At 46.7% G+C, this 70,920-nt stretch overlaps 1 protein-coding gene and 1 long non-coding RNA gene across 3 annotated transcripts; one reads left to right on the top strand and one right to left on the bottom strand.

Moving 5' to 3' along the window:
• Positions 1 to 12,057: 12,057 nt before the first annotated feature.
• LOC109490688 lies at positions 12,058 to 16,698 on the bottom strand. 2 transcript variants are annotated; one of them, XR_004626490.1, is made up of 4 exons: positions 16,538 to 16,698; positions 13,283 to 13,437; positions 12,836 to 13,077; positions 12,058 to 12,111 (listed from the first exon to the last, which is right to left on the bottom strand). It is a non-coding gene; the product is annotated as an uncharacterized LOC109490688 (long non-coding RNA). The 2 variants fall into 2 exon arrangements; XR_002144055.2 differs by lacking the exon at positions 16,538 to 16,698 and having other exon boundaries at positions 13,283 to 14,013.
• A 198-nt stretch (positions 16,699 to 16,896) lies between these two features.
• Positions 16,897 to 70,497, top strand: B4GALT1 (beta-1,4-galactosyltransferase 1). The gene is made up of 6 exons (XM_034664017.1): positions 16,897 to 17,475; positions 47,785 to 48,020; positions 61,955 to 62,142; positions 64,601 to 64,723; positions 67,200 to 67,304; positions 67,522 to 70,497. The coding sequence occupies exons 1-6, from the start codon at positions 17,064 to 17,066 to the stop codon at positions 67,652 to 67,654; spliced, it is 1,197 nt and encodes a 398-aa protein (XP_034519908.1). The 5' UTR covers positions 16,897 to 17,063; the 3' UTR covers positions 67,655 to 70,497.
• The last annotated feature ends 423 nt before the right edge of the window (positions 70,498 to 70,920 follow it).

Raw genomic sequence — 70,920 nt, 5'->3', positions numbered from 1 at the left:
TTGTTTAATTTTCAACTTTTCTATTCCTTTACAGTTTCTGTTTTTGCCGTTACTTCCTAGTTTTAGTGCATTGTGAAAGGAGACTGTTATCTGTATTCATTCTACTTTTTGAAATGTATTGAGGTTTTTTTGTTTGTTTGTTTTTTATGGCCTTTTACGGTCATTTGTTAATGATCCATGGATACTTAACAAAGTGCAAATTCTAGATTTTCAGGGTATGGAGTTTGATCTCTTTAATTCAATCTACGTTACTAATTCAACAAATCAAGTCTTCTATATCTTTATTTTCTGTATGGTTTATTGATCAGTCATGGGCTAGGAGAGGTGAATTAAAATTTTCTACCATTACTGCATTTATGTCCATTTCTCCATGTATTTCCTCTTGTTTTTGTTTTATGAATTCTGATGTTAGATTATTTTGTGCATAAATATTTATGACAGATCTTCATTGCTGCTCTCTGCCTTTAACACTATAATATTTTCTCCTGTATCTTATTCTCTGATTTTCTGTGAATTCAACTGTGACTAACATTAATACCAAAACCTTTGTTTTCTTGTTGCTTGTATTTGCATGTATGGCATTGTTCTTCTTTTCTATTTTTTCCTACTCTTCTACTTTCAGTATTTCCGAGGAACACTATTTTAGATGTATCTCTTGCACGCAGCACTAGTTGGGTGCCAAATAAATTGTTTTTCACTGGTTGGACTACTTTATCCTGTTACCAGTCATTTAGAAGCAAACCACCTCTCCACATTGCCAGCATGGCTATTATACTACGGCTTAAATTTTTAATAGGTGAAAATGTGCCCTTATTGTTCTCACATTTGCTTTTCTTGGCTTTATCTAATTCTACTTTAAGTAAATAAAGATGGAAGAAAAAAGAAGACAAAATGAGGGGTGCCTGGCTGGCTCAGTCAGTGGTATGTGTGGCTCTTGATCTGGGGGTTGGGAGTTCAAGCCCCACATTGGGTGTAGAGATTACTTAAAAAATAATAAAATCTTAAAAAAAAAAGTCAAAATGAAACATTCCTTTTCAGATATCCCCAGTGAGATTAAGATGGGTGGTGGTCTTTCTTATTCTAGATTCCCATGACATTGGACCAATCACTCCTCACAGGCTCCTCAGCTTGGGCCTTGAATTTTCCCAGGAGAAATTGTCAAGGTTCCTTCCTCACAGCCTAACACCTTGCTTTCTTTCCTTCTGTTGTGAATAGGCAATATAACATAATAGGAAGATATAGGGTCTGGAGCTAGATTAAATGGATTTAAATCCCAGCTCCATTTCTATTTACTAGCTGTGTGATCTATGACAGTTACTTACCCTCTCTGTGCCTTTGTTTCCTGAGGTAATAATTCTCAAGGGTAATAATGACCACAACAGTGACACCTATTGGGGCTGTTTTGTAGAAGAGCTAACTTATGCAGACTCAGACAGGAATTTTTTTTTTTTTAAGTAATCTCTACACCCAATGTGGGGCTTGAACTCACAACCCCGAGATCAAAAGTCACATGTTTTACCAACTGAACCACCCACGCACCCCAGGATTATTATTATTAGCTCCACGTCTGTGAAATACTCCTTTCCCACTTCAACTATGAGGTTTTAGTGGAAGCTTTTTCCTTTTTAGATAACCCCGCTTCCTTAGCTGCTTCATGAGGTCTTAGGCCAGGGATAGGGTCCTGACAGAAGCCAATCAGAGTCCTTTCCTGGGATGTCTGAAACTGGGACATGAGAAAGGAGGCTTTTAGTGATTCTCTGGTTGAGGAGCTGTCAGATGTGAGACCCAGGCTTCTGACAGCCATGTTTTCAGCCTGTGGGGGAAGCCAGGTTGTGAGAATGAGGCTGACAGACATGTGGAGAGAAGGAGACATTAGAGATGGAAAGAGTCTGGCATTACTGGAATCCTTCCTTCTGGTGGTCCCCAAATGCATCTTACAAGCTTCCCACTCCCTCTAGGCCTACTTGCATTGAACTTCTGCCACTTGCCACCAAAAAAGGGTTTTAATACACTTCCTAAGGCACTGTAGGACAGTACAGATTGTGAGGTCTCCCATTTGTCTGTCCACCTCTCTCTAAAGGCCAAAAATTCTTGCAAGCCTACGACACACACACACACACACACACACACACACACACACACACGGAAAAGGCAATTCCCCGCTTCTTGGAGTCAGCTGTGACTCCTTCCTTGCCCACGCTGCCTGCACATGTTTCTACTTCTCCACACACGTCAAAAGACAGCTGTACCAACGTCCAGGCCTAAGGAACTGTACTTGCTAAACAGGATGTGATCCCGGAAATTTGTGCCCTTCTCTGTACACCCCTTGTCCTTTTTTCACTGCCCTATTGAGTAATTCACAAATATATAATGAGCACCTGCCAAGACTCATGTCAGGCCTGGGGCCCCAGAGAGGCAGCAAACAGTTCCTGATGTCAAGGATCCTGCAGCTTGTAGGGCTGTCAGGCTGTCAAAAGACAGCTCCGAGAGAGACAGTAGGGTGAGTGTTAAACAGATGCTTTTGCCAAGTGCTGCAAGAGCTCACAGGAAGCTTCATTGCTGGTTCCCTGGGACAGTCGTCTGGCTGGTGTACCCGCCTCCAGCTTCTCCCCAACCCAGTTCACCCTGTCCACTGCTGCCAAACTGTCTTTCTGAACACAGCTCAGTTGTGCGAGCCTCTGCCTCTGCCTCCTGCAGGCCAAAACCCACATTCCTTAGCCTGGCAAGAGCCTACTCCAGATATTCCTCAACCTACTTTCTCAGCCACATTGCCCCCTGCTCCCTATTCACAAACCTTACCCACAAGCCTAAGCAGCCCACTCGTCTTCATTGTACACATTCAGTGTCTCCCCACCACTGTGCCTGTCCTCACTCTGTTCCTTCTTTTGGTGATCCCTGCGTGTCTCAGTCATATACACCTTCCAAGGTGTGATGGCAAATGCCTTTCTTCTCTCATGTGCCTGCTCTGATCATCTCGCTGTGTTGCTGTGTTGAGAAGGATTCTATGGCTATACCGGGGCTTAGTGAAAGAGTGAAAGGACCAGTTAGCAAAGTCTGCCATAGACACCAAACTGAGTGCGTGCTGACAGGAGGGAAGCAGGTAGGGATGAACAGTACACTAGGGCTGCATTTGCAGACTTCATCCCAGGTCCAGGCCTAATGCATCTCCATCATCCCCATGAAGACTTCCTTGCTCTTCCAAGTAAAATTAACCTTTTTTTCCCCCTGAATATTTATAACCTTCTCTCTACACCTCTGTGAGAGCATAGATTGCTCTTACTTTTTTATGGGTACACCTGTTTTGTTTTCCTGTTTTGTTTGTTTTCTGTTTGAGGAGACAGATGGTATCCTACGGAGGATGATACAGGTAGGGATTCAAAACACATTAACTGAATGGATGAAACCACGTGGAACACCACAATGAGTGTACAGCTACAGAAGAGCCTGGAGGGGCCTTTCCTGATACGCTGACTTAGCCTACAAGCCTCGACCCAGAGCAGACTCTGAGGATGGTGTTATTGTGGCCATGTTCTCACCCCTGCACTGATTTCCTGCATTGTTACTCCTAACTGATCTGTCATATGCTATCTGCTTGTGAATCTGTGACCGCTGAAGTCTGAGCTCCCAGCCTCGCTTTCATTCCTTTACTTAGTAAACCATTTTTTAGGCGGGGGGAGGGGCAGAGGGGGAGAGAGAGAAAGAATCTTAAGCAGGCTCCGTGCCCAGTGTGGAGCCTGACGTGGGGCTCGATCTCACAACCCAAGAGATCATGGCCTGGGCCAAAATCAAGACTCAATAAACCATTTTTGATGCCTCCTTGGTGGCTGGTTCTGTGCTCGCTGTTAGGGGCACACGGATGATGTGCTGTCTTCAGTCTGATCACTGACTGGGGGAGAGTGAGGCGGAGAAAGACTGAGAGCCAAGTCACAGGGTACAAGAGAGCAGTGATGTGCACCCTAAGAGCAGAGCAGAAGAATGCGGAGGGAGAAAACAGCAGAAGCTGCTGGAGGAGTGTGACGTGGTGGTAGAGATTGACACACCCACCCACACCCGCCAAATTCCCTCTTTGTCTACACTCCTCGGCACCTCATAACTGTGTCGCCTGATTGCTGCAAGCTGTCCTCCCATTTCAGGACCCAAATGGATGGAGTCAGGAAATATTTAAACAGCCTCAGTATATCCTAACATGCCCTACCTGGCCCCACCCCACGCAAACCTCAAGAGCACAGCACTAATTACCCTTCTAGATCTGGGATCCTCATGCTACCCACTGAATTCCCTGGAGTATCTTTTGCAGTAGTTCACATCTGGGACTCTGGGTCCAGGTAATCACCCAGGCTCCTGAGCGGCACAGGGGGCCCTGGTTTTCCAGTCTTCAGGCCTGGGTGACTACCATGGGCATCTGTGATGCCCCCAAATTATTACAGGGGCTCCAGAACAATCGGCAGTTTTGCTAAAGCTGCTCTACTCTTCCGTTCCTCTGGGTTTCTGGTCCCACTGCAGGCACCTCCCTCCCCCTCCTACCAACTCCCCGTCTCTCCACCTACAAACATGTTCAGGCTGCAGACCCAGCTGCAGAGCTGTCTAACCCTGTTGGCAGGAGACGGGCTGGCTCCAGAGAGCTGGCTGGAGGGGAATGCAGAGGCTCACATTTCTTTAGCTCGTGCCAAACATTATTCAGACGTAGCTTTTCAGACAGACACAAATTGCTCATCCAATAAACACAGAAAGGCTAATCCCAGGACATTTATCACAGTGGGGAAAGATGAGAGAAAGGACAGTCACAAGAGGCTTTTGAGAGCTGGACTGGCGCGGCTGGCCCAAGGGGAGGTGGTGAGACCTCCATGCACCCCTGGGGTTTTCTCCTTAGAGGGCCTGAAACCCAGCACCGCGGCTTTGGGATTTGCTTTCATCGTGACATCCAAAGCCTGCATTAGTGCATATACTTCCCATGGTGAACAGGGGGAAGAAATCAACATGGGTCAGGTGCCTTTGTGGGCAGACAGACCTTATCTCCAGTTGTCAATGGTCATGTGGGATAGCTGGCTACAGGGACTTCCTATATTTCCCCCAACATGCACACACAAAACATCCTCAAGGCATTCTGTAATTGTCTGCAGAGCTCTCAGGAGATGTCCCTCCTGGCCTGGAGTCTCTCATTTCTGACAGGTGTGAGAACATGGCTGCTGAGAAAGCAGGTTGAGGGACTAGGCTGACTACAGTGGCAGGAGACTAGAGGCATGGGGATCCTCTGTCCACATCAGAGGCCGGACAAGCCACTGAAGTCCTTTCCTGGTCCCTTTCTGCTAGGTCCCTCTAAAGGGCCCCATGAGCATTCCCCTTCAGGGCCTGTGTCCAAAAATGAGAGAAACTAGACCCTGCTCTGAGGACTAACATCAGAGCCCAGGGAGAGGAGGACCAGGTGAAGCCTCTTAGACAGCCTGGGTCTCCCACTGCCCTATGCCTGGGTCTGTACCACGCCACTGAGACTGGAAAATATGCCCAGGGGTGAGGGTCTCCTTAGTGGGAGGAGAATATGACTAGATGGGGGTAGGGGCATGACAATAATTGTCAACTTTGATACACTCAGGCACTAGTCTCACGTTCCTCATAACATGATGAAGTAGGAATAGGATTATTGGTACTACTTTCCAGTGAGGCACTGAGAGTTTAGATAACTACCCAAGGTCACCCAGTTAGTGAATGAGAGGCTTCAGAATCTGTGCTCTTAACTTGCCATATGGTCCACAGGTATAAGTACAGATGCAGTGGTTTCAGAAAGCAGTTCAGAAACTTCAGGTGTGTGGGAATCCTCAGGATGGTGGGGTTTGGAGGTCTGGAGTTAACAGACCTGGGATGATGCCTTCAAGGCACAATGTTAAAGCAGGTTTCCATTGAGGACCTGAGGGCTTTAAAATTAGGATGACTAACCCTCCCAGTTTTTCCAGAACTGGGTCCTATGACGTCGGATAGTCCTGGGAAAACAGAAGTAAGTTTGCCAACCTATCTGTAACAAAGGGCTGGGCTTGAATCATTGCCACAGACTTCAGGACCCACCTGTGGGCTAACCTTCTCACATCTCCCAGGCTAGAGATTCATGGAGTGGCATGCTGATTAGGAAGATGGGCAGAATAACAACCAGCTAGCAGGAGCTCTTTCCAGACACTTGGGAGGAACCAACAATACCATCAGGTGGCTCTACAGTAGGGACACCACAGCCCTCAGAGGTTCGTGGAAACAAGGTGCCTTCTGGTTTGGCCAGTCCTAACACAATCAGGAAGGCTGGGGCCAATTCCCATGTGAGAAGTGGCAGCCAGGCAGGCAGCATGAACCTGGTGGTCTCAAAGGAAGCCAGAGACAGGGCCCAGCCCACTGCCTGCAGGAAGTTTCTTTTCTCATTCCTAAGACTTCATTCCTGCCAGGGATGACCTCTCATCTACCTACCTGCCTGGTAAACCCACATTGACCTGCACCCCAGCAGCTCTCATCCTTCTCCCTCTCTGGCTTTGTCCCCACTTGTTATATGAGCATGTTTGTCAGTCTCTTTGGTTGCAAAGATCTGAAACTCACTAATGCAACACCTAGAGGATTTCAGTATAAGGAGATTGGGTTCTGAGGCACAAAAATGCTATTAGGCCTCAGGAGGGAGGAGAATGGGGCAAGAAGCTGAAGGAATCTAGGTAGTGCTCTCTTTATTTCTAGGTCCTCTTTGGGGTCTGTTTCTTTCAGTCAGTTTTCTTTACTTCTCTGTGTATTGGAAGAAGGTGGAATATTTACATAATTACAATCCCAGCCATGTCTAGGGGCTGACTGATGGTCCTAAATCTCAAAGCCAAATTCTCAGGAGGGTTCCTCTGATTGGTCCAGCTTGGCTCAGATGCTCACCTTTGGTCCAATCAGCTGTGGCTGGTGGGTGGGTTCAAGCAGTACAAAAATGAATATGGAGCACCAGTTCCAGAAGAGTCAAGTTTTTTTGAAAAAGAGTCACCAGGAGCTAGCTAGACACTTTCACTTTCTATCATATAGATTTCCTGGAACTGACAGGTAACTGTGTCTTCCCTTTCCAGAGTGTATAAAATTTCTTTTGTGGGTCCCTCGGTGCTTGGCTCAGTATTATTTTCATTCTAGAATATTGTAAAAATTAATTTGGGTAACTGTGATGAGCTATTCAAAATCCAGTTCTTAAGCCTGGTGACCCATCACCTCTACCTTATACAGCACCCGCTCTTTTTCTCCTTTGCTTTACAGTTTAGGATCTGGCTACTCAAAGTGAGATTGACAGACCAGCAGCATTACAGTTCTTATTATTAGCTGCTCCCTCATATTTGAGTAGCTTCTGCATCTTAACATTTCCCCCAGGTGACTTTCATTAAAGTCTGGTAAGCACTGGAGGGGCTTCTTGTCTTATCTCTCCTAATGGACTGGAAATTCTGATGGCAGGGTCTCCATTCAGCAGACATCCAGTGTACACTGTCTATGATCAAAGCACCTTGCTTTGTCTTGAAAGGGACAAAACTCCTCAAATGCAGCAATGAGGGGATTAAAACTTAGAATAGTGGTTGAAGAGGATAAATTAATTATATGGTATCTGAATTTTGCTTTGATAATCCTACAGGAGGCAGAGGGAAGTCGGGGGTATAGAGGAAGCAAACACGGAGTGATGGCAACATTGAGGTTCATCATACTATTCTTGTGTATTTTTGAAATTTTCCATAATAAAAATTAAAAGAAGGGAATAATGGTGGAATACATTGTACAAAATCATCTAGCTGCTCAAAATAAATTTGTTTTCCTGGCTAATGAAGTAAATGAAGTAAATCCATTTCACTTCCAAGTGGGATTGCACAGCCCGTCAGAGACTTTCAGAGGACACATGCAGTAGGAAGAAGTTTGGAATGTTGGTCACGTGCAGATGATTTTCTAATTTTGCAAAAGTCAGGGTGGTAGTCACTTCAAGCTGACTTGAGGAAAAGAGGGGAAATTTGCCAATTCATGTAACTGACCAGTCTGGGGCAATCAAATATGGCTGTACTAGGGCATATACCCCTGCCTCCATGTTGGCTTAACTCTCAGGAAGGCTCTTTCCACATGATAGCTGTAGGGGGTTAAATAGTGTACCCCACAATTTCATGTCTACCCACATCCTCAGAATAGATCCTGTTTGGAAATAGGGTCTTTGCAGATGTAATTGGTTAGGTCAAGATGAGGTCATACTGGATTAGAGTGGGCCCTATTTCCAGTGATTGGTGTCCTAGCAAGAAGAGGAGAGGACACACTGACAGAAGAGAAACATACACAGAAAAGACCATGTGAAGACAGAGGCAGAATGGAGTGATGCAGCTAAAAACCAATGAATGCTGGGCTGCTGGAAGCCACCAGGAGCAAGAAGAGGCAAGAAAAGATTCTTTCCTAGAGCTTTCAGAAGGAACCGGGCTCTGCTGCCCTCTTGATTTGCAATTTCTAGCTTTCAGAACTGTGAGAGAATAAAGTTCTATTTTCAGCCACCAAGTGTTTGGCAATTTGTTACAGAGTCCTAGAATACTAATATAATACCCTTGGCAACACCAGGATGGCCACCCCAGAGGAAAGGAAGAGACTTTTTTGAGTGTTTCTCAATATTTCTCAATCTGAATTCCTGAGGGAAGATGGGATCTTTGCTTCTTGGCCTCCTTCTTGGCTTCTTGGCCTGTCAATTCCTGAACAAATCACTGGCCAGAGGGAAACTGTTTTGACTGGCCAAATAGAAGTCCACTGAGGAGCCCTAACCCAATTAATTATATGGTATCTGAGTTTTGAGGTTAGCCTATCCCAACCACACAGTGGAAGAGTGGACCTCCTCTTACCGTAAGGAGGAATGAATAAAGAGTAGACAAAATTAACACCAGTCCATTACAAAGAGAAAAAGTTGATTCTGCAAACTATACTTTTACCCAAGAATAGATTTTTAAAGATATAAAGGAAGTACAGATTTCTCAGAATAAGTCAGGGCCAGGGCAATCAAATTTCCTTTTATGGCAGGTCCCTGAACTGACAGATCACACAGCTGTACTTGATAGTCTGTTTGTTGGCAAACTGGGTCTTCAGTAGGGCCTTTAACAATCTCTGCCATGATATTCTTGTGGATAAAATGGGAAAAATGGGTTGGATGATAGTACAATCAAGAGTTAAAGTAACCTGCTAAATGACTGGAGTGAACCTTCGTCATTATATTTGTCCACTCAACATGCAATCCCTTATTTTGGAAAAATATTCTAAAAATAATATAGTATTGGAGGGCTGTAGTGCCCTGGCTCCCACCATGGAAGCAGAAAGAAGATTCTCCTTTTCACTTCCTGGTAGCTAAGGCCCAAGCGTGTGAATTGGACCCAGCCACTCTCACCAAAGATTTTGAATTTTTAGGGGATGATGCTAAGAGGCAAGGTTAGTGTGGAAAGTATCCATGGTGACAGCAGCAGCAGCTTGAACAGTCTTGAAGTAGTGGTGTTGAGTATTCGCGGGCAGTGGTGGCCATGGCCGAGCCGTGGTGTAAGTAACTGTTTTGCAGTCAAAAACCCTGATTGGCACAATGTATTTAAAGGATCCAAGTCAACTTGTACGGTGTTTCCACTGCTCCAGGGCTCTACCTTCAGCCCTACCTTTTAGTTTAATATGCATATCAAAAAGTAAATGTTGTGTTAGAAGGCATCGATGATAGTATGACATTTGGAATTATGAAGGTGACTGATGATCCTGCTCTCTTCTGTCGCTTGGACCCCAGCTGGAATGCTGCATCCAGTCCTGGGCACTAGTCTTTCTTTTTTAAAGATTTTATTTATTTATTTGAAAGAGAGAGAACAGGGGTGCCTGGGTGGCTCAGATGGTTAAGCATCTGCCTTCAGCTTGGGTCATGATCCCAGGGTCCTGGGATCGAGCCCCACATCAGGCTCCCAACTCAGCAGGGAGTCTGCTTCTCCCTCTGCCTCTGCCTCTCTCCCCTGCTCATGCTCTCTCTCTCTCTCTCTCTCTCTCAAATGAATAAATAAAATCTTTAAAAGAAAAAAAAAGAGAGAGAGAGAGAGAACAAGTAGTGGGGAGGGGCAGAGGGGGAAAGAGAGAGAGAGAAGCAGACTCCCCACTGAGCAGGAAGCCCGATGCAGGGCTGGATCTCAGGACCTGGAGATCATGACCTGAGCTGAAGGCAGACGCTTAACCAACTGAGCCACCCAGGTGCTCCTGGGCACTAGTCTTTTATGAAGGAAATAGGCAGACTGGAACCCGGTCAAAGAAGAATGATCAGGACAGGGCAGGAAATCAACCATAAAGCATGAAGAACAGTAGAAATGGGAGATATCACAGTCCTTGGCTCTGGAGAAGGGGGACTTGGTGACATGCATGCTTGGATCTCAGATTTCTGAAGGACCAGTGTCTATTAGTTTCTAAGTGGGAGTGTCTACTGTGATTTTTCTGTCCTGGTCTTCCCATTGTATATTGGATGTATGGGGTGGGGGTGGGGTGAGATAATTTACAGAAAACTTGCAAGTTTAGTACAAATACTTTTTTGGATTATTTGAGAGTAAGCTTCTGACATGATGTCATATTACCCCGCAAATCCTATATATATATATATATATATATTTTTTTTTTTTAAGATTTTATTTATTTGACAGAGAGAGAGTAAGCACAAGGGAGAGCAGCAGGCAGAGGAAGAGGGAGAAGCAGGGAGCCCAATGCCGGCTTGATCCCAGGACCCTGGGACCATGACCTGAACTGAAAGCAGATCCTTAATGACTGAGCCACCCAGGCACCCCTCATATGTATATTTCTAACATAACCACAATACAACTATCAAAATCAGGAAATTAACATTGGTTCAATAGTATCATCTTATCCTTAGTCCCCATTCAAGTTTCACTGGTCATCCCCAAGATATATATTTTTTTAAGATTTTATTTGTTTATTTGACAGAGACAGCCAACGAGAGAGGGAACACAAGCAGGGGCAGTGGGAGAGGGAGAAGCAGGCTCCTAGCGAAGGAGCCTGATGTGGGGCTTGATCCCAGAACGCTGGGATCACGCCCTGAGCCGAAGGCAGACGCTTAACGACTGCACCACCCAGGCGCCCCCCCCCACAATATTTTATAGCAGAAGGATCCATTTCAGAATCACAGTGTTGCATTTAGTTGTCATTTCTCTTTAGTCCCCTCCAGTGGGGAAGAGTTCCCTAGTTTTTCCTTGACTGTCATGATCTTGACATTTTTTAAGATTTCAGCATGGTTATTTTCTAGAATGTTTCAAAATTTGGATTTTTCTAATGTTTCCCATCGAAATGGGGAAGTATTTTGTGGAGGAGGTACTTTGAAATTATGCAAATATCTTGTTACTCATCAAATGTTCATTTCTTTATTTATATCAGTATGAACTCACGGTTTCTTATTTTGTTCAATTGGCTGTAAACTGTTCCTATCAATATTTATTTTCACGCTCAAATTGTTCCAGATTTGGCCAATGGGAGCTCCTTCAAACTGACTTATGAGTTCTTTTGACACATCCTCACTATTCTTTGAGCCCTTTTTACTTTTTGGTACATTATTTTCTAGGCTCATCTTGTAATATTCCTGGTCCATCCCTGAAATCAGCCTTTTCTCCAAGAATATTTAGTTCCTTTTATTGGAAAATGATGTTTTGAAACCAAGATTTGGGTGTGAGATATGCTCATTGCTATTGGGAAGTTTCTGCTCCCAGCACTTCTCCCAGGTATCTACTCATATTTACATGTAAATACACACACACACACACACACACACACACACACACCCCTATATTTATTTCATTATCTATCTATATATTGAAAACCATGAATTCACACCAATTTCTTTAATTCTAATAAAGTATCAAAGAGCTCATTTTAATTTTGTCCTTGTCTATATTTGTAACTCCCTTCTCTGACAGTCAAAAACGTAGGTGACTCTCGGGGCACCTGGGTGGCACAGCGGTTAGGCGTCTGCCTTCGGCTCGGGGCGTGATCCCGGCGTTGTGGGATCGAGCCCCACATCAGGCTCCTCCACTGTGAGCCTGCTTCTTCCTCTCCCACTCCCGCGGCTTGTGTTCCCTCTCTCGCTGGCTGTCTCTATCTCTGCCAAATAAATAAATAAAATCTTTAAAAAACAAAACAAAACAAAAAAACCGTAGGTGACTCTCATTAGGCATATATATAGTTACTTCTAATCAGTCTCCCTGTGTGTAACGATCTCCTTATCCCACTTGGGCTCTAACACCCCGTACTGGGCTGCCCTAATTCACAGAAACCCCTAATACCGTAACACCCCATGGATGCCCTCTTTACTCTGCTTGGGCTTTGACACCGCACGCTGGGATGCCATGCTCCCCGCTCATCACCCTACCCTCTCTCCTCATTTGGTTGGGCCTTGACACACTGTCTATGATGTTTAGACTTCTACCTTGCTCATCCCTACCTAATGGCTTTTGGACTAAACTGCTCAGGAAGAGGATGAAGGGAACTTGTTTTATAGTTTATAAGGCCCTGAACCTGAGGAATCATACCTGGACCTGATTTAGATGATGAAATTTTAGACCTGGAGTCTGAGCCTGAAGTCTTAAACAGACTCAGGCTTTGGGGGATCTGGGAGGAGATTCATGTATTCTACATGTGGGAAAAATCTAAATAATTTGTGGCCACTGGGCACAGTGGTTTAAAAAAGATTCTTTACCCCTCCACCCAGCAAGAGGAGGACACATCTACCCCCTTTGAATCTAGGCTGCCCAGTAAGTTGTTTTAACTAAAATACCCAAATAAGTGCTGCTGAAGACTGGGCCTTATGGGATCTGCATCATCTTACCTTGTCTTGAAATGCTTCTTCTTGGAACGCACCCTCCAGTTTGTAAGGCAACCCAAGCAGCTGTGTGAAAGCCCTTTCTGGAAAGGTCCAAGTGGAGAAGAACCAAGGCCCCTGACCCACGACCATTCTAAGCCAGCCTGTAGCCCGCACAAACTACTGGCCATGTGAGTGAGGCCATTTTGGAACTTCCAGCTGTGCCAGTGCCCCAGATGACACCATGTGAAGCAGAACTGCCAGTCAACCTATACAATTAGGAGAAAGAAATTGTTAATTCGAAGACACTAAGTTTTGGGGTGCTATCTTATGCAGAAATAGATCATTGAAATAACGGTCCACCATGTGCCAGGCACTATTCCACGTCCTTCTGATCTACTGGGGTGAAAGAGAAATGTAAACTGACGGGTGCAGATAAGGGTGCTGTGGAAGCGCAGAGGAAACGCTACTAACCGGTTGAAGGCAGCCGGCAGGGAGAAGCAGAGCTGGGTGGCTCTGGGCAGATCAACACTGAAGAGGGAAACTACAAAACCCAGATTCCAGTTTTTGGACAGTCAGCACTGCAACTTCCTCTTCCAGGTATTTCCTCTGATGGGATTATTTTCCACCTGCCAAAGTGGAAAGTGGAAAGAGGTGGAGAAGGTTGCCTTGGGTCTGTTTCTGTTTCTAATACCAGTTCCTGTTTGGACAGCTGGACAATATTGTTCTGAAGGTTTCTGACCTTCTGGACCTTTCTGAAGCAAAATATTTACAGACTGTAGGCCCCTCTAGATGGGGGTGGGGGTGCTGATAAGGCTGGTGGGAACCTCATTAGCTCTGCACATTCCCAAGGTATAGACAGCAAGTGTTTCTTTCCCTTGCTTCCTGGCCAGAGAGAGGGTCCTGGGATAAGTCTGTGACCCCTAAACTCCTTTCCCTCCATCTTATCTCCAGGCCATTATCTGATAACATGGAAGACATATTTCCATTTCCCCCTCCTCTCAGTTTCCAGATGGTGGATTATTTAGACCCACCCTCACTCATTGGACAGGCATTTTCTTCTAGGCATAGGCTATTGGGACCAGCTTCACCTTGACCAATTTCCTGGTGAACAACTCTTATGTGTTTAAAATAACTTAGTGAGATGGGATGCCTGGGTGGCTCAGTCAGTTAAGCATCGACTCTTGATTTGGCTCAGGTCATGATCTCTGGGTCGTGAGATTGAGCCCTGTGTCACGCTCTGTGCTGGGCATGGAGCCTACTTAAGTTTCTCTCTCTCCCTCTCCCTCTACCCTCTTTCCCTGTGTGTGTGTGTGTGCCCTTTCTCTGTCTCTCTCAAAATAAAATAAAAGAAAAGAAAAAATAACTTAGCAATAGTTTCTTCCCTTCTCCCCTTCCCAATCAAGATGATCACAAACATTCATTTAACAGGCATTTTAATAATATTTACTCAGTGTCCACTATGTACTAGTTCAGTTCCAGGAGCTGAGGATACAGTAGTGAAAAGAGAAAGTTCCTGCACTCATGGAGCTGATCTTCTAGCGAGAGAGACAGACAATAATAAATAAATATATAGTGTTGGGTAGTGATACATGCTCTGAAAAAAAAAAATCAAACAGGTTAAGTAGATTTGGTTGGGGGACTATTCTACATAAGATAGTCTGAGAAGACCTCTTTCTTAAGGTGACATTTGAGAGATCTGAATTAAATATGAGGGATGAGTATTTCAGACTAAGTGAATAGCAAGTACAAAGGCCCTGAGGCAGGAAGAAATAAACAAATTCCAGAGAATAGCAATTAGGTTAGTGTGGCTAAAGCAGGTAGAACATGGTAGAGAGTGACAGATGTGGGTGGGGAAGAGAGATAGGAACCAATTAGATAGGGCTCCTACACATTTGGATTTTGTTCTGAATAAACATGATCTGATTTAGGCTTATAAAGATCTTCCTAGATGTTGTTTGGGGAACAGACTGGGGAGGGGACAGGGAGGAGGTGAAAGCAGGGTGACCAATTAGGAAGCTACCATTATAACCCTGGCCAAAATGATGGTAGCTTGGTCCAAGATAGTTACAGCAGAATTAGTAAGTGGTTAATTCTGATGATTTAAATGTAGCACTGACAAGACTTGCTGAGGGACTGGAAATGGCATTTTAGCATAAGAGAGATGCATCAAGGACATCTTTTAGGTTTTGGGCTTGAGGAACTGGCTGAAGGATGGTGCCACTCTCTGAGGTAGGTTTAGAATGAGAGTGTGGTAGAGAGGGTAGGTTGTCGAGGGGCAGGATGTATTGAGTTTGAGATGCCGGTAAGATAGGCACTTAAAGATAAGTCTGAAGATCTAGGCTGGAGATAGAAGTTCTGCAGTTATCAGCAAACAGATTATTATAAATTACTTCTAGGGAGTGTGTAGACAGAAAAGAGCATCATGTGTTCTCAGGCCTTGGACAACTGCAGAAGACAGAAATTTTGTATCATTTATATACAGATGTTATAAATCACTCCTAGGGAGTCCGAACAGACAGAAAAGAACATCATGAACTATGGCCTGGGGCCTTCAACAACTGGAGAAGAGGAGGAGAAGCCTACAAGGGAGACAGGATTGACTAGTGAAGTGAGGAAGATCAGGAAAGCCTGGTGTCCAGGGCCAAGTGAGGAAAGTATTCTATATGATCACAACCAAGAGTCAACTCCTGAGCCTCAGTTTTCCCATCTGTGAAATGGAGATATAACAAGTGCCTACTTCAAAGTGTTGTTAGGATTGAGACAGTGCATATAAAGCATTTAGGCTTGTGCTTGACTGGCATATAGTAAACTCCCAAGCTATGTAAGTTATCACTATCATTTCCTCCACTTCAGAGTCGGCTGCCAGAGCCCTTAGCTTCTCCATCCACATACATAACAGCACTTCATGAGTCCTTCTCAGGGGTGAGGTGTCCCTGCTCACTCAGGCATCAGGTGTGCCTGAGGAGTGGCCTCTGGGTCAAATTTGAACCAAGCAACTTCAGTGCCTAAGCCTCCCATCCAGACGTGCAAATCAACAAGCGGCAAATACGTTGTAAATAAAAGTTTTGGAGCCAGAATTCTGCCTCTGACTCTCACTAGCTGTGGGATCTTACGTAAGCTTCTTAATCTTCCTGAGCCTTTAACTCTTTATCTGTAAAATGGGGACAATTCCTACTTCCTGGGATTGTGTCTGAGCGCACAACTGTAAACAAAGGGGGCTGCTCTCCCGCAGGCCAGCAAGGGACTTAGAGCCTCTTTGCCACCCTCCCACTCAAAGCCCTTAACCTCGAGGGGCGGGATGCACTAGAAGAGGCACCCTACACACCCAAAACTGAGCTGGGTGGGCCTCTGAGATGCCCTAGGCTGGGCTGCCCTATATTGAGCCAGACAAGCGGAGACTCGTGCACTTTCCCGTGGGGCGTGGGTGAGCGGCGCCTCCTTGCTGGGTCCCCACATTGGTAGAGGAGTCTAGCCCCACCAAGGAAGGGGTAGCGAAACGTCCCGGAGAATCCGTCCGGAGAATCCGTCCGGAGAATCCGTCCGCAGTTGTCCGACCTCCCTCCCGGCGTAGAAGCCCGTTTCCTGGACAACCTTTTCCCATCCCTCTTCCGGATCCAATCAGGCCTACCGAGGCCCTCGGGCTGGAACGCGGTCGCGGCCCCCAACCCCTCAAGTCTACGACCAGCCGGCTTTCTGCGCCGCCGCGCTGTAGGCCCAGGCCCATACCCCAGCCCTTCAGCACCGCAGGAAGTGGCGGCGCCTCTCGAGGGCAGCCAGGAGGAGGAGGTGGAGGAAGCGGAGGAGGCGCGGCTCGGTAGCCACCGAAGCCACAGGGCGAGGGCTCGAGGGGAGGACGGTGTGGGAACCCGGGTGCGCCGCGCGGAGTCCCGGGGCTGCCCGCCGCCCTCGGGACGGCTCCGCCCCCTGCAGCCCCCTTCCGAGTCCCCGCCCGCGCATCGCGGCTCCGCCCTAGAGGCCCCGCCCTCCCGCTCGAGTCCTGAAAACCCCGCTCCAACTGGAGGCCCCGCCCCCGCCCCCGCCCGCGCCTGGGGCGCCCTTCGAGTCGCTGGGCGGTCGTGCCGGCTGGAGTCTACGAGTTCAGTCGCCTGCCAGCCGGGGCAGCGCTCCCTCCTCGCCTCCCCTGCGGCCCCTCCCCCAAGAGCCGCGGTCCGGCAGCGCCAGGGCGGCGGCCCGCGGGCGGGCCGCCCCTCCCCGCTGTAGCCCACCCGCCTCTTAAAGCTGCGGCGGGAAGATGAGGTTTCGGGAGCCGCTCCTGGGCGGCAGCGCCGCGATGCCGGGCGCGTCCCTGCAGCGGGCCTGCCGCCTGCTCGTGTTCGTCTGCGCGCTGCATCTTGGCGTCACCCTCGTCTACTACCTGGCCGGCCGCGACTTGAGCCGCCTGCCTCAGCTGGTCGGAGTCCCCACACCGCTGCAGGGCGGCTCGAACGGCGCCGCCGCAATCGAGCAGCCCTCCGGGGAGCTCCGACCTCGAGGGGCCCCGCCTCTGCCGCCTTTGGACGCTTCCTCCGAGCTGCGCTCGGGTCACGACTCCAGCCCAGACACAGACTCTCACCCCGGCCCCGGCAGCAACTTGACTTCGGCCCCAGTGCCCTCCACCACAGCGCTGTCGCTGCTCGCATGCCCTGAGGAGTCCCCACTGCTCGGTAAGGACTCGGGGACTTTCCCGAATTTCCTCGGCAGGGTCCCCTGGACGTTTGCCCGTGCCCTCTTCCAGGACATCCAGCCTCCCAGTTCCGGATCACCGTCCTTAATCCCAGACAGAGGTTCCGGGCTGGATGGCGTGAGAGGGTGGGAGGCGAGTCCTTTTGGATTCACGTTGAAGTTTGGGGTGTGGGTGGTACAAGGAAGCCGCAGGCCCCTCTGGCCCCAGAACCGGAGAAGGCCTCGGAGACTTCCCTGCTCTGGCCCAGGCCTCAAGAAGTTTTGGAGTTTGAGTTTGCTTAGGGCTTGGAGCTGCCTTCACCCTGCTCAGTCTGCTGGGACCAAGAGGCAGCTCAGAGTAACCCACTCGAGTTTGGGAAACTGATGATGAGGCCTCCAGTGGGGAAGGAAGTTGACCTCCCAGTTCACATCCAGTTCACATATCTTGTCTTCTCCTAGAACCACTCTCTCCTGAGCGTGGGTTAACTTTTTGTGAGCTTTTTGGCAAGTGACTTGTTAATCTCTGGTTTTTCATCAGTTAAATGGGGAAGATAAATGGTACCTGTGTCAGGGTTGTTTTGGAAGATTAGATGAAACAATGTAAACAAGTATTTACATTAATGAAGGTAAGCCCTTAAGAAATTGTTAACTATTGTGTAAAGTTCCTCTCTGTGTTGATCCCTGCCCTGGGGCCTTCCTGTACGTTCCCAAAACCTAAGTGAGCAGAGCCCTCTGAGGGACTGAGGGTGTTTGTAGGAGTACCATGTGTGTACCATAGGGGCTGGAGGGCTAAACTGTAACCAGTTCACACTGAGTTGACCCTTGCCGGGAGAATCTTGGAGTCTCAGGTGTCTTGCCCAGGTAATCTGAAGGTTGGCCACCAGCCTCTGTTTCGGCATATGCTGGGAGCTTGAGAGGATGGGTTTGCATTCTTCCTATCTGGAGGAGGCTGAGCCCTTGCGTGCCGGCAGAACGTTTCCTTGACCTGTGATCCACAGGCGGTCAGGCCCACGGCAGCCACAGGTTGTTCCCAAGATTATCATACAGGTGGCTGCTCATTTTTAACGCCATTAGAGATTGTTGTTCTGAGTGAGGGGCCCTGGCAGGAGGGCAGGCATCCTGCCAATAGGAACTCTGTCACCTTCCCGCAAAGCCCTGGCAGAACAGGCCTTCTACATGCTCTTGCTCAATTTCTCCAATAATTACTTCAATATTTTCATATCAAGTTTGGGACGAAGCTCTTGGAATTGGTCAGACATGAATTGTGGAAATAAGGGGACTTTTTTTTTTTTTTTTTAAAGCAGAAAGCTGAATCCCCTTGGACTTGGTGGTTAGTCTGGGAAGCAGACTAGTCTTATAAAATAAAGTTGAATATTTGCCCTGCTGTTAAAGTGTCCGGCCTCAGGCATCTTACAGAGTTTCTCACAGTCTTTTATGTGTAAAATGGGGTTGTTGGTGCTTAACTGGCAGGGTTATTTTTAGGACTAAATGAGATTGTGTACATTAAGTACATGGCAAATAGGACTTGGGACTTCAAGTTCCATTTTCTCAGACTCCAGTGGGGATGGCTGTGAACAGCCGAGAGAAAGGGGGAAGAGAGAGGTAAGTCCCCAGAACCCAGAGTTAGCCAGTTTTTATCTTCTTGTTTTTAATTGTTGCCTAGACGTTTATGCAGAAAAAAAGAGAAATTAGCAAATTAAAGTGCCCCAAAGTTCATTAGATTGGTACTTGGGGTATAAGGTCTTTCCAGTGAAGTGTGAGAGCCCATGGTGCTTTTTGTTTTGTAATGGTGTTCCTAGTGATTGGTGACCAGTTACTGGTATTTCTGGGCTGAATTTTGAATTGGCAGCGTGAAGGGACTTCCTGAGAGATAACATTTGGAGGCCTGGGAGAGAGGCCCTGGGTCTTCTGTAGCTTGGCTGCCTTCGTGTGACACGCATGGAACCGTGATGTTTGGGCTGCTGCTGTGGAGGTCCCACAAAGTGAAGGTGGAGGGTTTTCCTTCATTGTAATTGAACCCTTAGGTTTGAGTGGTTGTGTGCAGCTCTCTGAATGGGGGCTCCTGGCTGAGAGGGGGCCTCAAGGAAGCTGAAAGTCTCTCTAGGAGTGTGTGGGTGGGGGGAGTTGAGCCCATCTGTTCATCTGGGCAGGTGTCAACCAAAGCCCTTGCGGGGTGGTTTTGAGGTTGATGGGAGAAAGCATCCGTGGGGTTTAGAACTGTGGCCTTTTCACTACTTGCAGTTCCTTTCCACGACCTGGCTCTACTTTCTGGTGTCCAGGGGTCTGGGCCAGACACTGTGATAAGTTCCTGTTTGGTACATGGAGGATAATGGGCATGCCCTTCCCTGGAGGAGCCAGGCACCAGACTGGGCTGTTGATGGGTCACTCTTTGATCCCTTGTGGCTTGTCTTTCGTGGGATAGACTTCAGATAGACTTGGGTTTGGATCCTGCCTATGTCTATTCTGTGTGACATAAGGCCGGTTGCAGTGTGTGGAGCCGTTGTAGGCCCTGCCTCAGGATCCCCCATGGGCTAGGGCGAGGCCTTCAGGAACAGGGATTGCAGGGGGGAGATAGGCCTTTCCTGAGTATTCCTCCAAGTTCCCAGGGGAGTTCTCCCAGAAAGTTCAGGCCTGCAGGCACTGTTCTCTGGGCCCTCAGGCCGTGCAGCATCTAGTCCACTGAACATGGTCATGAGGCCCCCTTTCCTGGCTGCCTGGGTGTTTGCCTGAGTTGTAGTGAACCTGGGAGGAGTAATGGTCTTGCATTTTCTTTTCTTTTCCTGGGATGTTCGTCTCTGCTCAGATTTGGTGGCAGCTCAGCGTGACTTGACTGGTGCTGGCCCTGGCACTGCCAGCCCAGAGAGGGTATAGGTGGGGGGGTGGGCAGTACCTCAGGTTGGACTGGTTAGGGGAGGCAGGACTGACCTGGGGGCTCACCTGGGGCCTGGTACAGCTGGTACAGTCCCTTCAAGGGTATATGGAGTGTGGGGGGTGAGTAGAGGACTGCTTAAACCCAGAGGCTTCCTTTGCCCATCTGTGCTTTGAAGGGTTCCTCTTCATTTGTTCAAATGAGGACTCTGATCTAGAGGTGGGCACCGTAGAGTCATGGGCACCTGGGCCAGCAAACAGCCGCCATAGATAGCTAGGGTCCTAGGAGAACACTTGTCCATGAGTCAATTTCCCCAGCTTTTGTGGGGGCTGTCAACCTAGCCTCTGTCAGGGTTTGTGCCCTTGGGAAGACAAAGCACTTTCCGGGTCTTTGCGGGGCTCTCAGCTCTCAGGTGTTTTTCCACCAGCATGCTTTCCCCTTCTCCCCCCTTCTCACATATGCGCACATGTGGACATGAGCAGGCTGCCCAGGACAAAATGTACTTTGAGGACATCTGTCCCAGCCTCAGCTTGGGGAAGGGCTCTCTCTCCCCTTTGCGTCTTGGAGCCTCATCACTTTCTGGCTTGGGGTAGAGCCTCATCCTCAGAGTTGGGGGAGGCACGGGGACCCTCCCCTTGTCCAGGTCTTTAAGCTCTGGGAGATTAGGTAGCTAGTACTTTAAACTAGTTTGTCCTATTTTTCCTTGAAAAAAATAGTTTATTGGCAAATACAAAGATATACCTTCTTGTCAGTCTGAGATTGAGAAATACCCTCTACAACTATTGGGCTTGCTTCCTTCCACTCAGCCTGATGGTGGCAGGAGTGATTCCTGTCTGTTGCTATCTATCCCAGACTCTGAGCAAGCGTGGAAGCCTCCATCTCATGGACCAGGTAGACACTCCTTGGGACATGGGGAGCAAGAGTCAAATGTGGGATTGGATTCAAACTGCGGCATCTTGGACTTAGCATCCCAGGATGGGACTGTCTAGTTCCCTGGCCCCATCCCTCATTGCGCTCGGTCTGGAACTCAGGTATCCTGCTTCCCAGCCCAGTGCTCTTCCTTGAGCTTATTGCCCAGTAGACACCTAGCGCAGAGGCTCAGAGTAGGCTAACAGGACCTAGAATTTGGGAGGATCCTTGCTAGGTATGTCTGCGTGTCCAACTGAAGGGTCTTATGTGGCAGCTGGCCTGGACATCCTTGATGGCTAAGGCATCTGGTAACTTCATTCATTTAGTTCCAACAATGCACCTATCCTGTGCTGGGCACTAGAGCTGCAAAGAAGAAGATGCCACAATGCCTCTTCTTTAAGAACTCACAGTCCAGGCAGAGGAGGCATAATTAAACTGTGCTGATGTCATTTAGGGAAACTAAAATGTGTGTGTGTTTAGTCTTTCCCTCTCCTATCCATCCCACCTTTCCTTCCTTCCTTCCTTCTTTCTCTTATTCAGAAACCCAGAGTTGATATCAAAGTTCTTCAGTCCTGGTTTTAGTTGTTCCTCTAATTTCTGAAGCCTCAAATTAGCTCTGCTGAGTAATCTGTACCTTGCTGCTTTATAATGACTGTTATGAGACATCAGCAGCCATATGGTCTTTGGGTAGCAGCAGGGTAGAGATTTCCAGGCTGGGACTAGACTAATTTATGGGTTGGGAATGACAGAACAGTTAATGCTCAGGTGGTCCCTGCCTGTCCGTTCATTTCACCCTGGGGATCTTTGGGCTTTGGGGGCAGGGCTGGGAGATTCATCACCTTTGGGCTTAGCTGGGCTGTGGGTGTGTATGAAAGGGGCCCAGTCGTCCTGTGGTCAAGTCACACCTAGTGATTTCTTCCCTGCTTGCATACCCAGTGCCTCCTATGCCGTCTTCACTATTCAGTGTTCCCTGCCTGCTCCTGGCAAGAAGCAGAGACTGGAATTCTGCTTGTAATCATATCCACCTGGAAATTCCAGTTATTCTTATCTGGGTAAGTGGCAATCCATTTGTTTTAGGACAAGTGGTCTGCCCTTGCAGCTTAAATCCCTTGGGTCCTGGCACCGTGGCCATGTTACACTTGGCTCTGGCACTGCCCAGGGTGGTCCAGGCAATGAGGTCACTGTAAAGGCCAGCCAGACCCTAACTCCTGGGGGAATTAACCAGGCATGGGATTGTGAGCGTCCCTGGGAGCTGGACTGTGGCTGTGATTGTGAAGGCCCCAGTTGGGGGGGTGTGTCTCCATGTTTACCTGGGCCTACGCGGGTCACCAGCTGGGGGAAAGATTGTAGATCCTGTTGTAAAGGTCAGAACCTCCAGGTTCGAAGGTCATGCTGGCTTAAGGTCAGGGGATAGGGTCCGGTTGGCAGCTGATTCTGAGTGGACGTGGCCTAACGGGATTCGTCCTTAGAAGGCAGAAGGGCTGAGTCACACGCTCAGTGTTTCAGGTTCCACTTTCCAGCTTGGCCTCAGCCCGCCCCTTCCCTACACAAATGAGGGCCAGGAGATATATAATTGGCTGTTGCTGAATTCTTTGGCAGTGATTTTAATGTCTGGTCTGGGTGTGTTACGTAGCTGCTTCCCTTTCCCCTGCCACCCCTCCAAAGCTCCTCACGAAGCCCAGAAAGCCCAGAGAGAGGGAATGAGTCGCGTCCCTGGAATGCCGCAGGTTAGGGCTGTGGGTCTTTGTTTTTTCCCTGTATTTTTTTGAAGAGTGGGTAATCTCTTCCTCTTTTTTGTACAAAGTAATGCAGGCTTATTGAAAATAACTTGAAAAGTTAAAAGAGGTAGAAAAGCACGCCTGTATTCCTTTCACTTAGAGGAAACATGTTGGTGTATCTCCTGCTAGGCTTTTTCCTGTACATATTTAAGAATACAGATGAACAGATAGATTGGTATAGACAGACATAGATAGCCTGGTATCCAGTATTTGTCACTTAAGATTATTTCTCACGAACTTGGTCCTACACCTTTAAAAACTCCCAAAGCTGTGTCATTCTGTTAGATGAATATGCTATAACTTTCTTTTATCATTCAGTTGTTGTTGAACACACACACCATGTCGGTTTTGGTTTTTCTTGGTGGCCCTCTGAGGCTCATGTATAAAGCATTGCACTTTCTGGATTGTTTCACGAGTAGAGGGAAAAAAAGGGTGAATGCTTTTTGAGAAGAGCTAGGTTTTAAAACCAGTCTTTTTTTTTTTTTTTTAAAGATTTTATTTATTTATTCGACAGAGATAGAGACAGCCAGCGAGAGAGGGAACACAAGTAGGGGGAGTGGGAGAGGAAGAAGCAGGCTCATAGCAGAGGAGCCTGATGTGGCTCGATCCCATAACGCCGGGATCACGCCCTGAGCCGAAGGCAGACGCTTTAACCGCTGTGCCACCCAGGCGCCCCTAAAACCAGTCTTAAAAAAAAATAGACCCATTCAAAATTACAGGGTTACTTAATGCTGGCAGAAGAGTATCATTTATTGCTGAATGAAGGACATGTCTAGAATTCTGATTAAAAAGGAAACTAGGTGCGGGAAGTGCCTGGGGCAGGGGCAGAGGGCCAAGCTGTAGGATGGACACTTGGGATCAGACTGAGCAGAAATCTGTTGTCAACAGAAGAAGTGGGGGTGATGCCCCAGGAGTCTGCTTTCTCAGTAACTTCTCCATTTGTCTCTGTAGCAGCCAAGTGCCTGTGCTAGGCTTATGTGGACTGTGGCACTGGGGCCGTAGCGCTGGGGAAACACCAACTAGCTAACCCAGTGCAGTTGACATGACTGACTGTTTCCACAGAGCTGCGGGGGAACACGCTAGCAAATTGGACGGTGAAGCAAACAGCACAGTGCTCCCACCTCCAGGGGTTCTGAGATCTGGGGAGCGGCCATATAGGTTTCCAGGAATTGCTTTTGAGAGAACCCTCAGAGACAATTAGAGCCCAGCGCTCAGTAGGGACTTGTTCAGGTGGTTTGAGCAATCTAGTCTCAGGCCAGTAGGCCAGGCTCTTCCCAAGGTGTCATTGCACTTTGAAGTTACTCCACTTTGATTGCCCTCACTAGATCTACATTCTCCCCTTCTGAGGGCCACTTAGGCTTTGGGAATCTGCCAGGGGTCATTTGGCCCAGAGCCTGGGGATCCAGGGGGAGGCTGTGCTGAGGGAAGGGCGGGGTCATGTCAGACCAACATGACCAGTACGGGATGAGGTCAGATTCCTTCCTGCTCTGCCACATGAGTCTGGAGGTCATGGGGAGGGGCCCTGGCAGGGGGTTCACTAATTGCCTGGCCCCATGACAGTGTGCGTTTTAAAAATGCCTTTAAAAGTTTCTTTAAAAGTTCTTCCTGTTTTGCATAATGTCCTTTTGCCGTTGACATCCTGAAAGTGCAGAGCTGTCATTGGCGTCTTAGGACACCTCCGCCACCAGCTTGAAAAAACAGTATAGTACTCCAAGTTAAGGGTGGGTGTAGGGAAACTGGTACTTGCATCATAGGAGCTTGGTGACTTGGCATTGAGGTGTTAGGTAGCTCCTGGCCTTCGGATGAGTATAAAGGCATCTTGGGCAGGCTGAGAATGGGTAGACCTGAGTCTTCACCCCAAGTCAGGAGGAGCCCTAAGGAAGATGGTGAATGAACACCGATTTGTTCACTCAGCAAGCTTTTGTTGTTAACCACACTCTCTGAAGCATGGGAGATAGACCTGAACAAGGGCTGGTCCCCGCTCAGCAGTGGACAGACCCTGGCAATATGGTGTAGCCAGAGAGGGGAAGTGTGGGTCTCCCCAAGGAACTGAGGAGGTGCAGAGAACCAGATGGGTGATCTGGGCTAGGTCCAGACTCAAAACGAAGGGCCTCTCTTCCAACACTGATTTTAGCATCTCTGTGTCTCTGTGTTTGAACAGTCTCCCTGGTTAGGAAGGGCAAGGGTCTACTGCTGATCGCAGCCTGTAATTTCTTCTGGTTGCTGTCACATGGGAAGAAGGCCATGGCTGCAGTCCCAGTTGCTGCATACAGTTACCAGCAGGGCAGGAGAGGACAGGAAGTGGGAGGCAGAGTGGAAGGAAGATAATGAAAGAGGGAAGCTGGTGCAGTAGGGACCATGCTGGACAGGGGAAAGCTGAAGATAGCAAGACTGAGGGCCCGAAGGAGAGAAGGTGAAGGGAGAGGGAGGTACAGAACAAGGGGGTTCGTGGTCTGTAGGCAGTAGGGGCAAGCCTAAAAGGCCACTGGTGTAAGAATTCCGTGTTCTGGTCCTTCTCCTCCCAACTCATTGCATCATTTTGGGCAAGTCCCAACTCTGTCCGTCCCTCTTTCCCTCTCTGAAGTTTGAATGGGCTGGACCTGTTGGTCTTTAGTGCTCTTCCTTCTCTTCCTCCTGAAGTCTGGGTTGGTATGGGGGGAAATCCTGGTCATATCTGCATCATGAAAGGTCTCTGAAATTCCCTGTGAAGCTCACTACCCACTGCCCATTTCAGGGCTCTCTTGGTGAGACTTTTGTTGAGGATTTCATCTTTTCTAAGGAGGCACAAACATTTTAGCAGGTGAATGCCCTTTGAAATGTCACGGGGAATGTTTCTTTTCATCACTCTGGCTAGCTGTGTGATGTGGGAGCGATGTTTTCCTTTTTGTGCCTCAGTGCTCTCACCTGTAAAATGGGGATAACAATAGTGTCCACCTTGTAGATGTTGTGAGGTTCAGGTAGTAGGCATAAAAAGACCTAAAATAGTGCCCAACACTGAGTGAGCTCTGAATGTATGTTATCAGTTACTGGTAGCACTAATAGTTCTTATTTGTGAGGATTTTGGCTTTTGCTTTGTAGGATTTCTTCCTTTTTTCCTGTTGTTTAGTTGAAAATACATCACCACATTAAATGTTTAAAAAAATATTATTCTATTATTTACCATTGTAACCAAACATATGCCGACCACTGTAGCAAAAGGTGACAATACTTTCTAAATACATACATACTTTACTCTGTTGTAATTGTACCATGAGACTATTTTGCATTCTGCTCATTTCATTCAATGCTATCTTAAACTGTTATGTCATTCATAATTATCCTAATTATCTTTTCAAGCTGCTATCTAAAATCCTTATGGAGGGATGCCTGGGTGACTCAGTCGGTTAAGCATCCGACTCTTGATTTCCGCTCAGGTCATGATCTCAGGGTGATGAGATCAAGCCCCACGTGGGGCTCCCCGCTTACCAGGGAGTCTGCTTGAGATTCTTTCTCTCCTTTTCCTTCTGCCCCTCTTCCCTCAAATAAATAAATAGATAAATAAATCTTCAAAAAAAAATTAAATCCTTACCGATATTCCCTTAGCATTCAGTGTTCCAGGTTTCTCCATCATAATCCTTTTTTTTTTTTTTTTGATCATAGATAATCTTGAACATTTTCTCTTGTGTTTAGCCCTTTGCTTCAGTTGAATTATTTCCTTGGGATAAATTTCTAGAGAGGAATTAGGCTAGGGGAGATAGTTATCTTTATGACATTGATTCACATTGCCACTTGCTTTCCAGGAGTGTTGGAATAATCCACAGGCCCTCAACTGTAAATTCCTGGACTAGAGATATTGGCTTTTAAAAAATATGGATAACTAGGGAAAGTCGGATCTATCTGGAGTCTCTCATTGACTCGCCCAGGTTGTGTGTATGTGTGTGCGTTAAGTCCCTTGTGTAACGCTCTGGGGCCACCTTGGACATGAGGCTCTTCCTGTACGCCGTTGTGTCTGGACAGTTCCTGCTGAGGTCTCCAAAAAGGAGCCTTACTGCTGCCTTTTTCAACACCTCATGTACCTTTGCCAAAAAGTTGATTTACACAAGGTGAGAAGCTTTCCTCCTTCCTTTATTTGTGGAGCCAAACCTGTAGGATGGGGGCAGACCCTGGCTTTACAAGCCTGGCTTCAAAATGGTGTTGGTCAAAAACTTTGTAGGTTGATGTACCACATGCAGCCCTCCACAGAAGCCACGTTCGGTTCTGACGGGCTAGCCTGGGTACCTGACCACCTAACCCAGGTGGATCCGTTCTAGTGTGACAGCCCTGATTGAGGGGATCCAGAAATGAGACCCAAAGGAAGAAAGGCTTAGATTATGTTGGCTAAAAATAAGTTGATCAATAGCTATGAATCGCCAGTTCTGCCTCTGTGGCCGCCCCCTTCACATGCCTCTTTTATAGATAAACAGGAGCCTTCTGACATCCGTAAGTAGTAAAATGACTTTGGAGCCAGTGATTTCAGCAACCAGAGGTTTACAAATTAAGCAGATGGGGTGCATTCGACTTGTGACAGCTGCTCCTTTCATCTCGTAGCCGCTCTTGTCCTCTTCTGCCTTGTTCCGCAGCAGTCAGCTGTGATTTAACAAGGTGCTCCCTGGATCCATTTGCAGTCAGGCCAGAGCTGCTGTCTAGCATATTGTTCCTGGGGTGCCCAGGGCAATACTTTCTTCCCGTGTAAAATGGGGAGATAATTCTTACTCCAAGGTGTTGATAAGAGGATTGAATGAGATGAGTTATGGTGGTGATGTCCGTGCTCTGTCTTTTGTTCGATGTCTAACCCCATTCCCTTGGGTGCAGAAGACATATACTCAGCATAGTAGGCTGCAGAGTAAAATTTCCTCCAAATGCAGGCTTGTTTGTTTGTTTTTTTTCCATCTGGCCTGGGGCAGATGTAAGAGGCTAAGGGAGAGGTGTGAGGCTGTAACCACAACTTAGGGACAGGGTTTAGCCTGGAGCCAGGGTTTAGTGGAGACTATAGCCTGCTTTGATAAAGAGACCTACCCCAGGTCTCTTGAATCCACACCACTGGGAGCTGCGAGTGAGTGTTGCCACGTGTCAGGTGTGCCAGGATTCTGTGGTGCCCTGTAGCCTTCCCTTCACCAGGTGGACATTTTTTGCCCATGTCCTGGGGAGAGGCCATCATAGAATACAGGTAATTGAATGGAGGGAGCATTGGATGTTTCATGGAGTCTCAGGGGGTGAGAAGAGATATGTTAAGAGGGGTGGTGGGGGGAGGGGGCAGCCTGGGGTGTCCAGTGACCTGAGCTTGGTGTGTTATTAGAAAAACTTAGGCAGAGGCCTGTAGATAGCCTGTCTTGTAAAAGAGAGTAAGAAATACTGATCTGTAGTTCTTTTTTTTTTCAGCTTTATTAAAGTATATTTAAGATTTATTTATTTGAGAGAGAGAGAGTGCATGCACAAGCTGGAAGAGGGGCAGAGGGAGAGAGAGAGAGAGAGAATCCCAAAGCAGACTCTCCGCTGAGCATGGAGCCCAAAGCAGGGCTCAGTCCCAGGACCCTGCGATCATGACCTGAGCCGAAATCAAGACTCAGATGCTTAACTGACTGAGCCACCCAGGCGCCTCACAGCTTTACTAAGGTATAATTGACAAATAAATGAATTGTGGTTTTCTTTATGGTGATGTCTTTGTCAGATGTTGGTATCAAGGTAGTACTAATGAGCAGTACTACCCTCTTCTTCCAAATTTACGGAGAGCTTGTGAAGGATTTGTGTTCCTCTTCAGATATCTGTTAGAGTTCACCAGTGAAGCCATCTGAGCCTGGGCGTTTCTTTGTGAGAAGCTGTTTGATTACTAATTCAGATTCTTGTTGCATGTCTATTCAGACTTTCTGTTTATTCTTCAGTCCGTTTTGGTAGTTTGTGTCTTCCTAGGGATTTGTCTACCTCACCTAAGCCACCTAGTCTGTTAGCGTACAGTCGTTCACAGTATTCCCCTGGGATCCTTTTGGTTTCTCTAAGGTTGGTAAGGGTGTTTCCTCTTTCATTCCTGATTTTGGTAATTTGAGTCTTCTCTCTTTTTTTTTTCTAGGCAGAAGTGTGTCATTTTTGTTGATCTTTTCAAGGAACCAACTTTTGGTAAATTGGTGATAAGTTTATAAAAATTAACCAAACAAGGGGCAAAAAGACAGTCTTTGGGGGTGAGAAGATTGTGCAACTTAGTTCAAGTGTCAATTAGTGTTTATATAATTATAAAATATAAATAGCAAATATGCATATAACCAAAATCTTAATATATGTATATCGGGAGGTTGGGGAGTAAATAAAATTACATATGTGTGGTACAATGTGTTAAATAGAAATAGGTTTGCATTTCACACAGTGGGAAGTCAAGAGATAATGCCTGAATTTGAAAAAGATGAAGTAGCAACATAAGCAAGTAATTTAGAGATACAGGAATAAATGCCAAACAAATCACTCTAAGAAGTTGAAAGTGGTTACCTGTGAGGAATGGGAAACTAAATTGATAGTTGGGGTAATGCCTTTTTCTTTTTTTTTAAACAATTCTTTTTTTTGTTGTTGTTGTTTTATTATATTATGTTAGTCACCATACAGTGCATTCCCGGTTTCCGATGTAAAGTTCGATGATTCATTAGTTGCGTATAAACAATTCTTATAGAACTATTTTACTCTTTAAACTGCATGCATGTATAACTTCAATTTTAATAAATAAATAAATAAATTAGATTAAAAAAAATAAAAAAAAAAAGGAACCAACTTTTGGTTCACCGATTTTCTCTATTATTTTTCTGTTCTCTTATTTCATTAATTTCTGCTCTAATCTTTATTGTTTTGTTTGTATTTTTATTAGTTTGCTCCTCTTTTTCCAGTGTTTTAAGGTGGAAGGTTAGGTTATTGATTTGAGATCTAAAGGCCATATACTTTTTTTTTTTTAAGATTTTATTTATTTATTTGACAGAGAGAGACAGCCAGCGAGAGAGGGAACACAAGCAGGGGGAGTGGGAGAGGAAGAAGCAGGCCCCCAGCAGAGGAGCCTGACGTGGGGCTCGATCCCAGAACGCCGGGACCACGCCCTGAGCCGAAGGCAGACGCTTAACGACTGCGCCACCCAGGCGCCCCCATATACTTTTTTTTAAAAGATTTTTATTTGTTTGATAGAGAAAGAGAGAGGGAGCATGAGTGGGGAGGCAGAGAGAGAGGGAGAAGCAGACTCCCCGCTGAGCAGGGAGGGTGATGCGGGCCTCCATCCCAGGATGCCGGGATCATGGATAACCAAATGAGCCCCCCAGGTGCCCCTAAAGGCCATATACTTTTAACATTTTATAGATGCTATCAAATTACCCTCTAATTTGTGCTCATCAACAGTGTTGGAGAAGTGCCTATTTCCCACATTTATACCAGTTAGCAATCTTTTTACATTTGCCAATGTATGATCAAATGTGGTATCTTGTTTTAACTAGTTTTTTTGACTACTGATGACGATGAACAAACTTTCATGTATTCATTACATTAGCCATTTGTATTTCTTCTGTAAATTACTTGTTAATATTTTTACCCATTGTTCTTTTTTTTAAAGATTTATTTATTTATTTGAGAGAGAGAAAGAGAGCAAGAGTTTGTGCACGCGTGTGAGCAGGGCAAGGGTCAGAGGGAGAGGGGAAGAGAGAATCTCCAGCAGTCTCCATGCTGAGAGCAGGGCCCGGTACAGGGCTTGATCTCATGACCCTGAGATCATGACCTGAGCTGAAGTCAAGAGTTGGACATTTAACCTCCTGTGCCACCCATTTTTCTATTAGTTTTAAAAATAGGTTTGGAGGAGCTTTTAACATTACGGATATTACTCTTTTATTATATATTGTTTGCAGATACGGTCTGTCACCTATCTTTTAACTTTATCTCTGGTATCTTTGACCGTATGGAAATTTCAAATTTTTATGTATTTAAATGTGTCTTTTCCATTATGGCTTCAAGTTGTTTTTGCACTCAGGAAGGTCTTCATCCCAAGATTATAAAATTTTGCTTCTGTATTCTCTTCTAAGCTAGTTCTTTAACATTTTAGTTCTGACAGCAAAAAATGAACAGAATCACTGTTCAATCCTCATGTGTTGTAAGAAACCATTATCATACCCAAAAGGCCCTTTGAGGTCTCAGCCTCTTCCAGATCTATCACTGATGCTGGTAGATCAGAATAGAAATGTGAAATTTTAGCCACTTGTGATTATAGAGCTGTAATAGTCTGGAGGCTTTGAAGGTGTAGAGATTCAGGGGAAAAGGCAAAGTAGTATTTATTGAGTATCTGTTAGTGGTGAGCATTGTGACAGTACATACAGGTGACCCTTAAACAGCATGGAGGTTAAGGGCACTGACCCCCCCACCCCCTGTGCTGTTAAAATCCACGAATAACTTCTGACTCTCCAAAACTCCTAATAGCCTACTGTTGACCAGAAGCCTTACCGATAACATAAACAGTTGATCTACATGTATTTTGTATGTTCTGTGTATTATATACCATATTCTTACCATAAAGTAAACTAGAGAAGAAGATTGTTTGTGAAGAAAATCACGAGGAAAATACATTCACAGTACGATACTGTAAAAAACCCCTGTATAAGTGGACCCATGCAGTTCAAACCCGGGTTCAAGGGTCAACTGTATATGCATTACCTCGTTTGCTGCCTAAAAAGAACACATTATTATCCCCACTCCTTAGAGGAGGAAATTGGAACTGACTTCATTTAAAGTGATCCTGATACCAGAAAGGTATTGTGAGGAACGCGTGACTGGCTGACTGCCCACATGGCCCATAGGGCAGCAGGCTCTCCATAGTTCAAGGTCTGGTTTTATTTTATTTTATTTTATTTTATTTTATTTTATTTTATTTATTTTTTAAGATGTTATTTATTTGTCAGAGAGAGAGCGAGTGAGTGAGAGCACAAGCAGGGGGAGCAGCAGAGGCAGAGAGAGAAGTAGGCTTCCTGCTGAGCTAGGAGCCTGATGTGGGACTCGATCTCAGGACCCTAGGATCATGGGCCAACCTGAAGGCAGACGCTTAACCGCCTGAGCCACCCAGGCGTCCCCAAGGTCTGGTTTTAGACGGAGAGCGGATGTCTTTGTAAATAGCATTGAAGTTCCAGAAATTGAGTTACGGCTCCAGAACTGATCAGAGGGGCAGCTGACTTGCTAATAAAATTCCCAGGAGACTTATTTACATGCTGGGATGCTAAATTGCTGCTTTGCTGGGAAGATTAGAACTGTTGTCAAATGGCTTAGAGTTCTCTGGCTGTTGGCAGTACTGCAAGAGAAGCCATAGTATAATCAGATCAGGCAGCTGGTAAGGCAGAAGTCAGAGCAGGGAAGGGACTTGTACTGTAACGTTGGATGGTGTCTGGCTGTTGTGGCTCATGAACCCATCTCCACAGCACTGCAGACCTTTTTCAGGGACCAGAGTTTGGTCTAGTCGTCAGGGCTTTTTCTCCCTTGTACAGCTCTGGAAGGACGCATCCAGCTCCGTCTCCATCACTCCCTTATTTGTTTCCTTCTGTACTTTCTTCCTTCTCTCTTTTCTTTCCATCCAGCCATCAGACTTTATTTCATGGCCATTATCATCACGGACTCTCCTGCCTTATTTTCTTTGTTCTATTTTATTCTTATTCCCACTTCCATTTCCCAACACCACCATGAGCAGCCATTCAAATGTGTTTACTGTGTATCCGTTTTTCTCTTGCCAAATTGGAGCTGCTGCTTTATATCTATATATCTATTTTTAATTAAAAATTAATTTTTTTAGGGGTGCCTGGGTGGCTCAGCCAGTTAAGCATCTGCCTTTGGCTCTGGTCATGATCCCAGGGTCCTGAGATTGAGCCCCACATCAGGCTCTCTGCCTCTCCTTCTCCTTCTGCCTGTGCTCTGCCTACTTGCACTCGCTCTCTGTCTCTCTCTCTGTCAAATATATAAATAAAATCTATAAAAATGATTTTTTTTAGATTAACGTATAGTAAAACTGGCCTTTTTTGGTATGTAGTTCTACGAATTGTAACATAGTGTATATTTGTATAACCATCACCACAATAAGGATTCAGAATAGTTTCATTATATCAATCCAAAAAATCCCCCTTGAAATCACATTCTCCTCCCACCCTTAACCCCTGGCAACCACTGATCTGTTCTCCATTACCAGTGTTGTATCTCTTTGAGAATGTTTTAAATATGTATCATATAGTATATGTGCCTGTATTTTTTTTAGTTTATTTAAATTCCAGTTAGTTAACATACAGTATTATATTAGTTTCAGGTGTACAATATAGTGATTAAACACTTCTGTACATCACCCTGAGCTCATCATGACAAGTTCAGTCCTTAAACCCCATCCCCTATTTAACCCATCCCCCACTCACCTTCCCTCTGGTAACTCTATAGTTAAGAGTCTGTTTCTTGGTTTGCCTCTCTCTCTCTTTTTTCCCCCTTTGCTCATTTGTTTTGTTTCTTAAATTCCATGTATGCGTGAAATCATATGGTATTTGTCTTTCTCTGACTGACTTATTTCACTTAGCATAATGCTCTCTAGCTCTATCCATGTCGTTGGAAATGGCAAGATTTCATTCTTTTTGATGGCTGAGTAATATTCTATTGTGTATATATATCACATCTAATTTATTCATTCATCAATTGATGGACAGTTTGGCTGTTTCCGTAATTTAGCTATTGTAGATTATGCAGCTATAAATATCGGTTGGATGTATCCCTTTGAATTAGTATTTTTGTATTATTTGGGTAAATAACCAGCAGTGCAATTGCTGGATTGGAGGGTAGTCTATTTTTAACTTTTTGAGGAACCTCCATACTGTTTTCCAGAGTGGCTGCACCAGTTTGAATTTCCACAAACAGGGCAAGAGGGTTCCCCTTTCTCCATATCCTTGCCAACACGTTTTTTTGTGTGTGTTGTTGATTTTAGCCATTCTGACAGGTGTGAAGTGATATCTCATTGTCATTTTGATTTGTATTTCCCCAATGATGAATGATATTTAGCATCTTTTTATGTGCCTGTTGGCTGTACCTGTATTTTTAACTTATGTCAGTGGTATTATTTTATAGTTTATTCTGATTCTAATTTTTTTTTTTACCCAGTTCTGTTTTTGTTTTAATTTTTTAAAAGCTTGGCCTAACTTCAAACTTATAGAAAAGTTGCTAGAATTATACAGAAAATTTCTGGATATCCTCTGCATTCCCCTAAATTCCCCAAATGTTAACCTTTTACTATAGTTGCCTTTTTTTCTCTTCTTTCTCTCTATTCATGTATATATGTGTGTGATAGATTATGAACTATGCCCTTTTACCACTAAATATTCAACACATATTTCCTAAAAACAATAATTTTTGTATAACCATAGTGTAATGACCAAAATCAGGAAATCAACAAAAAAAGAAATTCCTGTTATCTCATTGCAGACCTTATGAAGATTTTTGTCAGTTGTCCCCCAAGAATGTCCTTATTAAAGACCATGCATTGTATTCAGTGGTCATGTGTCTTTAGTCTCTTAATCTGGAATAATGCCTGAGTCTTTCTTTTACATGATACTGACATTGTTGAAGAGTATAGGCTAGTTATTTTGTAGAAGGACCCTCAATTTGGGTCTGTGTGATGTTTCCTTGTGCTGAGGTTCAGGTTATACATTAATTTTTTTTTAAAGATTTTAGTTATTTATTTGACAGAGATAGAGACAGCCAGCAAGAGAGGGAACACAGCAGGGGGAGTGGGAGAGGAAGAAGCAGGCTCACAGCAGAGGAGCCTGATGTGGGGCTCGATCCCATAACGCTGGGATCACGCCCTGAGCCGAAGGCAGACGCTTAACCGCTGTGCCACCCAGGCGCCCCTCAGGTTATACATTTCTGGCAAGAATACCATTCAAGTGATTCTGAGTTCTTTTTAGTGCATCTTGTCTGGAGGCACCTGCTATCAATTCCTTTCTTACCAGCAATGTGAACTTTGATCATTTCATTATGGTGGTGTTTGCTATTTCTCTATTATGAAGTTTACTATTTTACCCCCTTTAATTAAGAAATATCTTATAGGAATTTGCTTGAGATTATGTAAATATCTGGTTATTCCTCAAACATCCACTTGTTCTTAACATCTATTGATGATTCTTTCCTGAATCAGTTCCTAATACGGTGGTTGGTGATCCCATTCAATCATTCCTTCTGTGTTTATTAGTTGGTATTTTCCTGTAAGGAGGGGCTTTCCCTTCTCTCCTTTTAATTCATATATCAGTATAGACTTATGGATTCTTACTTTATTCAGTAGCTCATAGTCCTTTACTATCATTATTTTGTTGGTCAAATTGTTGCAGATGTGGTCAGTGAGATCCCCTTCAGCCTGGCTCCTGTGTCTTTTTGACATATCCTCTCATTCTTTGAGCATTTTCTTTCAGGCACAGCAAGATGATCTAGGCTCCTCTTGTTCATTCCCTGACTCAGCCCTGGAATCAGCAACTTCTCCAACAAGCTCTAGTTCTTTTTAGGAGGGAATGGTATTTAGAAACCAAGAACTAGGTCCCAGGCATTTGCTCTTGTTTTTGTTTTGTTTTGTTAAGATTTATTTATTTATTCATTTCTGTGTGAGAGAGAATGCACGGGCGTGTCCCCACAAGAGTAGGGGGAGGGGCAGAGGGAGAGGAGAGAATCCCAAGCAGACTCCCCACTAAGCAGGGAGTCCCATGCGGAGCCTGTCCCAGGACGCTGAGATCATGACCTGAGCCAAAACCAAGAGTCAGATGCTTAACCAACTGAGCCACCCAGGTGCCCCTCACCCTTGTTTTTAAGGTATGTCCACGTTGCTATGTGTACACCTAGTGTCCATGGTGTTCCTCCCAATTTTTCTTTCTCCCATAAAGATAGATTCCCACACTGCCTCCCAACACTCTCTTCACAAATACTTCTGTAAGGAACAGCCTTCTACATGTCCTTGATGGACCTGTGGCTGTATGTTTGTATTGATGTGGGAGTGCCAGATAACCACTCCAGAATGACCACCCATCATTTACATTTCCACTGGTAGAGCATGGGGGTCTCTGTACTTCCAACAAATACTTGGCATTAACCAGTTTCCTAATTTTTGGCCAAGTGAATCTATATGCTGGGTTAGGTCTTGTTTTAACTTGCCTTTCTCTGATGACAAATGCTCATATGCTCAATGGCTTTTGGGTTTCTTCTTTGGTAAATTGCTTATTCGTGATAATCATTTGCCTGTTTTTTTCAGTGGGGTCCTTACATTTTTCTTGATGATATGCAGGAGTTCCTTATATAACCTAGATATTGATCCCTTGCTGGTCCCAAAAATTGCAGATTCTGGATCTGAATCTGTCATCTATCTGTTCATTTGCCGGTGCTACCTTTTATTTTTTTTTGAATATAGACCCTTTGTTTCCTTTTTGTGCAGTCTCTCACCAGCACTTTTTTTCTATAACCATGTTAATACCCTTTGTTCCTCCACATTTTAGTTGTGGTGTATAGCGGAACTCAGCTGATTCTCTTCAACAAATGGTCTGTCTTTACGATGACTTAGCCTTTTACTGAGTTGTATTAAGAATAACTTTACCTCGTAGAGTGTGAGGCCTGCGTGTAAGTATTAGTCATATATACAAAACAAAACAAAAACAAAAACAACGGTAAATGCCTGGGACCCAGTTCTTGGTTTCTAAATACCATTATCTACTAAAAAGAACTAGAGCTTGTTGGAGAAGTTGCTGATTCCAGGGCTGAGTCGTATATCAACAGATATATGCTGTGGGCCTCCTCTGTGTTAGGCACTATGCTATCACTGAAAAAGTTCAGAGAGTATGAAACCTGCCTGTGGCTTTTCAGAGGTAGAGCAGGGATTTGAGCCTCTTCCTACCGTACTGCTTGCCTCAGAAACTGAATTTGGTTCCTGTACACCTGTGTGTCAGATTTTTATATCTTATTTAACAAATGGCCTAGGAAGGTGCAGAGCAAAGTGTTCTCCCCCAGCATCCTGAGGAGGGGAAAGTAATCGGGAGAGGAATGGTGGCAGATGTGGCTTCTGCCATCGTAGGCCCGGAGTCCTCAAGTGGCTGGCTCTGGGCTACCTGCTGGGGACTGGTGACTGGCTCCAGGCTAACAGCGGAGGTCCCAAAGGAGGCAGGAGGATGACCTCAGTCTGGAGGGGCAAGTTGTAAAATAAAACACCAGGCCTAAATCATTCTAAACCTTTCTGAGAAGCTCATCTCTTCTCTTGCAGAAGTGCTCTATTTCTAAGATGAGAGAGCTGTCCCAAGATCTTCCTGGAGCTAACAGAATTTCCAGGCAAGTTGGCTTCCCAGCCTTTCCTGGTAGTGGTAACTGTGGGCAGGAACACTTTCCAGAATTTCCACAAATTCCAGCGGAGGGAGGGAGGCAGGGAGGGAGGGAAGCCAAAGGCAGAAGAGCTGAGTGAGGAGGAAATCTGCCTTTGGACCAGGACCAAACAAAACAGAAATTCCTCCTGGGACGGATTTTCCCTGGAGAACAACACTGGGAAACCTGTTTACTGGGCTTTAAGAGCCAGCACAGTTTCTCGACCTCAAGGCCTTGAATCTCTGTGGTTTCACTATGGGTAGAAACTTTCTCCTCGGGTCACTCCAGGACAGAAGTGTACCGTCACACCCCCAGTTCCGGGGCCTCCCCGAGGTTTCCCAGTGCTCTTGCCTTGCTTCTCCTACCCCACTGAATTACAGAGCCATGGCCATGTCTGGTATAGAAATGTGCTTGAGAAGGGTTTAGATCAATCAAATCAAGTAGATTCACTCTTACACCACTTTGGATCCGTTGGTGGCTCCCTGGGATCCTAGGTTAAGAAGGATTCTGAGACCGTCTCGGTGGGCACAGCAGAGAGAGGGTAGAGGGACATGTGTGCTGCGATTTGCTGTCCACTGTGTAGCTGCATCCAGGAACATCAGAACCCTAAAGGATTAATGAGGGGAAGATAAGGATGACTTTCTTTTTTTAATGATAAAAAGCACTTTTATTATTGCTTGGTAAGGACAAGCCTTCCCATGATGCAAGGTAAAATCCTGGATGGACCCCTGACTTTTCTGGTCACTCTCAGGTAGTTGTAAAGTTTTATAGATACCGTAAGTGATGGTGACTTTTTTTTAAACAACAACTTTATTGAGGTACCATTTGGATATCATACATAAAATCCACCTACTTTCAGTGTGCCATTCAGTTATTTTCAGTAACTTGACAGAGCTATGAATCCATCACCACAATCTAGTTTGAGAAATTTCTATCACCCAGTAAGACCCCTTGAACCCATTTATACTTAATTTCCTTTCTATGTTTTTTTTAAAAGACTTTTTATTTATTTGAGAGAAATGAAAAAGAGGGAGGAGCAGAGGGCGAGGGAGAAGCAGACTCCCTACTGAGCAGGGAGCCCAGCATGGGGCTCGATTCCTAGGACCCTGAGACTGTGACCCGAGCCAAATGCAGACACTTAACAACTGAGCCACCCAGGCACCCCCCCCTTTTTAAATTAATTAATTGATTTGACAGAGAGAGCATAAGCAGGGGGAGCAGCAGGCAGAGGGAGAGGGAGAAGCAGGCTCCTGTTGAGCCTGGAGCCAGATGTGGGGCTCCATCCCAGGATCCTGAGATCATAACCTGATCCGCACTTAACTGACTGTGCCACCCGGACGTCCTTAATCTCCTTTCTAAACCCTGGCTCCAGGCAACCAGTTTTGTCTCTATATATTAGCCTTTTATGGACATTTACCTTTTTAACTAGGGCCTTTACCTGGAATTTTTGACGTTCTCTTAAGGATGGCCTTTTTTGCCAATCCAGGAGTATCCTTAAGAAAGTGTCAATCCCTCTGTTCTTCATTTTCCCTCATGTGCAGCTCTGGGGCTGAAACATAATCCTTTAAAAAAATGTTTTTTCTATTTTTTTGTTGTTTTTTCCTCTCTTTTATTTCATTTTTTAAAAAGGTTTTATTTATTTATTTGACAGAGAGAGAGAGAGAGAGCACAAGCAGGGGGAGGAGCAGTGGGAGAGGGAGAAGCAGGCTTCCCTCTGAGCAGAGTGCCCAATGCAGGGCTCGATCCCAGGACCCTGGGATCCTGACCTGAGCTGAGGGATCATGACCTGAGCCGAAAGCAGACGCTTAACTGACTGAGCCACCTAGGTGCCCTATTTTATTTTACTTTTTTAAACTCTATGTGGGGCTTGAACTCAAAACTCTGAAATCAACAGGTGCGTGCTATACCGTCTCAGCCAGCCCGGCACCCCTGAAATGTAATTCTTAAGGTCCCTCCAGCCCTGATCGGCCAGGACTTTTCAGGGTTCTGGTTTGAGGTAGATCTGGACACCTCAAGGTGGTGGAATCTGACTTTGGCTTTGTTCCCTTGGGTTTAGGCCTGGTACTCTTGTTGACAGAATCCTAGACTGAGTGACCACTCAAGGCTTTTCTGGTGATCTCATGATGCACGTCAGACTAAGTTTTGGGGTTATTCTCTCAAGGAACAAATGGTATTTGGTGAAGAGCCTGTTTCATGTGGCTGCGTGACGTTCAGATGAGGAAATGTAGTGTTTCATTAGGTTAGGCTGTCCACTGCCACAACGACTCAAATTATAGGCCTAGAACCTGGAGGAAACTCATTTTAAAATTGAGGACAGGGGCTGTGCCTCTAGATCACAAATCATTTGCTCTACCTGGATACAAAAAGGCGCATTTAGGGGCGCCTGGGTGGCTCAGTGAGTTAAGCGTCTGCCTTTGGCTCAGGTTGTGACCCCAGGGTCCTGGGATTGAGTCCTGCATCGGGCTCCCTGCTCAGTGGGGAGCCTGCTTCTCCCTCTCCCTGCTGCTCCTCCTGCTTGTGTTCTTTCTCTCTCTCTAATAAATAAATGAAATCTTAAAAAAAAAAAAAAAAGCATATTTAGAGCCTAGGAAGGAGAGTGTTTTGGGGCTTGGTTACCTTGGTCATAGATGTGTAATTAGGACAACAATCTAGATTCTCAAACATCAAACGCCAGGCGATTCCCTGCCCCGTTAAGTTCTGCTTCTTAACCCATAGTTGAACAAGTGCTGTGTGGTCAGCATACGTTTGTGGATCCTACTCCACCAGAAACTGCCCCAAGGACAGAAGGAATAGGACACAACCCTTGCTCCTCAAGGAGTGGAGGGTTTAATGGAGGGAGCAGGTAGATGGACTGGCGCCCTCACCCTGAAGGGCTCTAATGTAGGCTTGCAAAGTTTGTAATGTTGGTTTGTAAACTTTTCGTGGAGTTTCTTCTGGCATGCAGAGTGGGGACTGATTCGTCCCAGGGACTCAGGGAAAGGTTTGAAGAGGGGACGACATTTGGTTTGAACTTTGAAGGATTGTTACCTTACCTTTTTCACAAAGGTTTTCGATGTAGCTTATAAGGATACATGCTGTAAAAAGGACAGGTATAAATAAAATCAGAAAAAGAGAAAATGTGACTTAGAAAGTTAAAGACTAGGGAAGAGTTAAAATGTTGATATTCATACCTTATGGCCCAACATACTTATTGCATCTGTTCCTTTGCAAAAGCCAAAAGTGAGACATATTCCATATTCTAAGTATTGTCAGAGAGCAGAAATGTCCAGTAGCTCCTGAGTGTAGATAGTTTTTCTTGGTACCCACTCTTTTTTTAACTTTTATTTATTTTATTTAAAAAAAATTTTTAGAGAGTGACAGAGAGAGAGAGAGCATGCTTGTGTGCGTGCGTGCACGTGCACACACACACACACACACACACACACACTCATGCAAGTGGGAGCGGGGGGAGGGGGAGAGGGAGAAGGGGAGAGAAAGAATCCTCAAGCAGACTCTACGCTGAAGGCAGAGCCCAATGTGCGGTGATCTCACAACCATGAGATCATGACCTGAGCTGAAATCAGGAGTCAGACACCCAACCGACTGAACCACCTGGGCACCCCTCTTGGTACCCACTCTTAAAGAGCTTCTTGGAGGTGGGAGGGAGGTGGTGGTTAATGAATGAACCTGTAAACCACCATTTCTCAAAGTCCGGGGACCCACATTAAAGTTACCTAAAGTGCTTGTTAAAATGCAGAACCCTGGACCTCATTCCCAAACCTACCAAATGGAGAGCTCTGGGGAGTAGGAGCCAGGAATCTGCAGTTTTATGTGCTTTCCCAAATGATTGCTCTTGCACTCCACAGTTTGAGCCTCTGCAATAGAAGGACACCTCACCAGCATTCTGAAAGCCAGCGCAGTAGCAAATAAGAGTACTTGGCCTTGGGGTGCCTGGCTGGCTCAGTTGGAAGGGTATGTGACTCTTGATCTCAGGGTCGTGAGCCCCATGTTGGGTGTGGAGATTACTAAAAAAAATAACTTTAAAAATAAACTTAAAAAAAAATGAGTGGTTGGCCTTTGAAGATTGGGTAGGAATTTAATGGCGGAGAGAGCAGAGTGCAAGAAAGGGCAGTTTCACTGATGTAGATGGTTCCTTGGTGGCCAGGTCACTTTCAGGTGATATTTTGGAAGGCCTACAAAGTGTGGCAGTTCAGGCACATGGCAGGGCCACTTCTAAGCACAGATAGAGGAGTAACGGATGCCACTGTTCTCGATTAGTCTGGCTTCCTGTTGGCCACCTGGGCTCTGCTCTGCAGACCTCCTCTGGAAGGCTTTTTTATTTTTTGAGCAAATACTTTGTTTTTTTCTGTGCCCCCAAATGCAGGGTTCTGAGACCACAAATGTGTTCTGCTTCCTGTTGAAAAAGCATTTCCGTCCCTGGGGTCTAATAGTGGCTTGGATGGTGAGCTGGCAGAAAGAACAGTGGGTGTTGAAATTGTGTTGAGTGTATGGTTTGCTTAAGACATATCAAGTCAGCGTTAGCACTAGATTATTCCTCTTTTCTGGTCACTGAATTGTATGTTTTGAAAATCTTTATTTTGGAAGGCACTTGCTTATTGGGCAGGGTACAAAAGAGGGGGTCACATTTCCCATCCTTGGGTTATATTTTAAAATAGTTATTGTTTAATTTTAGAGATAGACCCAAAGGTATAAAGAAAAATACCATGAACATCTGGTTTAAGAAATAAATCATTTCTAATACTTTTGAAGCCTTTGTGAGCTAGATTTTAAAATTTAATGAGTAATGGTTAACATGAGACTTGAGAAGTCCCTTCTGGTGGCTCTCTGTCCCCTGCTCTTATGTCAGGTTTCCTCGAAGTGATTGGAAAGCCTCTTGGTTGCTTGTATCAGTAGCAGGTAAGCAGGGAGAAGAGCTGTGTGCTGTCCATGCAGGTAAGAGTTGTTGGTGTACTCTGTGTCCACGGCAGCCGAACGGGTGCACCTCTTGCATGATGAGTCCTCTCTGAGAGGAGCTGCTTCTGTGCAAAGCTTTCCTTGACTCTCTTCTCTGGCACCAGAGTTGACACCCCTTCCTTTGTGCCATTTTGGCTATTCTCACCACTGCCATCCTCACCCTTGTTTGCTGGTCTCCCTCCCCTCCAAGAGCAAAGAATTCTTCTTAACCCAGCCCTGCTGCTGCCTGCCTGGCACGAAGCAGCCTGGCCCTGTGCAGTAGATGTGCTTCTCATTTCTAGTCTGAGGGGCCACAAGGATCACCGTGAGTTCATGGGACCACTGCAGACAGCTGTCACCTCAAGCCTGTGGATTAGGTCGGACTGGCTTCCAGCGCATATCTGGCCTGCAGGAGAATGGTACAGAGACAAATGGCCTACCCACATGAGCACTGTGGTTGAGGGGCAGATAGTTTGAAGAGGTGCTATGTCACACCGTCGGGGCTGAGACCTGGCCAAGGAAAACATGCCCGCATCCCACTTGAGAACCACAGAGCTGTGGGCACTGCCTAATCTCACAGTTCCCATGTGTTTGAGTTTTATTACCCAGGAAAGTTTCAAAAGAAACTTAGGGGCTGGATCCTTGGCTGTCAAGTATGGATTTTTTACAAATTAAATTCAAAATAAATCAATTCAGTCTCAAAATCCACCACGCTCATTTCATATAAGGACATTTTAACTCTTAGAGTAAGAAGCCCTTGCCTTTGGAAGAAAGGGCATTCCAATACATTGATTACACTTAGCTTAATGAAGAACAATGTACATCGTCTTTACTTTTACTATCTTGTGGCCGGCTGGTGAAACATTGTCACGACCCAGCATCAAGTCAGAGATTGTATCTTGAGCCACTGGCCAGTCAGCTGGGAAGTGATGACTCGATGTTCCAGGCCTGTTTTGCTGAGGATAGAGGAATGAACTAGTGGCTCAGCCAGCATGAAAGTGAGGCAGGGAGTCCGTGCTGGGTTGGCTCTAGATTAGCCGGGCTTTGATGGAGGGGCATGTGTGTGTTTGGGTTTGCCGTGCTGGACAAGGGAGCGGTGGAATTTGTCTGAGTCGAGCTCACACATTGAAGTTATTGAGCGCCTTACACGCAAGGCCGTGACCTGGACTCCCAGCCGAGAGGCCCACGTGGCGGGGCTTTAGCCGGGGGAGCCGAGGACAGGCTCACATCTGCTCAGCTGCTTACGTAACCCTGCTTCCAGCTCCCAGAGCCAAGAAAACACACAAGCCAGCCCAGCGGGGCCCAGGGCCTGTGGTAGCAGACGCCATGCGCCACACAGCAAGGGAGCCTTGGCTCCGCGCGAGGACTGTCATGAAGCCCTCAGCCCTCTGCTTCCTCCCTTCGTCCCTCTCTGAGGCCGCTGGCAGTGGCTCTGAGATCTGATAGCAGTTCGTTGTGATTCTGGGCAGAGCTGGTCACTGCCCGTTGGAGTCTGAGCTTTCTGGATTTTCTCATTGGGACAGAGCCAGGCACGCCGTAGAGGACGGCCCCTGCAGCATGGCAGGGGGTGTGCAGGGCACTCAGGGAGGCCTCCTGACTGGCACGGGACCCAGGAGGCATTTGGCCCCAGGTCTGCAGCCGCTGCTGACTGCTGAGGGCTCACCAATCTCAGGCGTGAGCCACAGGGCTCTCAGAGCTGTGGAGGCTTCAGAGAAAGCAGGTGGGGAAAGAATTGCCACGGATAGAAGGATTGGGTGCTCTGGATGTGTCGCAGACATGATGGGGGTTGTGAGAAGGGCCCAGAGAGGAGCAGGAGAGTGAGAAGAGGCTGTTCAGTAATAAAACCCTGCATGAAGCTGTTGGAGGAGTGAGTCCCTTAGATGGTTTTAAACCAGGGTAGTTTCCCTTAAGTTCTGTCACACCATCAGCCAGGAGCTCCTTGAAGTCAGGAACTGTCTTGACTATTCTGTCGCCTCCCCTCCCCCACAGCGCACACAATCTGGCACATAGTAGGTGCCAGAAAGGACTGATTAAAACCAATTGGAAGTGGCTTTGACACATACCATAGGAAAAATTGGCGTTAAACTCTTCAGAGAAGAGTCTGGTTTCGCACTTGAGTAGGCTCCCATGGATTGTCACATGCTCTTCATGCCTCCTGTGTGTGAGCGAGTGTGCTGGGTTTGGGGAAGGGGAGAGAGAATAGAAGATGGACCACCTAGGTTATCGGTTCCCAGAATTGGGGGGACAATGGTGTCAGTTGTCGAGGAAACTGTGGAGCAGAGGCAGGTTTGGCCATAGGTGGTGAAGATGGGGGTGGGGGGTGGTTGAATAAGAGTTCATTTGGTGCCAGTTGGATTCCAGTCCCTGCAGTCTCCAGATGGGGAAACCAGTATCCTGAGAGTGGGTGGCACTTGCCTAAAGATCATCCAGCAAGTCACCGGTGGAGCTGAACCAGGGCCCAGGCAGCCTTTCTCCTGTCTAGGAAACTACCTCAGGACCGCCTTTTTGGACCCCCGAAACAGGAAAAACTAAGATGCTTTCCAGCCCGCAGGTGTCCGCTCTTGGGAGGTGGGGCAGACCAAGTGTGAATTCCTGTCTTCTGGGTTGGTTTCAGAAGATATGAGCAAGTTGGTAGGGTGACAGTCCAACCCCTCTTGGGTTCCCGAAAATGGAGTTATGTTTAGCAGCATCTTCAGAACCAGAGGTGGGGTGGGGCTCCAGGGAGGTGGAGGGTATCGCAGATGTTTTGGGGCCCACTGAGGTGCGAAGAGCCCAGTGATGATCTTCTTTTCATGTTTTTCTCAAGTGCACTGGGCTGTAGGGCCTCGCAGAAGCTTTGCTGGGGTCGAGCAGCCCAGGCCTCATGGACCTTATGGGGAAGGGCTACCTCCATGAAAGCCGCAAAGCTCGTGAAGATGAGAGATCCAGCTCCCCATTGCCCAGTCACCCAGGCTCCTTGTGATTTACCTACATCCTTCCCCAGATTGGCCAAGTCATTCCCTAGGGGAGCGGTGGCCTGAGATTCCATATTTTTCACCAATTGCCTCACATTCTGATGATGAGTTTGAGAAAAACGGGTTCAGGTGACCCCTTACTTAGTCCTGGAGCACAGTACCCACTCACCTGAGGGCACCCTGAGAAGTTGGAACTGGGTCAGTTGTGTGAGGGACTGATCTGTGAGGCCTCGGTACCCCCGTACCAGGGCATCCGCTGTCTGAGCTCTGGTAACGAAGAGGGCAAAAGGACAAAGCCAGATAGGGGCTTTATTAATTTAAGATTTCGGTCCGTCTTTTAATGCAAAAGTCTGTTGTTAGAGGAAAGAAGGAAGGGCATTTCTAGCAAAGAGTAAAGTGTGGACATAGGCATGGTTTATGGGGATGGGGAGGGAGGTAGAGCTGGCTGAAGGGCCTTGTTGCCAAGCTAAGAGGTTTGGTCTTACTTGTCAAAGACTACACTGCCTGTGAGCCATCAGAAGTTTTTTTTTTAAGCAGGAAAGTGATATGATAAGATCTGTGTCTCAGAAGAAAATAAATGGATGGGAATAGGTGCGATGATGATGGAACTGAGTCAGCATTGGAGGGAGGGAAGGTGTGAGATGTACCAGGGGATGCTGAGGAGGAGGAAATGGGGAGTCTGCACCTGCTGACAAGCAAGAAGAGCAAGAATCACAGCTTCCTTTTCTGGGGCTCGTTTCAGGAGGGTGCGTGATCTCTGGGCACAAGGGGTGCTTGGAGCACCACATATTACTGATGAACAAATAGGGCAATGGAGTGATGTGCGCCGGGCCTCGGGTGGGTCTCACCAGTGTGTTTCAGGTGAACTTGCTCCCAGTTTGTGGTCAGCATTCTCACCTCTATTCTGTAGTTGCCTTTGTTCTTGTGGCTAGTTGGCTTCACAGGTGAAGCTCGTTATGCTAGAGTAACAGTTCTCAAAATGTGTTCCCTGGTCGAATGGTTCTATGGCCAATAAGTTTAGGAAATGGTGGTATGTTATATAAAGTGAAGGGGGTTTCTTGACTGCACAACTTCTCAGAGCCTTTGGTGTGCCTTTCCAGAAGCAAGATTTAGTTGCTTATTTGACCAGGGGACATGTTCTTCCATTGAGTGTCTTACTGGAATTATTGTTTTCTGGAACCTACTTTGAGAAAGTCTGGCCTACAGGGAATACTGGGGCTCTGGGTTTGAGGTTTTTTTGTTTTTTTTTTTTTTTAAGATTTTAATTATTTGTTTGAGAGAGAGTGAGAGCGCGTGCGCGAGAGAGAAAGAACACAAGTAAGGGGGGAGGGGCAGAGGGAGAAGAAGCAGACTCCCCACTGAGCAGGGAGTCCAACTCCGGACTCCATCCCAGGACCCCAGGATCATGACCTGAGCCAAAGGCAGATGCTTAGCTGACTGAGCCACCCAGGTGCCCTGGGTTTGAGTATTGATTCTGTCCCCAGTTTCCTGTGTATTCCTGGGCCTGTCTTCCCTGCCCTCACCTCGTATGCCACATGAGGGGTGGTCCCCAGCTGAGGAGTGCAGTTCTCTCCTAGCTCCACCTTAGGAAACAAGCGCTTGCATGTCTGTATCTGGATCTTGATCTTGGCCTCTCCCACTACTCAGCCTATCACTATCTCAGAATCCACCATCCACGTCTCATCGATTTTACTTCTAAGCCAAGAGCTCTCTTACTAACTTACTTTTCTTATCTGGAGCTGTATTCTTCCAGGTTAGAAACTTGGGGTCCTCTCTGACTTTTTCTGCCTTCTTTGTCCCCTTTGTTACTCCATCACCTACGTTTACGAAACATTCTTCTTTGATGTTCTTTTCAGCTGTCTCTCTTCTCTGTTTCCCCGTAGTCTGCTCTGGGTCTCAGTTCCTCCAGTCCCTACCCCTGGAGTTTTTTTTTTTAATCTGTGCATCAGGTGCCTTCCTGAGACATGGGTTACTCATACCGCTCCTTGCTACCTTCTGATTTGAGGCAGATTTCCACAACACCACCCTCCCCAACACATGCGCGCGCGCACACACACACACACACACACACACACACACACACACACACCCCTTTTCCCAACTAGGCTAGGTTCAGAGAGTTGATTTGTGCAGGGCCACACAGCTGGGAGGTGGCAAAGTTAGGTCTCAACCTCATGATTTCTGAGAAAGTACTTTCTCATCCATTTTCTCTGGTCCTTACAACAACCTTTCAGGAAGTCTGAGCAGCAATCACTCCATTTCCAGTTAGAGCTGAGAAACCTAGAATCTCAGGGGTATGGGTCCTGGGCAGATGAGCACTTCATAGGGTGACCAGCTGTCCGGCTTTGCCTGATGCTGAGGGGTTTCCTGGGATGGTTGGTCGTGCTAGTGCTGGACGTAAGTGCCTTTTTCATAGCCACACTGCCTCCCAGGAGGATGTGTCTCCTGAGGCTGTGGTTTGGGGGAACCCTGTAGCCTGCTAACTTCTCCTTCCTTCCACCTCTCTAGTCGGCCCCATGGTGATCGAGTTTAACATGCCTGTGGACCTGAAGCTTGTGGAGAAACAGAACCCAGAGGTGAAGGTGGGCGGCCGCTATACCCCCAAGAACTGCATCTCTCCCCACAAGGTGGCCATCATTATTCCGTTCCGTAACCGGCAGGAACACCTCAAGTACTGGCTGTATTACTTGCACCCAGTCCTACAGCGTCAGCAGTTAGACTACGGCATCTATGTTGTGAACCAGGTGAGGTCTGGGAAGATGGAGTGAGGGAGGGAGTGTGTGTGTGTTTGCGCACATGTGCGCGCATACACGCACACAAATATGTGAGTGATGAGGGGTAAGAGAAAGAACATGATACTAGACGTGTGGCATTTTATAACCCCACCGCCATCACCCTTCTTAAGCAATGCAGATAAGCTACATACCATACAGCTTGCTTGCTTGTTGCTTCTGCTCTTTAAGCAAGGGTAATTGCTGGGGTATTTTGTTTTCTTTTTGCAGCAGGTGCCCTTCCCACAAAATTGAGAGGAAAATGACAATCCTAATTCTCCCAAAGTAAAGCACTGATTATTTCTTATCTTTGTGTAGCTGTGTATTTTCTTTTAAAACACACACACACACACACACACACACACACACACCCATTTAAATGTCAGAGTTTTAGGCAGCTTGGAAAGTATCCAGTCTAACTGTATCTTCTGGGACGCCTATGGGAGATAGCACCCCTAGATCATGCCAGCCCCTAGCAAAATGGCTGGGAAAGTCCGATTCGTAGGCCACTGAGTGTCATGTGCACTGGGCTGGATCTGAGAAGAGAGAGCGTCTCACTGCATGTCTGATTCGTGTGTGTTGAGTTTAGCTGTGCTTAGGAAACTAATGTGGAAGACACGTCAGCCTTTATCAGCATGGCCTAGAGAATCAGATTGATCTAGAATGCGGTTTTTAAAAAATAACTTTACTGATTTCCAGTTTGAGAAGCATTATTATTTTTCTAAGAGTGTAACTTTGGTGTTTTAAGTTATCATAAATACCTAAATTCATATTTTTATAACCTACTAGGTGGAATAACACATTTACCCTGTCTGTATACTAAAGTTCAGTGAAATTCATCCGAAGAGAACAGTATGCCCAGTTCTAAAAGGCTCACTGTCCGTTTCATTTCAAGAGAAACTCTGGATCTGCTAGGGGTAGTAAAATTCTTGGTAGTTGACAACTTCCGTCAAAGTAGAGGGACTTTGTATGCCTTCCTGGGACCAGAGGGAAGCTGGAAATAGCAGTGTGTCCATCGACCATTTCTGAGGACTACCATGACATAGTGCTGCAGAGAGATTCTAAAGAAGTAAGGTCCCAGTTCTATCTGTCTGGAAGCTTCCTTCCCCACAATGGCAAGTGGGACCCTTCAAGGGAATAATCTGTGAACAGTCCCAAATAGTATGTGATTGGATGGTGGCTGCCAAATGCTTTGGAAGCTCTGAGGAAGGAGAAGGCAGTGAGTGACCTGGAAGACCCAGGATATAAACTACGTTATAAGGGCTGCAGGGACACCTGGGCATCTCAGCTGGAGCCCGTGAACAGGGACTTCAATGCAGAAAGGAGCTTTGCATGTTCCTGGAGATAGAGTTGACGTAGGGGTAGGAAAGCAGCCATGTGCAGGAACTGAATATGTCAGATTCAGGAAGAACAGCCCTGTTAAAAGGTAGCAGATGTTCAAGGTGGGGGAGTAGGTGGCAGGCAAAGTCCTCAAGGCTTTTTGAGTCCCCTGACCAAATGAGGCACAGACTAAGGCCCTGAGAAAATCTGCAGGCAAGATAGCCAGACAGTTGTGGGTCATCTTAGAAGAGTATTTGAGAATGTAAGAGAGAATGGGTAAATGCCCTATAAAATCCAAGCCACTTCAACCCAACAAGTATTTGTTTAAGAAAACTCTTGTCATCAAGGAACATTTTTCTGATGCCAATGAACACATGTTGATCATGGCAAGATTCAGGAGCATTATTAAAGCAGTGGCAGTGAGCGCCTAGAAGAGGAAGCCATCACCGCCAGGAGCCAGTAGGGAATCACTAAAAACAGCCATGCCAGCTGCATCACCTTCCTCTCTTCGACAGTTATTAGACCAGTGGGTGAGTGATACATGGTAGACACAGTTTTGTCAGATCTCACTACACAAAGCACCTAATGACCTCCCACAGATCTGCCTGAACATAAGATAGACAGCTGTGGGCTAGAGAGCATGTAAATTAGATTAAAATATATACTTGAGTAAAGAGGGTAAAAGAATTAGTGGCGATGCTGAGCTTTTGAATTTCGGTGCTGAGGTCAAGGAAGACTGGAGGGAAGGATGCTGAGGTAGAGCTGTGTTATATTTTAGGGGAATGGGAGACTTCCCCATTCAATTACAAAGTCAAAACAAATATTGGACCTGTGAGATTTAGCCATGATCTTAAATTCCTATGACATAATTTATTATAGCTATTTCCTAGGTGTCAAACAACGGATTTCATACCGGCTCTATGCTCCTGAGCCTACCCCAGTCCAAGCTGGCGGAACAACTAAGCAAGCCAGCTTGGACAGTGGCTCCACTGTGCTGGCTCACCGTGGACACCGCATAAGACGGGGCTTTTTGCAAAGTGCGCTTTCCTAAAAGGAGCTCTGAGGCCACATGCATTTGAAAAATGCTGGATTGAACAACGGGAAGCAGGCTTCATTCCTGCAGAGCCTTTAGCGTTCTAGTGTACGTTTCAGCCTCTAAAACTACTCAGCACACGGTGTTTTCTGAGCTTGGCTGACGAGATCTGTTTTCCAAGAACCGTCTCAAGCAATGAATGTTTTGTGAATTGCACTTTGGGGAAAGCAGGCCTGAAGCAATACCTCCTTCCCGCCCAAACCCATCTCCCCATCCCACCTACCTCTTTACTTCCCTAGGATACTGAGACCGCCCTCCCCAACCTCTTCCCACTTGCAGTTTAACATCAGAAATATTTATACATTTCCAAACATATTTACATCTTTTTTCCCTGTAGTCTTGTCGGTATCATTATCTCACCACCCCCCTTCCATACCTTTTTGCTTCTCCGTCTTTTCCTTCTTTTCTAAGGGTTAACTTTCCACCTTAGGAAAATCTTTTCCTCCTTATGTCTCTCTCCCCCACCTAATCTTATTTATTCTGCTCCAACTCTACCCTGATGATTTCTTTGGGAACGTATGATCTGACTTCCAGATAACCAAATCATGAAGAAACTTGAAGTTTGCTCTACCTTTCCGGTAAAGAATATCATCTGTATGATATCCGTAATGAGCACATAATAAGTGGTGAGAGGAAACCTAATCCTTGAAAAGAGGCGGAAGAAGAAACATTTGGAGCATGCCCCACCTACGAATCAGGAATTTCCTTTGTTCTCTTCTGTTGTATATAAAGAAGAGGAAGAAAGGGAGTTGGTAGCATCTGGCTTTGACTTTCGTGTAAATAGGCATTCAAGCCTCACATCATCTCCCTGCCTCAGACACCCTGCTGTCATTTTGACTCTTCATTCACTGCCTGCCCCATTTAAGATGAGAGAGAAAGAATGCTTGAAGTAGGAGGGGCCTCTGAGACATCTATTCCAAGGGTTCTCCAACAGGTTTTTGAGAACAGAACCACCTTCCCCATTAAAATGCTGTTCAATCACCCCATCAACAGCAGGTCACAATGGTGCTATTCTACTTGAATTGGAGACGGTGTCCCCATCTCTACCCCACCCTTCCCTTTCAGTCTTTGCTGGGATCTGCCTGGACCCCCAGGCCAGGTAGTATGAAAATGTCTACTCTTTTGCACCCATAAGGAAACAAGACAGAGAGGGGGAAGGGACCAGTAGGAAGTCACATAAGTAACAGGAGGGCTGCAGCCCAGTCTCTGTTACCCAGTGCCTTCTCACTGCATCAGCACTCACTCTGTCCTCTAGGCCATTTCCTCAAAGTCTTTCTCCCAGCTGGGTAGAAGGAGGGCTGGGAGTAAGCTTCAGGCTGGGACTGCCTGGGTTCCAGCTCTGCCACTTCCCAGCACGGTGACCATAGGCTTGAATTATTCAGACCTCTGTTTCCTCATTGGCAGGAGGGAGAGGTTTTGCTGTTTGCACATGGGGCCTGTAAAGCGCCTGGCACAGGGCAAACCCTCAGTAAACATTAACTGTTGTTGCTATGATTTGCGTTCCTTCTCCCCACTCACCCCTCCTTTCTTCCTGCCTGTTTCCTCTGCCCAGGCTAGAGTGATGAACTCTTTACTGCTTTCCCTGCCTCCTGCTTCACCCCTACTCAGTACCAACCTCAAGACCCTCTTCCATCTGTATGGCCTCAGAGGGGGGTCAGAGGATAGTGGATAGTGACAGAAAACAATCTCAGGGGACTTAGGGAGCCTGTCAAGCCCAACAGCTTCTTCCTAGTAAGGTTGTGTCTCAGGCTTCTCACATGGGGGTGAGCTTTCATGAGCTTTTGTGGCTCCTACCCTTGTCCTTGTTAACCACTCCCTTTTGCTCTAGGCCCCTCCAATTACCATAACAACTTGCATCTCACTTGAAGTGTGTTGGAGGGGAGTGGGGAAGGCTTTACCAGCTGAGATTGCTGTTCATCTACCGGTCTCCAGCACACCTCCTGCCCTGGCCCCCCCAGTGTTCGAGACTCCCACTAGGGTTCTGGCACGTCCGCCCTCTTGGAGCCAAGGGTGCTGCTCTGTGGCACAGATGTCCCACCCGCGGTCGCACACTGGGGCCTTGGTGCAGAGGTGGATACCAAGCTGGCATAGCAGATGGGGGAGGGGCACTGTAACACCTCATACTTTAATGAGGAAAGGAAACTGTCAAACCACCTACCATGGAAGAAAGGCAGGTTACCACCTGGTAGTAAAAGCTGTATGTAGGAAATAGGGGATGTTTGTGAAGTTAACTAGCATAAAAATTACCAAACAGATAAGGAATGCAGGCCCAGCTGGTCAGGTAGGTTTGTCATAACTGTGCAGCCCTTTGTGCCGAATCAGGGACCAGGACCGGTCTCTCCGATTCTGTGTATCCTCTGGTGCTTCTGATCTCACCCAGCTGCCCCAGATGTTTCTAGTTCTGACCATGTTACTCTTTAAGCCCTTCACTATGTCCCCACTGCCTGCCTACAGCCAAGGGTCTAAAGGGTCCAAAGCCCCAAGCTTGGCATCTAAGACCTTCTGCAGTGCCCCCATGACCTACCTCTAGCCACTTCCTCCTCAGCCCTGCTATAGACACACTTGACACCACAGACACACTGGACTCTCTGTCTTCACTGAGACACACTCTGTGTTCCCCTCCTTGTGCCTTTGCTGATGCTGCCCCCTCTGCCCTGGGTGCCTGTCCTTCCTTCCCCTAGTTCTTTCTTTCTAGCCACCATTTAACCCCCACCTTCACCCCCGCCCCCACCTTAGCTCTGCGAGGCCTTGGAGTAGAGCCAACTTCTCCTTCCCTGCTGTTCCCAGGCCACTCACTGTTTTCTGGTGAGGGGTGAAGGCTGACTCTGTGTGTGCATGCTCTCCCTAGCCTGTGGCTTCTAGATCCGAGGCGCCTCAGGTCTGATTTCCTCTGGCTCCCTGACCACATAGCTCTGTGCACCGTTCAATGCTTAGTCAGAGTTTGGAGCTAGAAGCTGCTCCCTGTGACTCCTGCCCATTTACTGAACATCCATCCTCTGGACCTCTTGCTCCTGGTTCTCTGGTGAGGTCTGTTCCTCTTGGAAGCAAAGCCTCCTTTCCCAGTCAGGCCAAGTGATGACCCTTGGGAACCAACCTGCACAGCACTTCCCTGGGGCCTCTCTCCAAAGCTTCCTCCTCCTTTCTGACCAGAGCAGGCTGCCTGGGACATTGCCCTCAGGGTGACCTTGCTTTTCAGGAAAAATGCAGAGAACCTACTTTAGCCCTGTGGTTGTTGATGATCATAAGACTTTATGGTCCTTTGGACTGAACCTCTTTCATGGTTTCACTTTGAATTTTGACCCTACCAGCCCCCCAGTAAGGCAGATGGGTACTCTCATTGTTTCTGCTGAGAGAAAGCTCACAAAGGTAAGCAGCTTGCTTGGGGCCCCATGATGACTGGGTGGCAGAGCTGGGATTTGAACAGAAATGACCTGAGACCTAAGGAATGCCTTGCTTGGCCACGTTCAGTCCTGAACACACTCATTCCTCTCACTGGGAAACAGGTCCATATTCACTTGGCAATACCACCTTGAGTCCCAGTGGGTCGTGAGAGGTGAGTAGCAGCTTTGGAGTAACAGCCTCAAAAGGAGGCTTGTCCATTTGTCATGATGACAGGTAAATCCTGGTCTGCAAGCCTGGGGTTGCAGCACAGGGGGGCCTGCCTAAGGATTCTTTGAGTTTGGAATTTTTTTCCCTCTTCCTTTTTGTCTGTGCGCTTTTGTGAGGTAGTTCCAGGCCGCTTGTCTGGAACCAAGTATGGCCAGGTTTGGAGACAGCCCTTTGTACCCTCAGTGAGTGAGAGTACTGTCACCACACTTCGGCAACTTATCTCTGTCACTGGGCCAAGTAGCTGGTTCCTACATGAGGCCAAGATGAATTAGAGTGAATCAGACTCATAGGTCCATCCCATTATGGAGAAGGACAACTGCCTGGGCCTCTGGCCCCCACTGGTTTGGTTTCTGTGTTGATCTTGTCTGTTCACCATCCTCCCCATCCCTGCCTTCCGTTATCTCCTGAAGCTGTCAGCACCCAGACTGATGTGTGCAGGAATGGGGCTCGGGAGTGGTAGGGCCAGTCCCATCCTGCAGCACCCCCTTTCTTAAGCGCTGGGACCTTCTGGATCCTGGGGCCCAGGAGCATTGTGGGAAGACTGGGAGTGTCTGTGTCGCACCAGAGCTTGTGTGCTGTGCCAGTGACTGGCCGTTTCCTTTGCCGTGTGTTTTCCCCTCTCCCCATCTGTGGCTTGGTCCATTCTCCTGGGGAATGTGGCAGAGCACTTACAGGCACAGACTCATGAATTGCCTCCCTGGACATTGTTCTGGGAAATGTCATTTTCCCTGCACACCTGTGATGTCATGATGGGGAGTGACAGCTTCTTAAGAATTTGCCTTTGCCCTGGAACAAGAGGGGTGAGAATGCTCCCCCCCCCTTTTCTTCACAACCTTGACATTGCCTCTCTTCCTTACCTCTCTCCCTTGCATCCATCCTTGTCTCTTTTTTCTTTTTCTTTTTTTTTCCTTCTAGTGGGGGCCTTTTGCTTTTACTTGTTAATCCTGTTTGTAGCAAAGCAAGCTGAAGGAGGAGCTCCTCTCTGTGATCTGCTTCTTGCTCTCCACCTACCTCCTCTTCTGTGCCCTCCACCTCCTAGAGAGAGAGAGAGAGAGAGAGAGAGAGAGGAGTGCCGGCCCAACTCCTGCTGTGACTGCCGCCCGCCGCCGCCACTGCTGCCACCCTGGTAATGTCCACATGCCCCAAATCAAACCTGAGCCCAGGCCCTGGGGTCTCCAGGCAAGGTCATAGTCTCTGTGGGCTTGCTCGGAAATGCTGAGGTCGCTGGAAGCCAGCCTGTTGTGCAGAGGTCTGAGATACTTTGCCTTAAAATTAAGCCACAATTGAGCTCATGCTGTTTGTGTATATCCTTTTGTGTCCTGCATTTTTCTTCAATTCTGTGTCATCAGCATCTTCCCATGCTCTCTCATAGCCTTCATAATCCCCTGTCCGCTCTGTCCTAGTAGTTGAGCACATGGCTCGACGGTGAGGAACCTAGCTATTCCTCTCCTACAAAGCATTTAGATAATTCCCACTTTCTCACTGGTGTCGGTAATACCGTAATGTACATTTCTGAGTCGGAAGCTTATTCGGTGCTTGCTTCCACATTTAGAATAGTTTCCCCAGGCTAGATTTTCCAACACGGAATTAAGCATGTTTGTAGTCCTTCATATAAATGGTCAAGTTGCTTTCTGAAAGAGAAGCCCTTTATTTTTTAAAATGTTTTCCTGCAGAAGGTGAGATCTCAGGGCCTCAGGTCCAGGGAAAGAGGAGAACATCCTACTATGGTTCCTATGGAGCTGGGGTTTAAAAACTCTCTTGTCTGTACTCACCTCACCCAGAATCCCTGCTGGGCTGTTCTATTCGCTCAGTTCTCTCTGAAGGCAACTTAGGGCTTCTGACCTGTGTTCTAGTCCAGCAGGGGCCAAGGATGTGCTTACTCTTGCCCGTTACTTTGGCAAACAGAGAGCCACTCCCCCCCCACCAGCACCACCTCAGCTCCCTGACCCCGAAGGGCCCCGTTTCCTTTACTCCCTGGGTGAAGAGCTGAAGTCTCAGATCCAGGTTTTGTTGAGAGCCCTTTCCAGGCTCGAGGCTACCATATTATTATGGTTAAGAGCTGAGGCCCAATTGCTGTGAAATCATGGGTCAGTGGATATTAGCCTTCCACAAACTCAGCGTTTGTATAATCCCAGCGATTCTCCAGGGATCACCTCCCAGCCAGCCTGTCTACTACCCCGGGGTCCACACATAGGCCTGCGGGTTAGTCGTGCCACAGGACCGCCCAGCCAGAGCTTTCTCTGCTTTCCTGCCACCCACTCGGCCTAGGCCTTTTCACTTGGTGTCTGGTTGGGCACAGAAAAGCATGCAAGGGGAGTTTCAACATTTCCACCGATGGTAGATCTGCCTCCAGATCTGTGCGTTTGAGTGCCTGTGGATTACTATGGGTGTTGAGAAGGGGTGTGTGTGTGTGTGTCTGTACGTGTGTGTGTGTGGCTTTGTGTTGGGCCAGGGCCATGTGTACGGGAGCAAAATTGTCTCTCCCATCACAGAAATTCTGATTCATTGAGTCTTGGCTTTGGCTTGCTGTTTCCAGCCTCATTGTTGCTGTGTCTTTTTGTGGACGAGGGGCCAGGTATGGTCAGTCCCCAAGCTGTCATGGTTGGGGGAAGTGTCTACTGGTATATACACATGGGCCTAACATCCAGGCAAGGCAGGGTGGTTTAACCAATCCTTTAGAGACTGTTAGAACTTGGTCAAGGGAGACCATGGCCTTCTGCAGTTGGTTGTGTGTCTTTATAAGGCTGTAATAAAGAGAAGGCCACTCTTGCCTTAACCACAGTGGGATTTGCCTGGGGATTAGACCAGACTCTGGTACATATTCTAAAAGGCCCATGAAGGCTGCTTGTGGGTACAGTGCATGTGCCCAGGGAGCAGGTGAGGCATGAAATGGGAACATGGAGGCTTTGCGTTAGCCCTTGGAGGAAGGCGTTCTCTACCTGCCTGCCATTACTGCCTACTCTCCATCTTGCATGTGAATCATGCAACAGCTTCCAAATGGATCTCCCTGCCTTCAGTTGTGGGGTAGGGCACAAGTCCCTCCTTGACATGTAAACATTTTGTTTAAAATCTTCAAGGGCTCCCCATGGCTTAAATAAAGGACAAAGCCTGAGTACTTTAGTAGAGTTCCCAGCCTCCCTGTCCCCGGCAGGATTTGGTCCATATTCACCCTCAAGTCTTATTCTGGCTTCCCCATTCTGTATTTCTTGTAGCTTCTTGAATGGTTCTTTTTTTCCTCACAGCCTTTACAAATGCTGCTTTCTCTTCTAGGAACACTCTTCTCATGTCTGTCCAATCCCCTAGGATTTGATCAGTGGCTTCATCTCCACATTACCCCATTACAATTGCCTGTTTAACTCAGAACTACTCAGAAGCAGGGCCTGTGTCTTTTCCTTTTCTGTATCCCTACAGCTAAGCATGAAGCAGATACCCAATAAAAGACAAGAATGAATATAGAGGGAGAAATATGATCATTGGTCCTCTTCTGTCTGTGGAGCTGGCTTTTCTCTTTTTTCTTAACTTTTTTTCTTTCTGATAATCACTTTATTGAGATATAGTTATATACCATACGATTCACCTATTTAAAAGTACATAATCCAGTGGCTTTTGGTATATTCAGGAGTTGTGCGTCCATCACCGTAATCAATTGTAGAACATTTCCATTGCACCAAAAATAAACCCCATATTTCTTAGCATTTACATCCCTTCATTCCCCCCGGCCCTAGGCAACCACTAATCTACTTCCTGTCTCTCTGGATTTGCCTATTCTGGGCATTTCATAGAAATGAAATCTTGCAATCTGTGGTGCCTTGTGACTGGCTTCTTTAACTTAACATGATGTTTCCAAGGTTCATCCATGTGATAGCATGTCTCAGTATTCATTCTTTTTTATTGCTGAATTACATTGGGTTGTAGGGATATACCACATTTTATTTATCCATTCATGAGTTGACGGACGTTTGGGTTGTTTTCTACTTTCTATCTACTTTGAATAATGCTGTTATGAATGTTGTGGACAAGTTTTTGTGTGGACATAAGTTTTCATTTCTCTTGAGTATATACCTAGGAGTGGAATCGCTGGATCATGTCATAACTCTTTGTTTATCCATCTGAGGAGCTGCCAGACTGTTTTCTAAGATGGCTGCACCATGTCACATTCCCACCAGCATGGTATGAGGGTTCCTTTTTCAATGGACGTACCACTTACTCTCTCCTTAGTATAAATGAGGGCTCTAGAGAAAGGTTTTAACAGTCTTAGAGAGAGCGAGTTCCTTCTGATGCTTCTTAGGACAGTTGTCCCTGCCATCCAGATCTGCCAGGAGGGCCCTGGGTTTGTTGCGTGAGGTGTCTTCTTCCTCTTTTCCTTTCCCCGAGGAGCTTGTCTTCTCCCAACTGGCATTGTTGGTTTTGCTTGACTGACTGTTACACCCATTTTTAGGTACAGGCCCAGTCTTAAAATGTTTACAGGTTTTTCTGTGAACTTTGATCGGTGAGACAGCTTCTCTGGTCAGCTGTGGGAATGTCATACCATTTTTGTCCTTTTTCTTTCTTCCTATCCTCTCCTTCTGTTAAGAGGAGTTAGTTGTCCTTGAAGGAGTGGATATGTATAACTCTTATCTACCAATGTAAGATGAAACCGCACTAAAAAGCTCTGCCTCTTAGAGGGACCCCAGCTCTCAGATCCCCAGTTCCTCTTCATGTGTGCCTTCCCAAGCATATCAAACCTCTACAGGTCTCAGACTTTCTCCTGCTGCTATAGAGATTTTCATTTTGTAAGCCACAGGCTGACTCGCTTGAGCCCTAATCCTTTTTAGAAACCCCACTCCCCGCCCCACCCACTCAGAGAAGCAGGATTTGGGAAGGTTCTTGGAACTGATTGGGAAGGACACACATGAACACTAGAGAAGGGCAAGTTTCCACGTTGGATTTCCGGAGACAATTTGAGAGGTCTGTTCAAGATGGGTGGGAAGACCTACTCCTTAAATAATGGTAGTAGTTGACATTTGTTGCCAGGCAGTGTGCAAAGGCCTTTTCACACATTGTCTCATCTAATAAAGCTCACCTGTTGTCATCCAAATAACCAGATGAGGGAATGGAGACCGAGAGGTGTGATTTACCTAAAGTCACATAGCTAGGAAGCCAAGAAGCTGGCATTCCTGGGATAAAAATGCATGTGTCAAAAAAAAAAATGCATGTGACCATTACAGCTATGTATTTGGCTTGGCTGGACAGTAGTGGTGCCTGATAAATATTTACCTGAGGGAAGGAAGTAGCAGATACACTGGATCCATGTGCCCATTCTGCTGCTCTGACGTTCCTAAGGGCCCTGGTAGGAAATTACACCTTGAAGAATGTTCCCCCGCCTTTTCCATCTCCCAGAATCACAGAGGTGAGGCCAGGAGGAGAGGAGTGATACATAGTTCAGGCTATTTTAGAAAGCCGCCTGACTAATTTTAACTGTGGACCAGACGCTGAAGTGCCTTACGGAGTTGAAGGAGCTGTTGTGCCACAAGTGGGGGAAAGGGTAGGATAGATCTTCTCCTCGGGCTTCTCTTCTAGGCTGCCATTGTTCTTGGGGCGTGGTGCCAGAAGTGCCCATTCATGATTCCAAATTACAGTTCCTGGGAGAGGAAAATGCTTAGTATAGTCTCAGTCAGACATCTGCTTAGTTCAGACAGTCATGGCTAGCAGGCCAGGCCCTGTGGTTTGGGCATGGCCTTCAAGAGCTCCCTGCCCCTGTTATTAAAGAATGTACCAAGAGAAGGGAGCATTGGGCGGCCACCCTCCAGAGTCTACTACATGGGTGTGAAAAGGCTTTGTTGGCACACCTTTTCACTTGTTGGAAGAGCGGTCAGTGGGGCTGCATTGTGTTTGAAAGTATTCAGAGAAAGCTAACTTGTAGGGTTTTCATGGGGCTAGAGCAGCAAAAAGGAAAGTGCAGGGTGCAGACCTCTCTGCATTGCCAGAAGGTAGAAAGGTCTGGGAAGAATGAGGTAAATCTGAGTTGGAATGAGGGTTGTTGCAAGATTGTTGAGATGTTTAAGAGCATGTAAAACACTTACCCTGTACCTTGCATGTCATATCTCCCAATGAACTTTAGCACTGTGTTGTAATTATAGTAATTACACCAACTTTACAGTTTTCATATCTGGTTTCTAAACTTTTAACTTATTTTCACCTTAAGACTTACAGAGAATTAGCTGAAGGCAGGGTTCTGAATGACTCTGAACTGGGTACAACTGAAGAACGCAGTGGGCGCCGTTGGGCTCAGCCTTCTCCTCTCACCATACATGATTAGAAAGCTTTGTCATGGGCTGAAGAAAGGAGCTCTTGTGTAAAATATTTCCTTAATTCATTCACTATTCTCTTGGCTGCTCTTTCTGACTTCCTGATACTTGTGTTTCTTGAGCGGTTCCTTTCTCTGAGTCACCCAGCTGAGGGTGGGCAGCTGTGCACCATCCATATGCTCTGTACTCACACAGGCAGCCTGGTAGAACACCAGTTTCCAAATCCTTTCTTGGGGGCCTGGAGAGAGGACCTTGGGGATCCCACCTTTGAAATTGTGTAGCTGCTGCAGGCCCTTGTGAGATATACTTCCCCTCAAAGTAGAGGGCCTTATCTTGTTGATCCCAAGAGCTATTGGGAGAGAGCACTAAATGAGGATGTCCGAGTGTTGGATCCAGCACCAGCTGTGTCACTTTTGTACCTTAGTTTCTTCGTGGCGTTGTTGGGAGGATCCTGGCCTGGATGAGAATACACGTATGGAAGGGCTTGTGGACTGCTAAGTGTCAGGGTGGCAGTGTCAATGCTGTTACTGTCCTTAATAACCTGGGGCTGTGGTTAAGAGCAGAGACCCTTGGTGGTGACCCTGAGGGAGCCCTTTGGTTGAAGCTTCCCAGAATTGTCATCTGCCATTGTTTGTTGAAACCCATCCCTTGGTCTCCTCATCCATCTATCCATCCGTCCATCCATCCGTCCATCCATCCATCCATCCATCCAACCAGCAGTTATTTATTGAGCTCTTACTACATGCCAGGCAGCGTTCTAGGCACTGGGTGAATAAAAAGTTAAAAATTCTAGCTTTCATTTCATTTGTATTCTAGTGGGGGGACTGAAAATAAATAAGTAAATAAAATATGAAGTACCTTTGCACCAACAGACTCGGTGCTTCGGGACCCAGTGGTTGGCATCCTGAAGCAGGTGTCTTCTTCTCTCTAGTACAACCTGTTTCTTTCATAGCGTGTATCACACAGCTTCCCACCCTACATTGTGAACACAGTGAGAGCAGAGATTGACTTGGGTTCGCCATATTTCTCTGGTACCTAGTATTATGACAGACACCTGTGAAGGCACACAATATGGTGATCAAACCATAGTCAACCATACAAAGAGGGAAGAAGTGAAAAGTCCCATAGGCACCAGTTTCCTGGCTATCTTTATGGGAATTAGTCTATATAAAATATATTAAATATATGACACATATGTTTAAATGCTTTTTCACCTAGCAATACTATCTTGAAAATCATTTCCTTTTAGAGCTTCCTTATTTTTTTTAACAACTGTATTCCATTATATGGATGTTACATAATTTATTTAACTAGTTCCTTAGCAATGCTTATGGCATTGTTTGCAATCTTTTGCTGTGATGAAAATCCCATGGTGAGCAAGTTGTTCATTTTTGCATATTTGTAAGTCTACATGATAATTCAGTTCCCAGAAGAGGGATTGCTGATGCAGGGCATGCCATTCGTATTGATTTGTAAAGCGAGAGCAGAAAAATGAGTGGACTGCGGATCACATGTAGTCAGCAGGTCACCAATCCATGTGAGTGTTCTGTTCAGTGGCCTCACGGTATCTGATAGCACTTCTTCTGTTTCTGGCCTAGGCTGGAGAAACCATGTTCAATCGTGCTAAACTCCTCAACATTGGCTTTCAAGAGGCCTTGAAGGACTATGACTACAACTGCTTTGTGTTTAGCGACGTGGACCTCATTCCAATGAACGACCATAACGCCTACAGGTGTTTTTCACAGCCACGGCACATTTCGGTGGCCATGGATAAGTTTGGATTTAGGTAAGAGATATCCATCAGAAGCTACGGAAAACATGTTTTGCTCTTACATGACGACTAGGAAATGCAGCTCCGCCAGCCAAGGAGTAAGGTTCTGGAGGAGAATCCTTCCCCTGAGAGCAGGGTGCATTTTAAGCCCAAAGTCAGTTACAGTTTGAGGAGGAAAGTGAAATCCAGAAACACTCATAGCCCTGCACATCCAGGCCAGAAGAGTGTTTATGTTTGGGATGGCTCTAGCCTTTAGGCTCCAAACACATGCTTTATTTCCTTTCTTTCTTTTATCCCCTTCCCCACCCAGTTTGGGACGCAAATTGGAATTATTTCCCCCCAGTAAATTCTTGGGTTTGGGTACCTTAGCAGATGTACCTTGGTACTTAATTAAGAAAGAACATGATACTGTTTCCCATCAAAGCACAGCCTTCTGTTTAGACATTGGGACCCAGACTTTTCCATCAAAATGCCCCTAGTGAGGAGGCCAACTGACGCCTGTCCCCAAGGGCAGTGGTATAATCCGAAGCATATTGTAATAGGTGGAAAATAGCCTGGTAGCCTTTTGTTCATCTTAAAAAAATAAATCTGCATTTTGTTCCATAATTATCCATGTTTATATTTACATAAAATTGTTTGAAATTACCTATTGGTTGAGTAAACTGACCTTTCCCTCCCTACTCTAAGTCAGCCTGAAGTGCCAGGAAGCTGTGTGCTAGGCATCCCTGGCTTAGGCTGACTACCCCAGTGTGGCAGGCCTGTGCCGCCCAGCAGTCCCTCGGTTTAAATACAAATGCTGTCTTTTGGACTCATTTTATTCCCATAATTTCTTTCTATCCTCCCTTGCTGGGGGAACGAGGGCTGGGAGATGAAAACAGGAATGCTAAGGGGCGCCTCGCTGGCTCAGTTGGTAGAACTTGCGCCTCTCAATGTTGGGGCCATGAGTTCAAGCCCTACGTTGGCCATGGAGCCTACTTAATTAAAAAGAAAAGAAAAGAAAATAGGGATGCTGTGAAGTCCTTCCCCCAGACCAGACCCTAAACTTGCTGTCTTAAAGAGGGGAGAATTTGACTGTAAATGTCACCCTGCACCATCCTGTCTTCCCTCCCTACCTTCCTGTTTGTGTATCTTCTTCTCTTTGAGATACACAGGCTCAAACCCTGCCCCCTATTCATTCCCCCCTTGAAGCATGGTAGTGGTGACCTCATTCTTTGCCACAACACCATGCCTGTTTCACCCAGAACCAGTCAGGCTTGGGGGACAGGTGGGTGGTCAGAGAAAACAGCACAGACGGCAAAACCGAATCTCATCATCTCCGGCATGTACTTTCCTGTGAGGTCACCAAGAGTCCTTTTTGTAAAAACACTGATTGTGAGAAACCTTATTGGCCTGGCCACCTGGTTCAAACCCTCCCTTGTAATCAGGCACAGACTGTAGTGTCAGGTATGCCCAAAGGTGGGTAACTGGGCACCGAAGTGATGGCACCTAATTACATATAGATTACCTTTGACTCATTAAAGCAGACCCTCAGGGATCCTCCTGGATACTCACAGTCAGACGTCCTGAACGTATTTGAAAATAATAATTGCAACTTTTTTCTTTCTTATATGTTCTGTATGGTTTGGCTATCTTCCCCCTCGAAGTCTGAGTTAGAGTTTTCCTTAATCTATGTGGTGGATTTTAGTCTCTTTGGATTCCAGTAAGAGCCCTAGTGTGGTTTGATGCTACACACAAGGTCATCACAAAGCCACAGCCTTTAAAGGACCCATGGAAGAGCCTTTGCATGGCTTCTGGACAGGACCCGAGTCTTAACATTTCATCACCGTTGAAACAGTAAAATACCAGAAGGCTGGAAAGATGAGAGTCCAGATGCCCTACTGCTTGAAAACCTGTCAAAATAGATTCACCCTTATACATTTAGCTAAGTCAGGATGTGGTGGAAATTTCCTAGAAAATGTTATTTTAGCAGATTTTCAGAAGTACTATTTTGACTGTTGGGGCAGTGTTGAAACCAGTATGCCTGTGAAGAATGAAAGTTAGACTAGCAGATGGACTGAGGGTGGAAGTGGAGGGCATGACCAGGTGGGCACAGGAGGCTTTACCATAATCTCAGTTTCCAGGACCTCCTGGATAAAGATTTCCCATGCAGGAGCAGGACACATGGAAAAGCATTCCTGAACAGGGCACAAGAAGTGGGCTTATGCACTTGTCATTGACTAATTTTCCAGGTAACCACAGAAGCAGCACAGTATTCTTAGAGCAAGATTCTTCTTTTTGATATCCGTGTCTTCTCTAAGATCATCTGAGTCTTATATAAAAACAGAAAAAAGAAAACCCTCATAAATCCTCAATTTAAAAGTCCCAGAGAATAAAGATAACATTAGAAATGTTTATGCTTTGAGCATGCTTTATTTTGAAAAGTCAGAACTTACCTAACCACTGGTCTTCTTTGTGTGTGTGTGTTTCTCCCCAGCCTACCTTATGTTCAGTATTTTGGAGGTGTCTCTGCTCTAAGTAAACAACAGTTTCTCACCATCAATGGATTTCCTAATAACTATTGGGGCTGGGGAGGTGAAGATGATGACATTTTTAACAGGTAATGGTCACAGCTTAGATCTCTTTCTTCTCTGTCTCCCTTCACTTCCAGTTTTTCAATCAGCACCTGGTTATTCTGCAAGGATTGCTCCTCAGGTGGGATACAGTCCCCACTTGGCCCATATTCTTTTCTTTTTTTTTTTTTTAAGATTTTATTTATTTGCCAGAGAGAGAGATCACAAGTAGGGGGAGCGGCAGGCAGAGGGAGCAGGCTCCCCGCTGAGCAAGGAGCCCGATGTGGGACTCGATCCCAGGACCCTGAGATCATGATGCTTAACCGACTGAGCCCCCCAGACATCCCTTGGCCCACATTCTTATGTGTGCCCACAGTAGGTGCCACAGGTGCTGAAGAATGTCTTTAGGAAGATTAGCTTCTGTGATTTTTGCATTAGCCTTGGAACATGCAAAATGAGAACCAAGTGAAGGGTTGAGTTTACTTTGATTTATACCACATGCTATTTTGTCCTGAAGTAAACATGTGTCCCTTGCAAAAATTCGGCATTTCATTGTGGTCCCGTTTGATTACGAAACAAGTTTCTTTCTTTGGGCGGGATTCTAAGTTCCTTTACAGAATCTCTGTGTTATTTGTTTATTTTGGAACATTTTTAACATACACAAAAGAGGACCGGGTAGCATAATGAACTTCTGTGGACCCACCCGCCCCCAACAACCATCTCTTCACTGCCGGCCCCACCCCATCCACACCCCAGGGGCTCCTTATAAACTGGTAAGCCTTGATCATGGGGGTTGTCATTGCAGATGGTTAAAAAAAAAAACAATTCCAATGGCATTTGAAACCACATTTTGCCCAGTTGTCCCTGGCCGTGGAGACTTTAACCCTGCCAGCCACGGTTAAGAAGGACCTTCTCTGGGCGCCTGGGTGGCTCAGTCATTAAGTGTCTGCCTTCGGCTCAGGGCGTGATCCCAGAGTCCTGGGATCGAGCCCCATGTCGGGTTCCCTGCTCTGCTGGGAGCCTGCTTCTTCCTCTCCCACTTCCCCTGCCTGTGTTCCCTTTCTCTCTGGATGTCTTTCTCTCTGTCGAATAAATAAATACAATCTTTAAAAATAAAAAAGAAGAAGAAGTACCTTCTGCCCTGAGAGCTGGTCTGAGCTTGTCGCTGAGCTTGGAATCAGAATATACCCTAGCACCCTCCTGACCTGGAGTACACTACTTTGGTCAGTTCACAGAAGGTGTGTGCAGAGCAACACCCCAGTCAGTCACGTGTAGCTTAGTGTGAGAACCTGCCGTAGACCCGGGTCTTCACTATCGGCCTGGGAGGAAACCTGAGTTGGAGAGAGTGCAGACTGATTACCAAGCACCTTCGGCATACAGAGCACTGTGTCACGCAGGCCCAGTGGGGAGGCCGCCGAAGCCCTGGGCAGGGGGTCCAGACAGACACAAACTTGCTTCCACAGCACCACCTGGGCAAACATGGGGCCCATAGGACGGTGTTCAGCGCTGATGTGACACCACAGACCTGAGCGGTGAAGAAGGTTAGTGGGGAGGGAGCCCTGAGGGTGGAGGGACTAGAAGGCTGAGTGATTCATGGAGCAGCTTTCTTGAAAGATAAAGGATCTAACTCTCAAGCACCTACTCGCCGTGTGCCAAGCACGAGATCCCCAGCGGGGGAGACGAGGCCAGAAGAAACCTTTTTAAGTCATCCAGGACCAGCCAGCCCTGCCTCTTAACTGACTTGTGCTCCTGCTGTCAAGGCTTTGGTTTTGGTCCTCATTCCTTTCCCCCAGACCTACACAGAATCTTCCATCCTGTTCTGGCTGCCTCTCATCTTGTTCTCTGCTCTCTATTCTTAAAGTGCTTATCAGAGAGACTTCCCTTTGGCCGAAAACCTTTGAGGAACTGTATAATATGTCCCTTTCAGACACTGCCACTGATTACTGGGATGCTAAAGGCTCTGAGAAAGCCCTCGTGATGTAGCCCTCGCCTTTCTTTCCAGCCTCATCTCTGGCCATTTCCTACTCCAACTCTTTCCACCAGTCCCCAGAAGTTTGTGTTGCTCCCTGAGGGCCCTGTGTTTGCTGTGTCTCTCTGCCTTTGCCTCAGCTGTCTTGGGTACCCAAAATGCTCTAGCAGACACCCCTTCATCTTCACAACTGGCTCTGCCTAGTCTTGCTCAGGGAAAGTGAGTGGCTTCTCCTGTGCTCAACCCCACCTCCCCTCCTCGCCTCCATCCTGACACTGGTGGTCCTGTGTTCTGAGTTTGCACTATACCTTCTATGAGGGCAGACACCCCCGGTGCCTGGCACAGAACAGTCACCAGCACAAACTACAGAACGTGTGGTAAAAGGACATGGGGACTTCTGTGAGTTTGAACCAGTGCCACAGTGGGCCGGGGTGCGGGCTGAGTGAGAACAATAAACAAGATGGTGGATGGGGCACAAGTCTTACAGCTGGGGCTTTTGGACCCAAGCCTTATGGCAGCTCTACAATGATGACTTGTCCTTTTACTCCTTGCAGATTAGTTTTTAAAGGTATGTCTGTATCTCGCCCAAATGCTGTGGTTGGCAAGTGTCGGATGATCCGCCACTCAAGAGACAAGAAAAATGAACCCAATCCTCAGAGGTGTGTCCTGTGTCCATTGACATTCCTTCCTTCTCCTTTCAGATGGGGGAGGCCACAGGAATGAGGCTCTGTAGAGTCACATGCTGCGAGGGAGAGGGAGGGTTCTGTCCACGGGACTGGTGGAGGAGGTGGGCGTGTGATGAAGGACAAATGTTTCATGCTTTTCTCTTAAGATTTCTGTTTTGGCACCAACCCTTTGCCTATTTTCTCCTTGTAGGTTTGATCGAATTGCACATACAAAGGAGACCATGCTGTTGGACGGTCTGAACACACTCACTTACAAGGTGTTGGACATAGAGAGAAACCCGTTGTATACCAAAATCACAGTGGACATCGGGACACCGAGCTAGCATTTCGGTACACTCGTAAGAGACCTGAAAACGGCCAGGGACCTTTGCTGTGCGTCTCTGCCAATCTGCTGGGCTGGTCCCTTTCATTCTTAACAATCAGAGTGATAGGCCCCCTTCATTGTCATTCAGATGCCTTTCCAGACGACCAGGACGAGGGGGATATTTTGCCCCCAACTTGGCTCGGCATGTGACTTCTTAGCTCTACAAGGTGTTTGTAAATGTAGAAACCGTCAACCTTTGGGGGATTCCCGGCATGTTCACAGTGTCACCCCAAAGAATCAGTACGCAGCCCAAAATTTGATGACTGTGGGACTCATTCCCAGTGATAAACTGCTAATTTGTTGTGAAATAGGTAAGAATTTCGCTTTAAATTGTGGTATTCTTATTACTTTATGAAAAATCGGAGAGTGCTGCTGAAATTGGATTGGTGTGATGTTTTTTGTTTGCATATTTTAAGAGAAAAACGCAATCTCAACCATTCTCATTTTACTCCTCCCCCACCTTCTTTTAGTGGTATACAACTACTACAATCACTCTGTGTGTGTGTGTGTGTGTGTGTGTGTGTGTGTGTGTGTGTGTCTTTTCTTAGCAAAAGGATTTTAAAACTTGAGCCTTGGACCTTTTGCCCTGCTAATGTGTGAATTCCAAGGCAACGTTAGTCATCAGAGCAAAAGCCTTGGGTGTTCTCACATTCAGTGGCCTTTCTCCAGATTGTCGGATTTCTGAATGTAAAGACTTTTTTTTTTTTAAAAAAGCAGTTTGTAGTATTTTAAAGAGAGAACAAATCGGGTTCTAATTATGATCTAGCTTGATTTTGTGTTGATCCAGATTTGCATAACTATTTAGTGTTAAATCATGACAATTTATTTTTCTGAGCATGCTATATAAACTTGAATTTCCTATGTATTTTTATTGTGGTGTTTTAAATGTGGGGAGGGGAGTGAGCATTTTTTAGGGGAAAAAATAAGGTATGCTGTATTGGCCATGAACGGACCTCTGATTTAGTCAGCAGGCCACGTTTTGTGAAGAACAAAATCACCTTTGGGCCCTTTAAGGGTGAGGCCTCCCTGGTCAGAGTTATCCTGCTAGACCTCTTGGGGAGGCAAAAGCCTAGGCTTGCTAGGCAGAGCTCTCGACCTCCCTCCCCTCCCCAGGTGGGAGGGAACCTCCACCCCCCCTCCTCCGGCTGAGCCTGGGACCTCCCGTTAGGGCTGTGGAGTTGTAAATGACAGCAATCTGGTTGTTTACTGGCCATGGGTCTGGGGCGGGGAAGGAAATCACTGTTCTGGTCCCTGTGGAGTCTGGGGGCCACCTCCTTCGCTGTGCTGGCCACACTGCCTGGCCCACCTTGCAGGACCCGTTCTCCTTCCTCCCCGTTCCTCCTTTCTATTGCCTTTCTCCTTCCTTCCTCCCCGTTTTTGTTCCTTTGACTCTTGCCTGTTCCCTAAAACTTGCCTGTGGCACTCAGGGTCAAACAGACTATTCATTCTCCAGCATGAATGTGCCTTTTAATTAGAGATCTAGAAAGAAGTGGAGCTGAACCCTCCCACACTCCCCCACAACCACTTTGGTGCCTAAAGCCTCCCATCCCCCTCAGGTTTTTAGCAGGTGCTCCCACTCCAGGGAGGCTGATCCACAGGGGTATCGTCCCCACACCCATCTCTGCTAGGAGAGGTTTAGCCTCCCTGGGACGAGATGCACAAGGCAGTTGCTACCACTGGGTGCCCCTGCCGGGTGCAGCCTGGCTGGGCTAAGGGCGGAAGATTCAGCTGTCTAATCCTAGGGTTGCCCCTTCAGCTGGTGGCAGCCTAGAGCCCCCACCCCTTACTTCCGGGAACCAGCCTTTAGTGTGGAGGCTGAGCTGGTGCCCAGCCCCAATCTTACCTGTGCCTTTATCGCTTTGAGCATCTTGGATGCTAACACGGTTCTTTTTCCAGAAGCCTTTGTATTGGTTAAAAATTATTTTCCACTGCAGAAGCAGCTGGGCTATGCAAAGAGTATTCTTTCTGTCAGTTCCCCATTCCTTAACAGCGATGTCAGTGGAACCAAGAATGACCGCACTGAGAGGGAGTTTTGGGAAATGCAAAGAACGAAGGCCTCTCTTTCTGTCCCCAGATCCTGACTTTTCCAAAGTGCCTTAAAAGAAAGGAGACAAATACCCTGGGTGGTAAATTCTTTTTACTTACTTTACTCTTAAAGGAAATTCTGACTTTTGTTTGTTTGTTTTCCTGTTACACTTCCCTTTACGTTCCATTGGAATAGTCAAGTATGCGGTTCATTGTCAGAACCGAGGGGAATCCCGCTTCACCTATTCCCTCTTTGCTGACCTTCTGGTGCTCTCATGGGGCCTACTTGGGCCCAGGGTAGGCCCGGATGCTTGCCTGGTTCCTAAGATGCTGCAGGTCCTGTTTCCTCCCTGAGAATTTCAGGGCTGAAGGTTCAGGGAGCATTTCCTTCACCTGGACGTTGTCACCATGAAATTGTTATGTGCTGTGTCTTTCTCTGTTTCTGTCCATCCCGTTGCTGGTGACCCTGTAAAGTGGCCTTTGGGAAAGATGAGAGGGCAGCGGTGGCACGAGAAGGCAAAGGAAATGCTGGTGCAGGGGTGCTGCCGACCTCAGGGCTGGGCGTGGGGTGCCCCACTCAGCCAGGATGGCGGCTTTCCCGTCCTAGAGACCTGTTGTATATTTTGATTTCCCATGTATGCAAATGTATGAATTTACCATTGTAAGTGAGGGGCGGGGGTGTGTGTGCGTCTGACCTTGGTGTTCAAAACAGCTGTATTTTTGTCTTTAAAATCCAGTAATATAACGTGAATAAATGACCTTATCTTTGTAACCTCAGGTGGTTTCTTTTCTGATTTAAGGGGTCTGGGTGCTCCCAGGGCTAGAGGGAAGTGATTGGGACGGCCTGCTGGGACGATCAGAGGAAAGCAGAGGTCTGCCCTCTGTGCCCCCCTCATTGCGGGGAGAGGGGGTCTGTCTCCCAACTATGCTCCACACACCTCACTGGAATCAGCTGTTTTTTAGGCTTAAAAGAGATGATGTGTCTGACGTAATGACTGGCACCTCACAGGCACTTTATGACATAGTAGCTGATGCCACATCAAAATAACATTTTCCCTAGCAAGTTTCTGGCCACGTTCTGCTATATTCAGCAAATGCCGGGATACGTCCTCAGAGCCATTTCCAGAAGGTGTTCACAGTGTAACCTGAATGGGTATTCTACAAAATAAGATTTCTTGTTAGTCCCAGGAAATTTTTTTT

This window comes from Ailuropoda melanoleuca, chromosome 7 (assembly GCF_002007445.2).
Source record: "Ailuropoda melanoleuca isolate Jingjing chromosome 7, ASM200744v2, whole genome shotgun sequence".
Taxonomy (NCBI): domain Eukaryota; kingdom Metazoa; phylum Chordata; class Mammalia; order Carnivora; family Ursidae; genus Ailuropoda; species Ailuropoda melanoleuca.
This window is presented reverse-complemented; position numbering and strand designations above follow the sequence as displayed.

Bases quoted from the DNA above. Each gene is read 5' to 3' on its own strand.
- B4GALT1 (XM_034664017.1), top strand. From the start codon at position 17,064: ATGAGGTTTCGGGAGCCGCTCCTGGGCGGCAGCGCCGCGATGCCGGGC. The intron at 17,476-47,784 runs GTAAGGACTCGG...CCACCTCTCTAG, and splicing joins TGAGGAGTCCCCACTGCTCG to TCGGCCCCATGGTGATCGAG. The intron at 48,021-61,954 runs GTGAGGTCTGGG...TTTCTGGCCTAG, and splicing joins GCATCTATGTTGTGAACCAG to GCTGGAGAAACCATGTTCAA.